This window comes from Malaclemys terrapin, chromosome 5 (assembly GCF_027887155.1).
Source record: "Malaclemys terrapin pileata isolate rMalTer1 chromosome 5, rMalTer1.hap1, whole genome shotgun sequence".
Classification (NCBI taxonomy): domain Eukaryota; kingdom Metazoa; phylum Chordata; order Testudines; family Emydidae; genus Malaclemys; species Malaclemys terrapin.
In genome coordinates, this window is record NC_071509.1 from 72,488,711 (window position 1) to 72,560,799 (window position 72,089).

At 41.5% G+C, this 72,089-nt stretch overlaps 1 protein-coding gene across 2 annotated transcripts; it reads left to right on the forward strand.

The window, feature by feature from the left end:
* The first annotated feature begins 750 nt into the window (after positions 1 to 750).
* Positions 751 to 34,377, forward strand: MFAP3L (microfibril associated protein 3 like). Of its 2 annotated transcripts, none has more exons than XM_054030974.1 (3): positions 751 to 1,276; positions 18,514 to 18,928; positions 26,827 to 34,377. In XM_054030974.1, the coding sequence occupies exons 2-3, from the start codon at positions 18,646 to 18,648 to the stop codon at positions 27,687 to 27,689; spliced, it is 1,146 nt and encodes a 381-aa protein (XP_053886949.1). In that variant the 5' UTR covers positions 751 to 1,276; positions 18,514 to 18,645; the 3' UTR covers positions 27,690 to 34,377. The 2 variants fall into 2 exon arrangements, with proteins under 2 accessions (XP_053886949.1, XP_053886950.1); XM_054030975.1 differs by having other exon boundaries at positions 751 to 1,071.
* The last annotated feature ends 37,712 nt before the right edge of the window (positions 34,378 to 72,089 follow it).

Genomic DNA, 72,089 nt, shown 5'->3' on the forward strand with positions numbered 1-72,089 from the left:
TGAGGTCCCTTCCAACCCTGATATTCTATGATTCTATGATCAATGCTAGGAAAAGGATTGCTACTGAGTAATATATACAGCTAGTAGAGAACTCGTATGCAACTAAAAACAACATTCTGAACTTTTCCATTTCTAACCCACACCATTTTGCCTACACTATTAAATGAAATTATCTTTACTGCAGTTCTTTTAGTCTGACAATATAATTGAAAAGAGATGTAGTGCCATAAATGCAATTTAACATCAATCTGTTTTGTTCTGTAGCAGAGTTAAAAAAGAGAAGAATTTATTCCCGATAAAAAATGATCTTGTATAAGAATAGCATTTATTTGCTCAAGGTTAATGTTAAAGGTAGACAAAAGAAGTCCTATAATTCTAAATCTTCTCTAGTGCTTCAAATTCCACTGACAGCACTTTTTGGCTCAGGGATAGTCAGAATAAAAATTATTTTAATCAATGTTTTAGACGTTAGCAAAATATCTAGGATGTACGGGGGCAGGGTATGAAGATGCAAAGGTTTCAATATAAAAAATCTTCGGTCATTCGCAAAATCAATAGTAGTAAGAAGAATAGTTTATTATTTTGATTCTCTTAATCCAACTAATAATTTGCAGAATCCGTTGTCATTGCCTGTTGCCAGAGGGAGAACCTGTATTTCCGCAGCTCCCATGAACGTGGGATCCCTTAATCTCTGGATGCTCCATTACACTCCGTTTTGTGACCTTCAGTGTGGGGAGGGTAAGGAAAGAAGCTGCATCAACCTTGGGCAGCTCAATGAATTTTCACAGCAGCCTGGCTCTAGCTCGAGCATGCTCAGTGCAGCGCTGACCTACTTTTGCGTGCCGAAGTCTGGAGAGCGCTGGCTGCCGTTCCGCTGAGAAGGAGCCGCCGGTGCTGCTGTCTTCTGGGGTCGCGCTTGGAATGTTGCGGCACCCCAACGTTCCACAGCCAAACGTCTGGACACCGCCGCGTCGCTCCATCGAGCGCAGCCCGGGTTGCTGAGGCAGGCGGTTGCTTGCAACACGCTACGTAGGGAGCACGGATTACAGCCGCAGCGACGGAGCCACCTCTGTGAGCATTTCTATCGGGCTTCGGTTCAGTTTCTTCTCTGTTTTCCATCGCGGTGAAGGCGAAAGGCTCTGTAGCAACCTGAGGCGCAGCATTAAAGTAGGAGAGCATCGTGGGGAGCAGAGATCTCGGGCCCGGGCGATCGCACTAAAGGCTAAGTGGCAAAGAGGAGGGTTGACTCACCTAGGAGATAGGCATCAGGCTGGAGGTTGGATTTATTCTTATAACTTGTAGCTTCCTACAGAGCATTGGTGGGCTGTATGGGCATCAGGGTCGGATTAGCCGCTGGGCACAATAGGATTGACCAGGACCCCAGCTGTAGGGAGCAGCGGTGGAACAGAGACTGCCAGTCAGGGAAGGTGACCATGACCTGCTGTTGATTTTCCTCATAGGTTGGGTAGGGGGCTCCCACCGGATGATGATGATACTCTGGGGGTGTAGGGGGACCCTCTATGCTGGAAGGGGGAGTCTGACCCACCTATTCAGGAGTCCTGCCAGCTTGAAGATGAGAACTAGTTGTGATCCCTGAACCACCACAGCTGTAAAGGGTTTGGGGTGGGGGTGAGGGGGAAATTTTACTGATACCACCCCCAAAAGACACCCCCCCCCGATAGGGGAAGAATCTTACAATTCAGTTGTCTTCAGGTTTTATTTGCATGACAAGCTATACAAGTGCTGCCAGAGTATAGGTAAAGGATTCCTCAGGTACAGCCTACCCAGGAGGGGGTTATACACTATGTTTGGGGGTTGATTGCCTTTGTCCATTTGCCATTGCTAACCATTGCTGATCCTATGGCAAATAGATACATAGTACAATGCTATCTCTGTCATCTCTCTCGGCCCGGATCAGGCACTTTTTCCTCATCACTTTTGGATGTCTGTTATGGTTTCTGATTATTGGAGGAAATATTTGTCTCCATGTATTTGGGCCGTTGGAACAGAAAATCTCTCTGTCTCAATCTCTTCTCTGCAACATTGACTGCACAGTTGCCTTTTGAGCCATGCCTTTTTCTGGGTTTAGACTGTGCTTTGTGCCTCCCAAGCTCCATCTCCAGTTTGTGGTCACTGATTCTGTATTTGGTGAGATTCAGCCTTAGTTTTGCACATTTCACCGTGGTGCTCTGACTGGGATCTGCAGCAGTCCTGCCTGTTGCTGTTTTTGATTTGCAGTATTGTCGATCCCAATTATTCAAAAATCATGAGTTCCAAAAGGATGGGGGCTGCCAGGGCACTGTATGGGAGTGCGCCTAAGAACTGGGTTGCTTTAACCCAAACCCCATTGTCACCCATAGTAACATACAAATTGTCATAGCAAACCAGCAGTCAATCAAATCCAGGATCCTGTCTCTGAGGGTAGTCAGTGCCAGATGCTTCAGAGGAAGGTGCAGTAATCCAGTTGGAAAGATTACTAAATAATCCTAACAATAATGAATGCCAGTTCTTAAAGCACTGCTTCATGCAGCAGGGAAACCCAAGAGATCAATCAAATATTAGGCATTCCTAATGTACCCATCACCATACTATCTACCTGTGGTGCTTCCAAGAACCTGTACTCCTGAGAGTGTAAAGCTAAGAGGCCAAAGCCTTTTCTCTCTGGAACCTTGAACTCCAGCGTTCCCTGTTTAACTTGGAATTTTTTTATTTTGGGGAGTATGAGGTTGGACAGTAGATTTGTGGCACATTATTATACCCCTGTGGAGAGGAGGAAGGGGGGGGTATTAATTCAGCAAGTAGCACCTTTAAACAAAATAGATCTTTTAAGGAAGTTTTTTTTATTGGACTATTTTAATCTAAAGTAAAGGCAGCATGATTGTATTTTGCATTAATTAAAAGTTTTGATCAGTACAATAGTCTCATGTGATACCTATCTGAATACCATGAGTGCCTTAAAGGGACAATATTCCAACAGTCTTCAGCTTTGGAACATTCTGACAATGCCATCGTACGATGTTACTTTAGCAGTACAATATAAGCAGTATAACAGGACAATCAATTGTAAATAACAAATAAGGACCACTGAGAAGTCATATTTTTAGTTCATTTGCACAGACCAGACTTTTGTACAAAGGAGTAAAAGTTTCTAACAATCTGACAACATTGATGCCTCTTTCAGTCAGTAATATGCAGCTTTTCAAATAGATCTCTCTGATAAGCAACTTGCTTGACATTGTTTTAATTTCCAAATGGTCCTTCTAGACCAAGGGACCCCTCTTTTATGATACGTTTTGTTGAAAAACTGAAATGTTAGTTCACAGTGGAAAAGTGTTTTTGAACTGAAATGTTTTTTTAAGATGAAAAAAAATCTAGCATACTTTTTTAGTTTTTTAAAACTATACATTTTAGAACAGTTATCCTACTCATTGCAACAGGGTAGACTAGAGGTCTGCTGTACTTTGATTTGTTTTAATGGAAATCATGTTTGCAGGATTTGCATCTTTTGTTTGGTTTGTTGTGTTCAGACTGCAAAAGCATATTTGTTTGTGTTTGTGCAAGGGATAATAAAATCCCTTTCTTTTCTCTCTCTATATAAGCCTTTTAGCTTAAAGTACTATATATCAACACTGATTTATTGGACAGAAAAGCTGCAGCTTTTCTTCCACCATTTTATAGCCACCACAATGCTGTAAAATATTCATGAGTTTAAACAGCTCACAATAAAACAAATATAAATAAAGCTCTTCCAAATAGCAAACTATCCACCTGGGGGAGAATGGGGATGGGTGATTAATCTTTCTTCTGCTTTTAATTGTATACTTATAGATGTGCATGGTATCACTGAAGAGCTTGCAGTTTGAGTTGAATAGAATTAAAACACAATTCAATGAAATAAAATAGCTATGGAAGAAGGCAGTAGGTATTCATTGCAAGACAGTGAAGCCCTGAAAAAACCTCATATTGCACAATTTCCCACTTTGACAATCTGAGAAAGGCCCATTCTATACTATAACAACTGCAGTGTTTGGGGCGAGGTTAAAATGTGTTAGTTGTCCCACAAAACTGAAATACGATTCAGTATTTGGCAGCAGACAGAACCAAACTGTTTTTACCATGTCCCCCAGTTGTGCTGCAGTCCTGCAAACAGCCAACACTGTAGCACAGTTCAGGAAAAGAAACTGAAAACATAGTTGGTGCTATTTAAATTTCAAGACGAAAGCACTCCTAATTTGGACACAGCTAATGCCAGCAAAACTTCACTTTTCCCAGTATAGCTTATTCCAGTTCTCCCGCACCTAAACAAAATAAGCTATACCAGTTTTGCTGATTTAACTCTGTGTACATTGGTGGTGTCTGTCAGAGATCACACCTCATCACACCCTTAACTGACATAGCTATACCAGCAAAAGTTTGTAAGGTAGACCTGGCCCTAAATATCCCCTGTTGGATCCTTTTTTGCCAGGGCAAAACAGGTTGCAGTTTAGGGCCAGTGTGTGACTGTGTATATGTCTTGTCATTGAGTGCAATTCTAATTGCATTATTTAGTGCTTTAAACTGAAAATTCCTGCATTTAGTTAGTACAGTGTAATTTCCTATCCCTGTACAGGCATGTCCTAGAAATGCCACTGCCAAACAATGGGGATACTATTACTTTCCACCAATTACCATAATTTAATTAAATCACTCATGGCCAAGTGCAGAGCATCACAATGCATATCGAATGGGAAGGCTGAACAGGGAGGATACAAATGAAATGTGTTCCCCTATTCCAAGCCTGCAAAAAGGAGTCAGTCATTTTGTCTCAGAGCTGGTCTACACACAGACTTGCATCGAAATAACAAAAGGTGTGAATTAAAACAATTTTAGTTATTTCGGTGAAATGTAGTATGTGTAAATTCAGAATAAAAGTAGCTAAAGTCATTAAGGGCTGATAGTCCAAGCACAGTTTTTGTACAGTTGAACTCTGTTGGTTAGGGATGTAATTTAAAAAGAAATTAATTTATTAAATCAGTTCAACAACGAGTGAGGACACAGCTATATTGGTATAAAGGGTGCTTTTCCCAGTATATCTTATTTCCTTAAATTTACTGGGATAAACTGTACCAGCAGGGGATTGGGGATTGTACTGCTTTAATTATGCCAAGTTTCAACCCAATATAGTTGAAGTGATATAAAAACTATGTGTTTAGACAAGATGTAACAAACTTTGTTTTTCTTTTCATGAAAAAACTTTATTTAAAAAAATAAAAATATTTTTACTTTGATTTAAACATTTGCAGCCCAAAGCTGACAGCCTTATGGCTGTTGCTTGGGAAGAAGAAAGTGAAACTGACTATATACAAAAGTGCCCAGACCATTCTGTTCTCATTATCCAAGCTGAGTTGAATGCAAAATATAAAGAATACAAAAGAGCATAACAAGTGAAAAGTAAACCAGATATTTAAGTCTTTCAAATTTAAATGATTTTAGGTCCTACACATAGAGCCATGCGACTGGAGCCTTGTACCCATATCACGCCCCAGTGACTTCAGTTTAGCTCCACACAAGCATGAAGTTCTGTCCTCATGGGTCCCACTCTGGGATCCGGGACTAAGATGCTGTTAACTGATAGGTAAAGAAATCCAATAATTTTTAATTTGATATTATCCTTTTAAATCACAATCATTAACACACCTAAACTACAGTTAATTATTCATTGCAAGCCACCCCGACAGTTCTGAAGTGGTCATAATCACAGTGTTAGTGCTTAACCTCTTTGTACTTTATCCTGGAGGTCAGTAAGTAAAAAGCAAGTCATTAAAATGTGGTATTACATGCATATCACAGATTACATATTTTTATATAATCACTGTGGCCCTCTGAAGGCTGGTGGGAGTTGTTATATACAAATTCATTATTCTCCCGTTACTGAAAGAGGAGCGTTAAGTTAAAATACTGTTTCTTAATGAAACCTACTTACACTGCACTGAAAATACAAAAGACTGAAACTATTCAGTTTAGAAGACATGATAAAACTTTAAAGATGTTTATATGAAATATCATTAGTCTTGAAAAGCCTTTACTATTTTATTTAAACAAAACCTATATTTTAATATTGATCCCATTAAATATCTGTCCGAGCATTCTACATTAAATGTAAAATGTGGGCTTTGGGTTTTTTTAGAATGTGTATTTATTTAAATAAAGGACTAATTCCTCCCCATCAGCTAGGAAAACCAATTATATTTTAGCAAAGTGGACTTTTACAAATAAAGTTTATGGAGTGGGGAAAGAGGAAGATAAATATATTGGGCCCAATTGTCCATTGCCTTGTCCCTTGCATAGTTACTTACTCCTGTGCCAAGTGGGTGTAAAACACTAACAAATCAGATTTCTCCAATTGTTTACACCCATGGTAGGATTTTACACCCACTTGATGTAAATAAGAGATGAAAGGTGTGTGAAGAAAATGAGAAATACACAGAAGCCAGTGGGATGAAGAAACTCACAGAGAGGTGAATCGTTGCAGGGAGATTCCATATCCCTCTTTTCTCTGCTATTCCCTTTCAACCAAAGGGATTTAAGTCCCTGATCTATCTACATTTAGTTTGAGTGATGAAGAAGTAGCAGTGCTAAAAGCCATAGCCTAGGGTATGCAAAGAGTTAAGCAAATATCTCATAAAGTGACACAGCTGTTTCTGGAGTAATAGCTTTGTGTACCAAACCATGAAGCACAGACTGCCTGACCTCCTAAACAAATACAACTGCTAAATACATCCTGATGATTTATGCATCAGAGCTCTTTATTATTGTAGTAGAAACCTTGAAAAAGAGTATATACCTAATCATCCAACAAATTTACTGGACATGAAATTCTAGGCTTAAGAGACCTCTTCACTACTGATTCTACAGCAGATCTTTCTGTGTCTGTATAACCCACAACTCACTAATGGAACATGTCCATCAAAATGCAGCAGAAGTAAGCTTCTCTTCTGAAAAAAAAATCATTCTGTTTTTGAGTCCTTAATTGGTAACTTGGGAATTTATTAAGCTGCTTTGTCCATGTGAAAAAATATATTCTTACAAATTGCAGAGAGGAAGCCTTCTAGTTAACTTGTTCTCTAAATGTATCTGGCTAGATGTCCACTTTACATGGAATAGACCAGGGATAGGCAACCTATGGCACGTGTGCCGAAGGCGGTACACGAGCTGATTTTCATTGGCACTCACACTGCCTGGGTCCTGGCCACTGGTCCGGGGGGCTCTGCATTTAATTTAATTTTAAATTAAGCTTCTTAAACATTTTAAAAAACCTTATTTACTTTCTATACAACAATAGTTTAGTTATATATTACAGACTTATAGAAAGAGACCTTCTAAAAACGTTAAAATGTATTACTGGCACACGAAACCTTAAATCAGAGTGAATAAATGAAGACTCAGCACACCACTTCTGAAAGGTTGCCGACCCCTGGAATAGATGCTTGTGATACAATTTCATTTACACTGAAGTGTATCAAGGGTTTTGCTCAGATGTTTGGCAGAGGTTCTCTACACTGCCGCACAAGAGATCCACACTCAATTCTTTAGGTCATCAAGGACTGGGGGAAGATTCTTGAGGAATTTAATAATCCTTCCAGATAATTACAGAGCAGCAAGCTTCATCTACTCATTTTAGGTTGAATGGATTATGGGCCTTGAGGATGGTTTGGAGAGGGGTGGAATTTAGGTCCCAATCCAGTAAAGCACTTAAGCACCTGCATTCCTTTAAGTATAAGAGGTCCCATTGGCTTGGGACTATTCATATGCTTAACTGCTTTTCAGGATTAGGATCTCAAGTAGGAAGAACAATTATTGAGTGGGATTCTGCTGATCTGCTTTGCAACTGTGTAGGTATATTATAAACCTAACTGTAAAGCAGAATTTTCTTTATTTGCTGTGAATTTCCTGCTAGTTCATTCAGTGTTAAAATATGATGTGCAGCTAGTGCTCCTTAAACAAAGGACTTCATCATAAAGTATGTCACTCATTTTAGAATGACATTTATGTCCATCACATTGTATATCTTATTGCTTGGCATTTTATAACTGTAACTTCTTAGTCTGAATCTCAATTTTGAAATAAAGATTACAGAAACCTTTACAAAGGGTAAAGAAAAGAAACCTGTCTCAAAACCTCCTGTAGTGTTAGTGCTGTCTGTAACAAGTAGCTTAGAAGGGTTTCTTTATTAATATGACTCTTCTCTGTAACATAGTTTTGTTATCTCCTCAGAGCCAGTGTATGTCTCTGAATTCTCCATTTTGCTTGCTTTCATTATTTATTGTTGTTTGTCACTTTACAAACAAAAGGACAGGTTCCTGCCTAAAGTAGCTTAGTAGGGTCTTTAAGCTATAGACTCGTTTATACATTTACTTGTAAACAGCATTCCTAGTTAACAAAAACAGATTAGTTTGCAAATACTGAATTGCCCTACTGAAGGCCATTCCACCTAGTAATCCATCTCTGTCAGTGGTCAATACCACATGCTTCAGAGGAAGGTGCAAAAAATCGCCATAGTAGAGATTTATGTACATTGAAGTATGACTTTTTGTATCCCTTCCATACTTTTTTGACTAGCTTTCTTTTTTTAATCCTTATTATGACTGGATTTAACTAGATACTGTCATTTTCTATATAAATGCCCAGTCTATTTTTATTCTTGTTTCGCTCTGGGCTTTAATGTTATCTTGTGGCAATGGGTTTCACATGCTAATTGTGTGTTGTGTAAAACATTATTTCCTTTTATCAGTTTAAAATTTTCTGCCTTCGGTTTCATTGAATGTACCCTTGTTCTGGTATTATGAGAAAAGGTAAATAGGAGTGCCTGATCTATTTTCTCTATACCGATCAATGTTTTGTATACTTTAATCACATCCCCTCTTATTCATCTCCTCTCTGAGCTATATAGTCTTCTAATCTTGTTCTTAGACTAATTCTGCTTTATCCTTTTTGAGATAAGTTAAATTGAAGAGTTTCTGAACATGAGAAACCAAAACAATATGAGATAAAAGCACAACTTTAGATTCCTACTAACTACATACAAAAGATAAATTCTTTTTATTATTCCAACACTTACACATAGCTTCTTGGGCATGTCTACACTTGCCATTTAAAGCGGAAAAATTCCCTTTTGCATGCAAAAACCATGGGAGCGTCTACATTTGCCAATGACTTTTTGCAGTGAAACTCAGAAGCTTCACCGCAAAAAGAAAACCACCTCCACGAGAGGCGTACAATTCTTACCGGTGATGCTTTTGCGGTGATGTGCAAGTGAAGACATGTTCTTCCTGTTTACACAGCTTTTAGCCTCCGGAGGATATACCACAATGCCTAGGTGACCACTCTGGCGAGCAGCTCTGCTGCTCTGATGCCAGGTAAACAGACATCCACCCCTCCCCCTGCAAAGCCCCTGGAACTTTGAAACTCCCCTTCCACTTATCTGGCCAGGTGACAATGCCTGTTCCACGGAGCAAACGATCCCCTGCTTGGAGCAATGCTGAGCTCCTGGAGCTGATCAGTGTTTGGGGAGAGGAAGCTGTGCAGGGACCCAGATGCCCCGATCACACACACCCCTTCCCACAAGACCCATCGTCAAACTGGAGAGAACTGCACTGTTGGATAGCTGCCCTAGAGTGCTGCTCTCATCTGCAATGGAAGTGCTGCTAATGTAAACACTCTCTGATGCCTCAGGAATTAAGCGCTTTACTTTCACCGGTTCCCTATCACCGATGAAACTTACAGCGCAAAAACTCTGCAAATGTAGACATACCCCTTGTGTACTTAGAGATCTGGCCCTTCCCACAGTTACCGAGTCTTCAAACAGGTCTTCTCGACGGTGCTTTCACTCCTTTCTCCTTCTTTAGACTTACATGGTAAGGCCATAGCCAATCTTTACTGGCTCTAGTCAACATCTAACTAAACTCTTACAGTTTATCCGTCTCGTTAATCTGTCTCCTCATTCTAGAATACCACTACCCAAAATTATAAAGGAATGCTAGAGGGGAGTTGCCATGGTGACTCCAAGTATCATTTCTAGAAGCTCTTAAGGCTTAGACACAAAATCCTCATTACTTCACATGTCCCTTGCTACTCTGTTTTTGGTGTCCCTAAGGTAATTCTCATATTTGTGCCTCTCGCAGGTTGAGTATGACAGGGCTAAAGACACTTGGCTAGCTAGGCAGCTCTGTCAGCGCACCTAAGGCCCTAACCTGCCTGTGAACATCTCTGGTGTAAGTGGCAGAATGGTAGGATGTTTGTTCTCACAGAGACCCAAGGAGAAGGTTCTGAAAGATTCTAAAGGCAACTGAAATCAGCTGTAGAGACAGAGAAACATGCATCAAGCTGGAAGCCATTAAACCAGTCAAGGAATCAGGTGCCCAAAGCTCTAAGGAAATGGTTAAGTCATGCAACAATTGCCATCCTGACACTTACTAGCTAGAGACGGTAAAGAAGGAAACAGGAGAAAAGTCATGAGGGTATAAGCAAAGAAATATCCCACAGAGACTGAGAAGATTCTGTCATGTCACTTTTTAGGACCACTGCTTTTAGGATGATAGCTTTATTAATAAGAGGATGACAAAAGCCAGACAACTTGCTACCAGTTGTGAATGAACTGTGTTACTATTCATCTGCCTGCCTAGGCCCTAACAGTTTAATCTTTTATTGGGTGGTTCACACTCATGAGCCTCTGAACTCCCAGTGATCTTCTGACCCTTCTGAATGGCATAAATAAGTCCCAGTGTCTGCATTTCTGCTCCAGTAAAACCTATTAGCTTTTGACAGTTGTCCACTGTATAAACATATTGCCTCTAAGACCAGAAAAAGGTATGGGTGTGAAGAGAAAAACCTGTAAGTAGTATTTAAATATCAGGGGTTAACTTTAACCATGATTTTGTAGTATTGTCCTCATGACTGCCAGTCAGGTGGTGGTTTTTGTGCTGTGGACAACTGAGAACAAGGATGAAACCAAAGTTCTCTTTCCTTTTTCTTCATATTTACAGACCAAGCAAACTAACTCTGGACTGTTAGTGTTCCTCAAACTATAGAGACACCATTTACCCATTATACAATGAGTTGATTTCTTTTGGTTTGCTGTTGAATTGAATAACCTCATAGCACTAGATAATAGGGATACATGTTATTAGAAGGAGAACAAATTAATATAGACATAGTAAGCCAGAACAAGGTATGCATCAATGTCTCTCATTTATGTACCCCTGTTCAGAATGACCAGTTGATGGAGCACAAATTCAGTACTTCTGAGTGCAGTCTCTTCATCCCCTATCAGTTTATTTGGTTTTTCAGGGGTAAAACACCAGATGTGCACTTTGGGTATGATATTAAAAATAAAAACCCAACTGGTCAATCAGAATATAGCTGCATGCAATTGATATCCCCAACAGTCTCTGAAATAACAAGAGAAAGACCTCCCAGCTTGGACCAGTGTTTATTCCTGGGAAGGAAAATTTACAAGCCTTATAGTTCCTCTCTGCTGTATTGTGCAGATAAGAGGAAATGCCTATAAATATTGGCCATATATGACTGGGGGAACATTGGCAGTGCCGCATGCTCTGGGAAACTCCCCCACATAAACAATATACAGTTAACACCCAAACAGAGTTTGTGGTCATGTCACCTGAAAGAGATGTATGCCATGCTCCCCTCAGATAACACAATTTCCAGTGGAATTCTCTAAGGAAGTTAATGCTGATTCTCGCAGTATTACTTTTAGCTGTTCAGTTTCTACCTGCTTTGTGGGGGGAGGGGAGGGCGAGAATACAAGTTCAGACGGGAGACCAATGGCAGATGTGTTGTGGTGAGAAAGGTTGCCCAAAACAGCACGTGGAGGGGCAGATGCTGCACATGTGTGTGCCAAGAGCCCTGGGGTGAATGCTGAGATTCCTCATGGATCCTCAGATTTCATGCTAGTAGGTGATATTATGTTCTCTCTGTCCCAAGGAGGTAACCCAGCACAGCTAAAGAAGTTCTTTCCCCTTTCCACAGGAAGGAGATAATTTGGCCATACAAGTAAGGTATTTTTTTTTTAAACTTCTTTAGACTTGAAGTCTGATTAATTCAATAATTGTCTTATACAGATGTGTCTGTTCATGTGCCAAAGACAGAAATAACTACATTATTTACAGTGACAAAGATAATCATTTATAATTTTTCCCCATTCTGTGACAAAAATGCCCACATCACAGTAATTGGGTCTCATGAAAATGATGGGATTAATTTGTGTACTTAACAAAGTGTACTGCTTCAGCTGTTGGGATTTGGGGAGAGGTCGGAAAACATTTCAGGATGCTGGGTTTGGGCCTAATGAACTCAATGGAAACTTGGACTGAGTGAGGACTGGAGGATCGGATTCAATCTGCAGATGTGGGGGTCTCAATCAGGACCTATTTTGTATTTCCATTCTTTGTTCCTCTCTAATAGCACTTTGGCACAGACAGAAGAGGATTTCCTATAATGTTTAGTTACTCTGGTGCCTTTTATAGTGTCTGAAAACATTTGTTGCCCAAGCCGCAAGTCCAAAACACTGTTTAGGATTTTTCAGAAATGCCTGACCTTTGCACCCTGGAAAATAATTAGCACTCCTCGGGAAACCTTCCGCATGCTGCAGATAGAAGCAGACCGAGATTGCTGTTGTCTCCATCCATTCTGGTTTGAGAGTATCACCGGATAAGCTTTTGATAAATAGTTGGATTAATTCTATTTACTTCAAACTGAAATGCATCTATAAGGGTACTTTCAACTGTTTTAACATTGTACAATCCAGAAATCCCATGAGTGACTGAGGGTCTAAATGACTTACGCAAGGTCACACAGCGAGTCAGTGGCAAAATGAGAAATAAAATTCAGAACTGCTGACTCCTAGATCTTGCTCTTAACACTAGAGGTAAAACTATTTAATTTTAAATGTTATGGATCATACCTTGATGATGTATTTTCAAAGTAGATATTCTTCATATTTGACTATGGACAAAACTTGGAAAAAGTTCATTGACTGAGTTTGAGTTCTGACAATACATTTACACCATACATGCAGCCTATCAGAAAAGTGTAGTTTGGAATCTTTAGTGATGATCCATCCTGGTAAATAGAGGAAAATGTTTTGATACTCTACCAACAATAATGCCAATTTGTGTGTAATCAAGTTAATTGTTCCGTGTTGTAGAGATGAGGAAAAAACTCAGTTGAGTATTGCCAGGGAAGGACAAATTCAGTTTAGAATAGAGAAAAAGAGGCCTTTTTAATTTTATTGCTCCCTTAACATATGGAACTGACCTAGTTTTGCCAGCTGTCATATTTTATCCTTGCTTAGATGCCACAGTGATTTCCATTGTTAACCAAAATCCTTAAATAAAATCAAACTGCTTTGCAAGCGAAAATGGAGACTTGGAAATTAATTAGATGTTTGCAGTTCTCTATATTTAGATCTCAGTTAGAATAGTTTATTTCTGCTAATGAACTAAGTTTTGCTGAATTTGAATGGCTAATCTTTTGAAACTTATCAATTGACCCCCTATAGTTAATGTTAAACCATATTGTGGTGTCTGTATTCCTTACACCAGCCTATGGGTGGGATTTTCAGAAGTGCCCAGCTTTGGACTAACTCTACACCTATCAAAGTCCATGGTAAAACTCCCACTCACTTCACTGCGAGCATAGTTAGACCAATACTGAGTGCTTTTGAAAACCCCACCTTATCTGCAGAAACTTCAGCCACTTTATAGGACAGTACTCAAGGGATGGTAGTGCCCAAAGAAGCCGTAGCAAGAATTACATCTCTAGTGGATATTTTTCCTTTTTAAATTTAACTTAATAAAAACTAAGTTAAATGTGTTTCTGAAATATTATATTTTAAGTATATTCCTCCAGCTTGGATAAACTCCACCATTCATACAGAACTTAAAGTCTGGCAGTAGCCTCAGCAAAGTGAATAATCCAAGATGCTTTACCATGTGTGCTGTGGTATATAGGCACAATTGCATGTGTTAAAGAAATAAAAACCAGATCCTACAACCCTTAGTAGTCCTTACTTAAGCTGTTGACTTAAAGAGGACTGTTTATGCAAGTGCGGTTGAAGGATGATGGCATGGTATCCTCTCTCACTGAAGATACCTCTCTCACAGGTACTAGGAAGAACCAGATGATAGTAAAGCAGGATTGGATAGTTGAGTTTGTGATCACTGGGAAAGCCACATGGTAAACTGCCTCGCAGGTGCAAAGGTTGCAGATCTCATGAGACATCTAGACAGACTTATCTGTTGTGCTGGAGAGGAGTCAGTGGTCCTGGTAAATGTAAGTACCAGTGACATAGGGAAAGGTTGGAGAAAGGCCCTGGAGGCCAAATTTAGCCTCCTAGATAGGAGATTAAAGTCCAATACCTCAATGGTAGCATTCTCTGAAATGCTTCCAATTCCAGAAAGACATGCAGAACTGCAGGTTCTATATGTGTGGATGAGATGATGGTGTGGGGAGGAGGGTTTTAGGTTTGTTAGGAACTGGGGAATCTTTTGGGAAAGGAGGCGCCAATACAGGAAAGATGGTTCTACCTAAACCAAAATGGAACCAGACTGCTGGTGTGTAACATTAAAAAGGTTGTAGAGGATTTTTAAACTAAGGGCTGGAGAAAAGCAGACAGGTACAGGGGAGCATATGGTTCAGACAGAAACATCCCTCAAGGATGCATTTATTAAGGAAGAAAGTCTATATCATGGTAAAGAAGATAGGAAAGAAGTTGGTAAAGTACAAGTATGAGCTAGTGAGGAACAATCAAACTTGAAAGTATAAACATGAAGGCAAGCAAATGAATATTGACAAAATGTACAAGTGCTTGTATACAAATGCTAGCATCTAAATACTAAGATGGGTGAACTGGAGTGCCTGGCATTATATGAGGCTGTTGATATAATAGACATCATGGAAATTTGGTGGAATGAGCATAATCAATGGGACATGGTAACTCGAGGGTACAAAATACAATGACAGAGTAGGTTGTGCTGGTGAGGGAGTGGCACTATATATGAAACGAAAGCACAGCATCAAATAAAGTAAACATCTGCAATGAATCAAACTTTACTATAGAATCTCTATGGATAGAAATTCCATGCTTGAACAATAAGAGTATAGCAGTAGGAATATACTACCAACCACCTGATCAGGATGATGATGGTGATTGGGAAATGCTCAGGGAGATTAGAAAGGCTGCAAAGGCAGAAAACATAATAATAATGGGGGATTTCAGCTATCCTCATATTGACTTGGTATATCATCACCTCAGGAAGGGATGCAGAGAGAAATTTTCTAGATACCATAAATGACTGCTTTTTGGAGCGCAGCTTGTCCTGAAACCCACAAAGGGAAACACAATTCTTGATTTAGTCCTAAGTGGAGCACAGGATCTGATCCAAGAGGTGAATATAGCAGAACTGCTTGATAATAGCGACCATCATGTAATTAAATTTAACATCCTTGTGGGGGGGAATGCCAAAGAAACCCACTACAGTAGCATTTAATTACAAGGGGAACTACACAAAAACAAGGAAGATAGTTAAACGGATATTAAAAGGAACAGTCACAAGTGTGACATGCCTGCAAACTGCATGGAAACATCATAATAAATATTAAAAACACCATAATAGAGGCTCAAACTAAATGTATAATCTGAATTAAAGAAAACAGAGGACCAAAAAAATGCCACCACAGCTAAACAGCAGAGTAAAACAGGCACTTAGCAGCAAAAAGGCATCCTTTAAAAATTGAAAGTTAGATCCTAGTGTTCAAAATAGAAAGGAGCATAAATTCTGGCAAGTCCGGTGTAAAAGTATAATAAGGCAGGCCAAGAAAGAATTTGAAGAGCTAAGGACACAAAAACTAGCAGGAAATATGTTTGTAAGTATATCAGAAGCAGGAAATCTGCCAAACAATCAGTGGGACTACTAGACAATCAAGGTGCTAAACAAGCACTCAAGGAAGACAAGACGGGTGCAGAGAATCGAAATGAGTTCTTTACATTGGTTTTCACTGCAGAGGATGGGGGAAGATCTCCATATCTGAACCATTTTTTTTAGGTGACATGTGAGGAACTGTCCCAGATTGAGGTGCAATAGAGGAGGTTTAGGAACAAATTGATAAAGTGAACAGTAATAAGTCACCAGGACCAGGTGGTATTCACCCAAGAATTCTGAAGGAACTCAGATATAAAATTGCAGAACTAGTAACTGTGGTATGTAACCTATTGGTTAAATGAGTCTCTGTACCAGATGACTGGAGGGTAGCTAATGTAACACCAGGTTTTTAAAAAGGCTGCAGAGGCAATGCTGGCAATTACAGGCCGGTAAGCCTAACTTCAGTACCAGGTAAATTGATTAAAACTATAGTAAAGAACAAAATTATCGCACACAGAGATAAATACAATATGTTGGGAAAGAGTGAACATGGCTCTTATACAGGGCCGCCCGGGGGATGGGGGGAGCAAGTGGGTCAATTTGCCCCGGGTCCCACAGGGGCCCCCGCGAGAGTTTTTCGGGGCCCCTGGAGCGGGGTCCTTCACTCACTCCGGGGGCCCCAGAAAACTCTCGCGGGGCCCGGGCCCCCGCGGCCGAAGACCCCAGGCCCCTGAATCCTCTGGGCGGCCCTGCTCTTATAAATGGAAGTCATGCCTCATCAATGTATTAGAATTCTTTAAGGTTGTCAACAAACGTGGACAAGTGTGATCCAGTCAATATAGGGTACTTGGACTTTCAAAAAGGTTTAGACAAGGTCCCTCACCAAAGGCTCTCAAGCAAACTAAGCAGTCATGATATAAGGGAAGGTCTTCTCACGGATCCGTAACTGGTTAAAAGATAGGAAACAAAGGATATGAATAAATGGTCAGTTCTCACAATGAAGAGAGATAAACAACGGGGTACCCCAAGGATCTGGACTGGGACCAGTGCTGTTCAGCATATTCATAAATGATCTGGAAAACTGGGTGAACAGTGAGGGGTCAAAATTTGCAGATGATACAAAATTACTCCAGATAGTTTAGCCCAAAGCTGTCTGTGAAGAGTTACTATGGGATCTCACAAGACTGGGTGACCGAGTAACAAAATGGTAGATGAAATTCAGTGTTGATAAATGCAAAGTAATGCACATTGGAAAACATAATCCCCTATTATACATACAAAATGATGGGGCCACTTTCTTGGAGTCATCGTGGATAGTTCTCTGAAAACATCTGCTCAGTGTGCAGTGGCAGTCAAAAAAAGCTAACATAATGTTAGGAGCCAGGATAGATAATAAGACAGAAAATATCTTCATACCACTATATAAATCTGTGGTACACCCACACCTTGAATATTATATGCACATCTGGTCACCCCATCTCGAAAAAGATATATTAGAATTGGAATAGGTATAGAGAAGGATAACAAAAATGATTAGGGATATGGAACAGCTTCCATGTGAGGAGAGATTAAAAAGACTGTCACTGTTCAGCTCAGAAAACAGACGACTAAGGAGGATTATAAGAGAGGTCTATAAAATCATGAATGTTGTGAATAAAACGAATAAGGAAGTGTTATTTACCCCTTCAAATAACACAAGAACCCAGGGTCACCCAATGAAAATAAGCAGCAGGTTTAAAACAAACATAAGGCAGTACTTTTTCACAAAACACACAATCAGCCTGTGGAACTCATTGCCAGAGGATGTTGTGGAGGCCAAAAGTATAACTGGGTTCAAAAAAGAATTAGATAAGTTAATGCAGGATACAGGAGTGCTGGAATAATTTTTATAGTGGGGGTTCTGAGAGCCATTTAACCAAACTGTAAACCCTATATAGAATAGAAACCACTTCAAGCCAGGGGATGCGGCAGTACCCCCTGCACCGCTAGTTCCAGCACCTCTGGAACTATTGGCTATTAGCCAAGATGGTCAGGTGTCTCCATGCTCCCGGTGTCCCTAAACCTCTGACTTCCAGAAGCTGGGACTGGACAACAGGGGATGGATCACTTGATAATTGTCCTGTTGTGTTCATTTCCTCTGAAGCATCTGGCATTAGGTTATGTCGGAAGATAGAATCCTGGACTAGATAGATCATTGGTCTGACCCAGTATGGCTTTTCTTATGTTTTTATGATAGAACCAATAATGGCAACATTAATGTGACAAGGCTTTTGCTTTTCCAGTTTATATGATTGCTTAGGATTAGTTTGTATGTAGAATCTTCTGACTAAAACTGCAACTGCTGCTACAGCTAAATTGCTGCTATGTGTCCAGGTGATAAATCCTCCTCCTCCACTTGTCACTTTTAGCAGTGCTATTCTTGGGAAAATGTATGCATCTTTTTCCAGTAAGAATGGGGATGGTGATAACATTAGTCTTTGGGTAAGACACTAAAATGATGTGTGTCACATGCATTCATGGGTATCTCATTATTTTAAAAAGAACTTTTGTAATGGAATATTTATGTCTCATTTTTTAAAAATTATTTATTTTATAGGATTTTTTTTTCTTAAATGTAAATCTTCATGGATCCAGGTAAAACTTTCCTGTGATTTGCTCAGCTTAGAAGGCTGCATTCAACAGACAATTTCCTATCCCAGCTCTCTTCTGAACAGCCTACTGAAGAAAGATGAACATGCTGAACAGCCACCACTTTTTGAACTTCTTGCCTACCATACGCCTTTTCATCTTATTAGCAGCTTTGACAGCTGCTGAGGATGTGACTAGTAGCACTTTAAATCACACTGACATGAACTTGGGAGCTGTACCTGTGATTATCTCCATAGTTGATCATATTACAGTCAAGGAAGGGAATAGTGCCTTGATTGACTGCAATGTCCAAGGAAATCCTGCTCCACACTACAAATGGTACAATTCCAATGGTTGTTTGCTGAAGGAAGAAGAGAACAGTGGTAAGGCTTTTATGCTCTGATTAATTTCTTACAATCTAACAAGGATCTTGGCATCCACACTTTGTTTATAATGGACTTTATTATTATATATAGACACGTGTGTAAACGTAACAACCTTATTGTGTTATGCTTTCCTGTGAGGAGGTATGAAAAAATGGCAGTCTCCTGGGGTCATGGCAGCTGTAAATTCATTTGTATACATTCTGCGAGAAAACAATTACAGATTTTAATGTTTTTTGGTTTGGGGTTTTTTTTTGTTTTTTTGTTTTTTGTTTTTGTGGCCACACACAGCAGGAAACAAAAAAGCTGAAGAGATAATATAGAAACAAAAAGGAAAGGATTCTTTTCATCAGCAAATTTGGGTTTGGATCCTAGTCACCACTCCGTTCCCTTTGCTCTGCTCTGGTGGCAAAGAGAGGATACAAAATTGGCTTAAGAGCTAGGTAGGGATTCCCTTTCCATATAGGAATCCCTGGGTGGCATGAAAGTACAGAAACATAGCCACTTCTCTGCCACCTTTGCCTGACCCCACTCCTGCCACAGTGAGAGTATCAGGGGACAGGAGAAGGTATGGCCAGAGCACACTGCATTCCAGTGATTCTGGGACAAAAGAAAAGCCCTAGGGGACATTGGGAGTGGAGTCTTTCCAATCACTGCAAGTTGCACTAGGACTACTCATATGCTTAATGATAATAAGTAAGGTTCTGTGTTTGTTACGGAGGTCACGGATTCCGTGATCTCTGTGATTTCTGCAGCAGCCCCTACGGATGGCCCGGGAGCCTCCTGAGCAGCTTGGGCAGCCCCTGGGCCAGTTGCACCAACCACTGCTGGGGTAGTCTTGGGCCCCCCCATTCCCCAGCAGCAGGGGTTTAGGTGTGGGGGAGCTCAGGGCTGAGGGTTGGTGTGCGGGACGGAGCTCAGCTGGGGGGGGCGGCTCTCCAGAAGGGCAACAGGAACTCCCCTCCCTCAGCTCCTAGCTCCATGCTCTGCCTCAGCCTGCAGGCTCCGCCCCCACAGCTCCCATTGGCCATGGGTCCCAGCCAATGGGAGCTGCAAAAATGGGGCTTGGGGCAGAGTGGAGGCCGCACGTGGAGCTAGGAGCTGGAGAACGCCGCTTCCCAGGAATCAGGTAGGAAGTCTGCCCCAGCCCTGCCACACGCACCCCCCCAGCACCTGCGGTGCCCCCTTGAGCCGCACCCCCCTCCCACACAACCGGGGCCCCCCTGGCCACATCTCCTGCCCCGAGCACCCATGGTGCACCCCCCCAATGCCTCCCTGAGCCACCCCCCACCCACCCCCAAGTTTTAGTCAGGGGTTTATAGTAAAAGTCATGGACAGGTCGTGGGCCTTGAATTTTTGTTTACTGCCCATGACCTGTCCATGACTTTTACTAAAAATACCCGTGACTAAAACATAGCCTTAATGATAAGTACATGCTTAAGTCCTTTGCCAGGTCCTTTGGGACCTTCGTATTACATAAACTTATCTTTATGACATTTAAATTTGGGGATAAATGTAAGTGCACATTATTCCTTTAAGATACAAGTAAGGTGGTTGTAGTTTTATGAAGAGCCATATTGTCCATGTAATAGTTTCATGCTGACCACATTAAACAAATCATAATGAAATAAGATTTTGAGTTATTCACATTAAATGCAGAATGACTTGTCTTATCAATAGCTGACCTGAGAGATAACCCTGATATGATGCAATGATTGACCCAGCTATGTGCACCACAGCATAATGTTTCTGTAACAGCTTTCTGTATTGTGTCTTGTACTAACATATTTATCCATATGGGTACAGAAAGGAACTGACTGAGCTTCAAGCATAGTGTGTAGAAGATAAGGCAGCATATTGTAATTAGTGCTTTGGAGAGCTTTTACTGGAGCTCTCTCAGAAATAGTACTGAACAAAGCACTGTAAATTGCAGGGGTAATACTAAGGCATTATATCACTTCAGCTTAAATTTCCAGTATTACAAGTTGTTTGTCCAGGAGGAAACATACCATCTCCTCCTATAATGGGTGTTTCCTAAAACAAGCTTTTTCCCTAGTGTGTGTATTATAATATTTAAAATGTAGTGCTGAATTGTTCTCATGCAACAGGAAAAGCTCTACACAACAGTGTGGGCAATGAAAGGGGCGAAAATAATAAACAACCGAAAAATACTGTGTTATGGACAATTTGTGCTTGGAATCCACATGGTTTGGCTTAACTGCTATTAGTACTTCCCAAGGTTAAAACAAGTGGTTGCCTAAGGGAGCAAAATGAATGTTCACTGTGGGTATAACTCAGCCAATGCAGAGAATTCATGCAGGACCCTGTGCACCACTTAAGACCCATTTAAGCCTTTAAATATGAGACTTAAGTGGTACATAGGGCCAAATGTAGGCTCTCTGCACTGTCGCTCTGTATGCCCAACTGAGAACTTTAAAGGTTGCATAATTTTCCAGTTTGTTGACGGCAGCAAAAACCTGTGTGCCAACACCAGTACCTTCTCTACACCCAGAATAGTCTTTGTTTCTCAGCAGGCTTGTGCTTTCTGCCAGAATCTTTTGGCACAAAACCAAACACTGTCTAAATGCAATTATGTCATTTGTAACAGCTGCAGCAGGAATACATCAGCAAGCCATTTTGTGATTTTACAATGAATAAAGATCCTACTGATTAAGAAGAGGATTAGCAATACCAATGCTTTATATATTACACTATATTATAAGTGGGGCCACCTATTATGAAGGTTGCCTGACACTTCCTTTTATAAGACCCTATTTTTAGTTGCTTATAACTTTGCCAAACTATTACCATTTGGGCTGAAATGTTCCATGCTGGGTGTCTGCCTCAGACTGAAATTTTCTTTAAAAAAAAAAAAATCAGCAAAACCAGTTTGGCTGTTTCCAAGGATGAGGTTAAAGAAAGATGTGTTGTCTTGTCCATGTTAAATTTGGCCTCATTGTAAGCTATTGAAAAAAAAAAAACATTGCAGTTCACACATGCTTGGTAGAGATTTGCTAGCACTTCGGAGCTAAATTCTTCCAAAGATTGTGTTCTCATTGGACATGCTCTAGCTCACAGTTGACTTTCCCTGCAGTTGCAGCTCTGTGTTGCTATGGGTTGGACCAGGACCAGGCATTGGAACTGCAAGCGAAACTGTATCTCCTAGGCTCTCAGTGATCTTCATGATGTTCAAGAGAAGGAAGTTGCCTGATTCAAATGTACAGGGGACAAGAGCTGGATAAGGGGGTGAGGTGCTGGTGGAAATAGATCCTGACAAGGCGCTTGGAGAGTGTTGGGGGGATGAGCTTAGATGCTGGTAAGGGGGGGGCTGTAGAGGAAAAAAGAAAATGGGAGTTGGGATAGGCAAGGAGACTGGGAGCCAAGAAGCTTAGGAGCCAGGGAGGGGGAAACTGAGATCACATCAGGAATGGGGGTAGATGGGGACCAGCTGGGCAAGTAGACTGGGAATGAGGGGGGGAGCTGGGCTGGGGAGGGAAGGGAAACAGATGTGTTGAGGAGCCAGGATGCGGGGGGAGAACTGGAAGTGGCTGGGTAAGGAGACAGACTTGGGATTAGAAGCCTGAAGAGCAGAGACTGGGCCTGGCAAGGTGAAAGGGTGGGACTGGGATAAGGATCCCAGGGTGGGAAAGAGACAGGACTGAGACATGGACAGATTAGAGGAGACAGGATAGAAGGAGTCAAGTTTATGGGGAATGGGTCGATGGGTCTGTGACCACTAGTACACACTGCCCTCCAGAACAAGTCACCATTCCTCACCATCTCGCAATTCCTGCATCTGGCCTTTCCTTTGTTGTCAGCAAAAATCCACTGGCAGAGTTTGTGTCCCATCTCCCTTTAGTGCTAGCGCATATAGAGACTGAAAACCTACAGCTGTTATCAGTTGCTTCATTAGTTCAAGTGGCAAGGTCTGTGCGGCGGATCTACAGGTTTCAACCCTGCTGATGACCAAGCAGTATAATGGGTCAGTCTATATGGTGGTCAGTATAATGCCACACGATGGAATTTCTGTTTTAGAAATTTGCTTTTTAAAAACTTAGGAAATGAGACACATGCAAAAAAAAAAAAAAAACCCTGTGTTCAAAGAATGTTAAGGTTGCAAAGCCAGACACTCAAAAGTTAGGAAATGCCAGAATTAAAATTGCATGTGCAAACTTTTGTGTATTCATTATGATACAGTCTTTAATTACATGGCCACATGCCGCTTTTTTTCAACAGGACCTCAGTTCCCAAGCATCAAAATGGGATAATAATACCATCTATTCTTGCTTTACTTCACAGTCTTAGCATTCTTTTAATGTAGTGGTTTTTGGATATAATAATATAGAGAATTCCACACCCCATCCTAAAATATTTTATATGGTTAGACAAAAAAACTTTAGGGCTCAGTTCTGACACCCTTACTCTGTAAGTTGTCTCCTTGTAATCAGCTGGGCTACTTACATAGTAAGGTACTCAACGTAAATGAAGGTGGCAGAATCAGATCATAGTTAAGATTATTTAACTGATTATACATTATAATATTGTTAGAATACTAAATTAATCTAAAAAGTACATTAACTACAAAAACAACAAGGAGTCTGGTGGCACCTTAAAGACTAACAGATTTATCTGGGCATAAGCTTTTGTGGGTAAAAACCTCACTTCTTCAGATGCATAGAGTGAAAGTTACAGATGCAGGTATTATATACTGACACATGGAGAGCAGGGAGTTACTTCACAAGTGGAGAACCAGTGTTGACAGGGCCAATTCAATCCGGGTGGATGTAGTCCACTCCCAATAATAGATGAGGAGGTGTCAATTCCATTTACACAAATCGGTCATCAGGAATGGTAACATACAAAAGTCAGTAAGTGAACACTTCAATCTCCCTGGTCATTCTATTACAGATTTAAAAGTCACTATCATTGAACAAAAAAACTTCAGAAACAGACTTCAAAGAGAAACAGCAGAACTAAAATTCATTTGCAAATTTAACACCATTAATCTGGGCTTGAATAGGGACTGGGAGTGGCTGGCTCATTACAGAAGCAGCTTTTCCTCTCCTGGAATTGACACCTCCTCATCTATTATTGGGAGTGGACTACATCCACCCTGATTGAATTGGCCCTGTCAACACTGGTTTATCCACTTGCGAAGTAACTCCCTGCTCTCCATGTGTCAGTATATAATGCCTGCATCTGTAACTTTCACTCTATGCATCTGAAGAAGTGAGGTTTTTACCCACAAAAGCTTATGCCCAAATAAATCTTTTAGTCTTTAAGGTGCCACCAGACTCCTTGTTGTTTTTGTAGATACAGACTAACATGGCTACCCCCGCTACATATTAACTACAAAGTTCCACACTTCTTATTACTAATAACTAACTTTCTAATGTACTAGGGAATTTATATATATGGTCGCTATGAACATAACTGTACTTTAACATTTTTGTTTTGTTTCCCTATTATTTTAATCTGCCATAGTGTATTTTATTATTTATACTGTGGCTTAGTACACAGCATGTCTAGAACTTCTTCATTCCATAATGTTATGTACAAAGGAAAACCTGTAGACATGGAAAATTCTGACGAGCTTACAATGTTTGGATGGTGAGGTCCTGGTACTGCAAAGACTTACCCACCTGCTCATCATTACACACTTGATTAGTATTGGGAGTTTTCAGACATTGCAAATCCATAAGAATAAGAGTGCAGAACTAATAATGTGGTTGAAAAATAATTAGGAACTCCAAAAATGTTAAGTAGGCTTATGCATAGATTTTCACTGAGGATAAATGTGCAAACTAACTATGAAACCTTTAGGATGAGCCATATTTTGAGTTAGAATAATTTTCAAAAAGAGGAAAGCCACTAATATTCCAAATTGAAGCTGGCTTGTCTGATTAATTTCAAATTACACATAATATGCTTCCATAGCATAAGACTAAGAATCCAAGAACTAAAAGACGCTTTTAAACAAACAAACAAATCTCCATGGAGAGAGAAGATGAAATCGGAGGGGGAGAGAATTAAATACACACGCACGCACACACATACCCCACATCAAGAGGTGAGGTTGTCAGTGCAGGCATTGCCACTGCTGTTGTGTCTGTGCCACTTTCTCTCTGTAATTGCAGATCCTGTGCCACTGCCTTTAGCCACCCTTGTGCTGTTGTTCAGAGGATCAGCATGGAGAGCCACTGTGTGGTATTCAGGGAGACACAGAAACATCCAGAATTAGTAAAGCTACACTGTCCATTTGTTCTCTACTCCCTGTCCATACTCTGGAATTTACTGCAGAGTTTAAGTGATGCAGGACCTTAAACCAGCCCTCCACACCCATGGTGAACATCATCTTTTAAGCCAGTCTTTCAATTTATCAAACCCACACTACAAACCAACTGAATAGGGCATACATATCTCCCTAGGGTCTAAAAAATAGTGGTGTTTGTCACTATAATAGGGTTACCATATTTCAGCAAGCAAAAAAGAGGACGGGAGGAGCCCCGCCCTAGCCCCGCCCCTGCCCCTCCCACTTCCCACTTCCCGCCCCCCCAGAACCCCCAACCCTCCCCCCGTTCCTTGTCCCCTGACTGCCCCCCAGGACTCCACTCCCTATCTAAGCCTCCCTGCCTCTTGTCCCCTGACTGCCCCAACCCTTATCCACACCCCCACCCCCAGACAGACCCCTGGGACTCCCACGCCCCATCCAACCACTCCCCACCCCCTGACAGCCCCCCCCAGAACTCCCAACCCATCTAAACCCCTCTGCTCCCTGTCCCCTGACTGCTCCGATCCCTCTCCCCACTCCTGCCCCCTGACAGCTCCCCCCCAGAACTCCCAGCCCCCTACCCCCCGCTCCTTGTCCCCTGACTGCCCCCTCCTGGGACCCCTGCTCCTAACTGCCCTCCAGAACCCCACCCCCTACCTAAGACTCCCTGTTCCTTGTCCCCTAACTGCCCCCTCCTAAGACCCCCCCCAACTGCCCCCCAGGACCCTACCCCCTACCTGTACCCTGACTGCCCAAAACTTTCTCCACTCCCCCCAAAAAGCCCCCCCCCTGTTTCTTGACTGCCCCCTCCAGAACCTCCCTGGCCCCCTTACCCTGCTGCTCAGAACAGGGTGTTGGGCTCTGTGCGAGCCGAGCCGGACACATGGCTGCGCTCCCCAGCACAACAAAACCCGGTCCCTGGCCCTGCACAGTGCTGCCGGACTGGGCTGCAAGGGAGCTGCCGGCTCAGAATGCAGGGCGGATCCGGCTCCTCTATAGCTGCTCCAGAATCCAGCCCGGGACTTTCCTGCAGCCCTCCCAGCTGCTCGCTCTGCTCTGCGGGGGGGAAATCCCGGACATTGTGAGTGCTTTACAAATTCCCCCCGGACGCTATTTTTAGAACAAAAAGGAGGACATGTCCGGGTAAATCCGGACGAATGGTAACCCTATACTATAACAAAACACCAGAAAATTTACAATCTTCATTGGATTCAACAATGATCTAGGTGACTTATCAGGTCTTCTATCTCAAACTTCTATTATTCATTAAAATTCAGCATTTTATGAAGTACCGCATGAGTTTGGGATGCTGTCCGCAGTAGGTAATTAGGTTTTTAACTTGTTTGACTATGATAGATATACAATATAGTTTATTGTGGATAGCGAAACATTTTTAAAATGCGACCTGAGTATAATCAGTGATCTTCACAATAGCGGAAATTGTATTGTGGTGGGATCCTAAAAGCAGACATGTTTTTGTGACGACAAGTGATTCACTCTAGTATAGTCTACGTTGTTGCCATTTTTCTAAATTCTGGAGCCAGTATGACAAAACTGATGATTAAAATGTGATACTCCCCATATAAACAAATGTTTTGGACTGACTTCTTCTATATCTTTCCTGCAGGAAAATGGTGGTTTCTTGACAATGGGCTACTGAACATTACCAGCGTGTCTTTTGACGATAGAGGTAAATACACATGTGTTGCTTCTAACATCTATGGCACTGTGAATAATACTGTGACTCTGAGGGTCGTCTTTACTTCCGGAGATATGGGGATCTATTACATGATTGTCTGCCTCGTAGCTTTTACCATTGTTATGATCTTGAACATTACCAGGCTGTGTATGATGAGCAGCCATCTGAAGAAAACTGAGAAAGCCATCAACGAGTTTTTCAGAACAGAAGGAGCAGAGAAACTACAAAAAGCCTTTGAGATTGCTAAGCGTATCCCAATCATTACCTCAGCCAAAACTCTTGAGCTTGCCAAAGTAACCCAGTTCAAAACCATGGAATTTGCTCGCTACATTGAGGAACTTGCCCGAAGTGTTCCTCTGCCACCTCTCATCATGAACTGCAGGACTATAATGGAAGAAATCATGGAGGTGGTTGGCTTGGAAGAACAGGGACAGAACTTTGTACGACAAGCAGCAGAAGGCCAGGAGACTACTGATGGAGATGATATGTTTATGATTCCTAATGCACTAAAGCGCAGCGACTCTCCCACAGCTGACTCTGAGGCATCATCACTGCATGAACCACCACAGCAGATTGCGATAAAAGTGTCAGTTCATCAGCTGTCCAAAAAGGACTGTATAGATGACCAGTCACAAGACAGTGTGCAATTAGAAATTAAGGAAGAAGAGATTCCTCAAACACCAGCATCTCCTACTGACCCAATTCCTGAGCCTTCTACTGAACTAAACTCTAATGATATAGCATTGGCAACTGACAAAAATACATGTTTTATTTATGAAAGCCATGTATGATGATTATTCTGTGAATCTATGCATAGAAAATCAGGTGGAGCTCCTTTAAAAATAGATATTATACTTGCCGCTAAGCCTTACCTGGAGCATAGCAAAAGCATGCATGTGGATTATTTGATATTTTCTTCTTTGAGTTAATTTTACTATGATGTATGACAGAGTAATTACTATTATATTAATACTAATTGCTCTTTTTGGTTTAGGAGTTTTTTTCAGAAACATTTACCTCAGTAATTTCTAGGTTGTTGTCAACTTCAGTGACCTCCTGGAAGTCATTTGTAGTGTTAAAGACACTTAGATTTACTAAACATAAAACTGTTCTTCATTTTTCTCCTTCCGCTTCCTCTCTTCCCTCTGCTGCATTTTTGTGAAACTGTTCCCATGAATTTGAAACATTGCCCAGGAGGCAGGATTTCAGTAGCCAAATAAAATCCTAGTTAGATCCCATTTACCAAGCATCTTTGCCAAGCTGCATTGTGAATTAGAGGGCTATTAAAGAAGGTTAAATGTGTCTTTTTCATTTGAGACCATTTTATTTATGTTTAGACAGTGGGGAAATAGGTTTCCCTACCCCTTAGACTGAAGAAGCCAATAAGTGTTCATTCATACAGATGATATACAATGTATTTGTTTCTACAGAAAAGAAAGCACTTTATTTCTGCCAGAAGGCTACAGTACAAACACGGATTAGATTTTTTTCATATATTTAACCATCTGTTGACTTTACCAGAAGTTTATATCAAGAAGGACTATGGGTGTCCAAAATTTATTGTCTTGTTTTGCTTACATGGTAGAAGTAAATGGAACCAGGTGACTTTATATAACCTGTCAGGAGTGTAGATTCAGTAAAAGTATTGTACACTCCAGTAATTTGTTGCAGGTGAGGCTGAAGTGGTAAAAGATCCTTGTTTATCAGGATTTCCTTTTTCTGCAGTGTAATTTCCTGATGAACAAAAACAAGTGCATTCATAATCATAATCTTTTTAATCTAGCAGTGAGTTAAAAAATTAGTCAAATACACCTCTACCCTGATATAACGTGACCTGTTATAACACGAATTCGGATATAACGCGGTAAAGCAGCGCTCCGGGGGGGCGGGGCGGCGCACTCCAGCGGATCAAAGCAAGTTCGATATAACTTAATTTCACCTATAATGCGGTAAGATTTTTTGGCTCCCGAGGACAGCGTTATATCGGGGTAGAGGTGTACTTGCTATTAAGTCATAATGGTCACCTCAGTGCATAAAAATGGACAATGATCACAAACTGTGTTATGATTTGCTATTTTAAAAAAATCCTCATCAAATTGAGATCTCCTGGGGTGAGGGGTTCACTGACATCTGAGCAAATGTGACTCCATCTGTATATAGCTTTCATAATCATGGCAAGTGGGGCATATGTCTGTCATTGGAGATTTTTAAGAGCAGGTTAGCCAAACACCTGTCCAGGATGGTCTAGAGAAGACTTAGTCCTTCCTTAGCTGGAGACTGGACTAATAGACCTCTTGAGGTCTCTTCCAGTCCTACGATTCTATAATATTAGGATCATGGAGTTATGCTAGGATATTAATGAACTGCAGGGGTGGGGGAGGGAAGAGGGATAGTGTCTATTTCAGAAGTACTGTAATATTATGCACTACTGGATGAGCATGGAACGAGATCACTTACAAGCTAGAATTTGTGCATGATGAACAGTATGTTATTTAATCATCTGATACACATTTCACTTGGAATTGCTGAGCAGACCATGGTCTGTTCACTTTGGAGAAGGGCTACCATGCATTAGATCAAGTGTTAGAGATAACCTGGAGTCAATTACTCCGGAGTGTTGTGGAGAGAGAATTCGTTTAGACTGCTGAGAAATTGGTGAGCTTGGGCCACCCAGACATTTCCCAACAGCTGTCACAGCTAGTACAACTTTGAGCAGTGCTGGTGTTTGGCTTGGAGGAGATCAGATATGTTCACCGCATAAATAGTTGGGGACAAACAAGGTCACTGAAACTGCAGCCATCAGAAGGTGGATAACAATGGTGGTGGTGGCCCTGAATGGAGTGCTGAGTATCCTCAGGACCCAGTTCAGTTACAATCCACTGAGATACACTGAAGTAGCTAAGATATGCACCTGCCCCCACCCGTAAAATATGGAAAATGTCCCTTTCCTTACATTTCTATGGCCAATGGGTATGAAACAAAAAATAAGAGGCCCAACTTGACTAATTTTTTTTAGGGTGCTATCAGCTGTATGTGCAAGTTATAGCCATTTAAATGCCAGCTATTTGACTGCACCCAGTAGTCAGGTAATTTGACATCTAAATGTGCACTTTCACAAACAGAAATATGCTGGGGCAAGGCCTCTTTAAAATTTGGCCCAAAATGTATAATTAGTTGCAGTTACGTGAAACAAAACTAGACCATACTGTGCAGAAGAAGAGACAGGAGTGTGTTAGAATGATGTTTATCATGACCTGTGAGAGTGAAAGTGCTCATCAAGTGAAACACACTGTAAGCTCTTCAGTCTGAAGTACATTTTTGTTTTATGTTCTTATCCTTTTTGTTTTAATCACTTATTTGCTCTTGCAACAAAAAGGAGATTTTACATAAAGCAAGGGTGGAAGTGTGCACTGAGTTCTTTTAATTTGTCTTAATTATTTATACTAAAGAGACATATTGATATTCCTAATTGTTTAATGTTTAGCAAAAAATGGTTTCATACTATAAAGTGACTTGCCTGTTGCTCAGTGAAAGTAATTTTCTCATGAAGAGCCACCCGGTTTTTCATAGCAGAATGCTATACATTTAGGAAGAGATTACTCCTCTAGTTTGTGAGCAACTCTGGACTGCGGTTGTGTCATCTCTTGAGGTCTTTTGGGCCCCACAAAGGGGCTTAGGTTCCTAAACCCCCAGTTTTAAGCATCACTACCATCTTCAAAATCCCCTCTCAGCTGCCACCTAACCCTGGAGGCAAAGGGATAAAAAAAAAAATCAATATTTTGAAACCAAAAAAATCAAACTTATTTAAATTAGATATTTTGTATTTAAATTAAATTCAGATTTATTTTTTAAAACCAAACCTATTTAAAAATACATTTGAAAGTGACAACGTATGTTGAAGGCTAAAATTATTATAAGCTATTAAAACCATTTAAATATAAAAATATTAAGCAATACATGTTTGCTGCCAAGTTTTCAAGAAAACCATACCCACGAACTGGTGGAAGTTACTGGAAACAGAGTTTGTTGAAATACTAAACTAGTTCTGACAGCAGTAGCCTCTTCTGCAATTGCAGAGAGAATATTTTCCTCATTTCAGTTTATTCAGCTAGTTAAATTCAATGAGTAGTTCATTCAAAGTTAAGAAGCCAATTGGGAGTTGAAAAAGCAGGAAAGCTTGTTTACCCTCTCCTACTTGAAGAATTAAAAACTAGGTGTGAGAGAATGAGATCTACTAGTTCTAAAATCTCAAAGGGCACGATGACTAGAAACAATCAGTTCAATTCATTAACTACAGATAATATTTCTTTTGTTTAATAAATCAGTTTTAAATGCAAAACATGTTTTGATAAACTTTCCTGTGTATTCAGCACTCTTAAGGTAGTTTTATTTAATAAAAAAGTTAAAATGCTGTTTTAGTGCACTTTTAATTAAATTTGAGTTTCCATCCAAAGAGAGCTTGATACACATCACAAGTAAAAAATAAATAATCTGGTAAATAAGGGATGCATCATTCACCATTTTCTAACATGATAAAATATTTAAAAATTAAGAATCTGAATAAATGTAAATTAAGCTATATACTTGTTTAAATAAATATATATAGATATATTACATCCTACTGGTTAGTAAAAAGAAGCACCAAAGATTATATTTAGTTGCAAATAACATGTTTTAATAGTACTAACTAATGAGAATCAACCTTTCTTTAGGAAAATAATTAAAAAGTACAAATGCAAAACACGATTTACACTAATTATTTAAATCAAGGTTTTCTGCTTGGTGATTTAAACCATGATTAAAATTGGTGATTTAAATCAATCCACCTTGCCTGTAGGTGCCTAAAGTCCTAATGTAAAAGTTCCTTAAGAGCTTGAGGGCTTGTGTATACTGCATGCTAAATCAATCAGCGGCATCAATTTAGCGGATCTGGTGAATACGTGATGAGTCAATGGCAGAGCACTCTCCTGTCGACTTCAGTACTCTACCTCCCCAAGAAGCGAGATGTAACTGACATTGACTTAAGCAGCAGTGTAGACCAGGCCTAAGTTACTGCCTCTGGGCATGTACACTGCTGCTCTAGCAGGCATCCGGACGCCCATCTCACTCCTAAGCCCCAGTGCAATCCTCAAACCAGGTGGCGATGGGCAGAGCAATGCCTATTCCATTTTAGTTCCCCCCTGTGTCTGATGAGGAGAAGGGGTTTGAACAGGGGTTTCCCATCTCAGTGGGCTATGGGATATTCCAATGTGAGTCTCAGTCTCTTGTTGAAGCTGTTCCACTTTGTATTAAATATTAATTAAGCCACTGGGGGAAGGAATGACTCTATAGCCTAGTTATCAGTGCATTCATGACAGAAGTAGGAGACCCCATTCAAGTCCCTTCTCCTCAGGGAGCAGTGGGAATTGACCCTGGTCTCCCACATCTTATCCTAACCACTGCTGGCCTAAGGGTTATGATGAAGGCCACCTCCTCCAGTTGTTTTGTTTGGAGCTAAGCAGCAGACATTCTTGAAAGAAACAGTTTAGGCACCTAAGCCACCTGCCTCCAAGAGAGAGGTTCCCAGTTGTGGATTACGAGCTGAGATAGGTGCCTCCCTCCAGTACAGGCTTAAGCCATGCCCCCCATGAAGTTCAACATCTAAGACACACCCCTCTAATGGGTATCTCCCATTGGCTAGTTTAGGCAGCTCACACCTAGCATGCTGGCTTTTGTGGATCCCATTCTCAAGCACCTATATCCCCCATGCATTGTATAGGGAGTCAAGGCTCTGATTCATGCTTTGTGGATTCCAGTGATTTTTTAGGCACCTACATGTTAGGCATTGTGATGCCTACGTCCCTTGAGGATCCAGGCCACAATGTCTAGCACAGTGGAGTTCTGATCCTGATTAAGGCCCCTATGCTCTCCTGCAATCTGTTCAATAATAATTATTAATAAATTACAGTAATAGTATGAGGCCAAATAACCCCATGGTTTCCAGCAAAATAAAATCTATACTTCAAGGAAATTTATTTATTTTTCAAAGGGCTGGACCATGCAAAGTGAATAATGAAGCGCAGGCTTTAAAGTGCACAGTGAACCAATTCTTAGCTAAATTGCTTGTATCTGATGCTCAGAGAGGCATAATAAGTGAATTTCTGGCCCCATTTACGTCAATGGGAGTTTTGACACTGGAGCTAGGATTTCACCCAATTAAACCTTAAAGTTCATAGATGATGCTGGTTCAATCAATGTAATCTGAAGGCTTTCTTTCTCTATGCACCCAGAAAAATGTTTGAAAGGTAAATATAACTTTTGGGGGCATATAATAGTTTGGTCATAATTAATGTGTTACTTGGTTGAATGAAAAATAGTTTTATGTGGGGTAAATGTAGGTTTGTAATAGTTCTGTTTTAAATATGTTCTCTCTGTTTTCATAGAGGTTGAGTAATCTTCAGTATCTTTTTGGATCTATTGTGTTACACCTATAAGCATAATGTTTAGTAAATGCTTTTAAGCACTCATTTTGCTGTAGTGATGTGGCAAACAAGGTCTGAAGATCTCATTCCACCTCTTCCTCCTAGCCTATTTAATCATAATCTATCTAAAATGAACTGTGTTTCATAATATGATGAAAGAATAACATTTGGAAATAGCTAGTATAAATGTTTTGATGGAACTATAATTATATTTCTAGTATTTACATTATTACATAACTTTAATTTATATCCAGGATAGTTTCATCACACACCTTAAGCACTTAAAAGGAATAGGAGTGATAAATTACCTATAATTTGGCCTAGGCACACCTTTTTACACTATTATTATTTGTTAAGCATCAGTGTGTTTGGTACCATACAACACTCAAAATGCGGAAAGTCCCTGTTCAGACAAATTATGTTCTAAACGTATCATGCAGACTAATCCAATTTTAGAACGAAATAAGGGGATCTTGTGTTCTTAATGCAGCTACACCCTTCATGGTCATCCCTATATGTCAAGAACTGAAAGTACTGTAACATATAATCAGGGTTTCCTGACCAGCTTTGCTAAAGTAAGTTACCTACATACTGATTCAGAATAACTCATTTTTAAAAAAGCGGTAATACCCAGTGGTAAATTCAGAGACTTGAAAGTTATTACCAAGAATATACTGGCAAATCACTATTTAAAGTGTTGGTCTCCTTGGTATCGATCATACTTTGTGGGACTGCTTAAACTTTCTTAGATGCTAAGAAAATGCTTGCTCCAAATTACAAGTTATATTTCAGTAATTCTGGAAGTTTTCTTTTTTTTTTATGTTACAACAAATGTAAAAGACCTATGAATGTGTTCTGCTGATCAGAAGCATAGTTACTGTATTTTGCTTTTAAGAACTGTCAATTCTAAGATTTTCACAGCCATAAATCACAAAGAGAAACCAGTTCATGCTAAAGTGGCAAAAATGTGATCTAGCTTGTAAATTGATCATTGTTTCAATAAAGAATTTGCACAGAGTATATTGTGTGTTTGCTGATATGAAAACAGCAGTGATTACTCAGAAAAATTATGGTGCTGTTGCAAAACAGCAGTATCTGAAGTTTGAACCGACACTGTGATGGGGTGAATCCCCATCACAGGCAAGAAAGAGTTAAAGGCCAGTTAGACATTCACTCCACCTGGCGTGAGCCACAATTTGATAGTTTCTTCTCAGCCAAAGAGGCGAGACTATGTGTCTGATAATTCTGTTCTTTACTATAGTTTCTACCAATTTTCCCAGCACTGAAGTTAGGCTCACTGGCCTGTAATTGCCAGGATTACCTCTAGAACTCTCTTAAAAATCGGCATTACATTAGCCACCTTCCAGTCATCTGGTATAGAGGCTTGTTTCAGCAGTAGGTTACATACTACAGTTAGTAGTTCTTCAATTTCATATTTCTGTTCCTTCAGAACTCTTGTGTGAAACCATCTGGTCTGGGTGACGTATTACTGTTTAATTTATCCATTTATTCTAGATCCTCTTCTATGGACACATCAGCGTGGGACAGTAGTTCAGTTTTGCCACCCTGAAAGGATAGCTCTGATGTGGGTATCTCCTTCACATCCTCTGCAGAGAAGACTGATTCAAAGAATTTAGTTAGCTTCTCTGCGATGGTCTTATCTTCCTTGAGTGCTCCTTTAACACTTTGGTCATCTAGTGGCTCTACTGCCTGTTTGGCAGGCTTCCTGCTTCTAATGTCCTTAACAAAATTCTTACTGTTAGTTTTTGTGTCTTTAGCTGTTCATTTTGCATCATTATCAATGAAGGAGAATGGGGAAGCTCAAGAGCAGCACCACCTTATATGTTTGGTCCTGCCACTTCCCCCTGGGAACACTGCCTCTTCAATAGCAGCATTAGGGTTAGGTCTATCTTCTAAACTCCTTTCTGAGTCCTGCAGAGAAATGTTATGGAGTGAAGCATTTCTTTCTTATTTCCTAGCCCATGAATACATCCGAGGAATGAAGAAAAGGGGTATTATTGTCTGTCCCCCAGCTTGTTTTTCCCTGGCTCTCTACAGGGGTCTTAGGGAAAGGAGACCTTCCACTGAAACAGCATCAGCTCTCTTACAGGACCTGGGGGATAGCATGCCCAGGAGAGCTCCATGGTAAACAAAAGCTGAGACAGGGAATACATCTGACTGTACACAAAGTGCTGTCAAATGCTCAAAGTGAAGAAACAAAATAAAACCTCCTAGAATGCTTAACTTTAGAGCTGGACTATTGTTAGTCAAAGTTTTGAATATCTACAACACATTCCATTGCCCAGGAATTAACGTATCACAAAATTCTTGTACATTTTGCCTGTTTCAACCAGTTCTACTTACTTGCTTTTCATCGAAGTATACCCCAAACTTTATAAATTCAGTGGAAAGGGCAATTATGTTGAAAGGTATGGATACTGGGAATAGTGTCTCAGCCTATTTACTAGTTAGTATTTACTACAATGCAACTGGGAATTTAAAACAGGAATTTCACATTTTGATTTGTTGTAATGTAGTTATTTATGGGCATATCCATGTTCATGGAGCTCCAATTCCAAGAGCACTACTCATGAAGAAAGGTCAGCTTGGAAGAATCAAGCCCATAAGCAACAGTGCAAAAATCAAGTAAAGATAAATGTTCAGAAAGCTAGCTACACTGATGTGTGCTTCTATTTCACATGCAGACAATAGAAGGCCTTATCTGAGAATGTACTTCCCTTCCATTTGGAGAATCAGCCTGTGATGCTGGCAAAGTAGGTGCCAGCTCTGGCCAAGAATGCAGGCATTAGCTAAGAACTAACAAACTCATAGTTGGAGACCAGACCAGTTCAACTGTATGTTAGTTTTGCTCAAAATAGGTATTAGGCATATAAGAATGTATTTAGTGTTTATAGTCTATGAAATGCTTGTAAGTGGCTACATGCATTAATCTCACCTGTAATATCTATATTACATGCTATAAGAAAATATGTACGTTTGGCTTTATAACTTTGAAAATGTTTGCTCTGAACTTGTGAACTCAGGCACGGGAATTCCCTCCTCCCCCCACTCATCCAAGACTATCAAAATCAGATGGGCTGGGAAGGAACTTCGCAATACAAAGGATTGTTGAATTGCCCTATTGCACCTTAGAAATGCTACATGCAAAGAAGCTAGTCCTGTGGACCTGGAAGCTAAATGGAGGAAATAAAACAAGAAAAAGAATCAGTACAGCTTTTATAAAGAGAAGTCATCCCTCACCAATCTATTAGAATTCTTTTAGGGTGTCCACAAGCATATGGATCAGTAACTGGTTAAAACTAAGGGTAGGAATAAATGGTCACCTTTCACAATGGAGAGAGGTAAACAGCAGAGTCCCCCAAGGATAATACTGGGACCTGTGCTGTTCTACATATTCATAAATGATCTGGAAAAGGGAATGAAAAATGAAGTGGCAAAGTTTGCAGATGATACAAAATTGTTCAAGATAGTAAAGTCCAAAAACTGACTGTGAAGAGTTACAAAGGAATCTCACAAAGCTCGGTGACTGGGCAACAAAATAGTAGATGAAATTCAAATTGATAAGTGCAAAGTAAAATGCATTAGAAAAAATAATCCCAACTACACATATAAAATGTGCTTTAAATTAGCTGTTACTACTCAAAAGAGAGATCTTGGAATCCCCATGGATGGTTCTCTGAAAACTTGCGCTCAACGTACAGCAGTGGTCAAAAAGGCTAACTGAATGTTAGCAACTATCAAGAACAAGATAGAAAATAAGACAGAAAAGATCATAATGCTACTATATAAATCCTTGGGGAACCCGAACCTTGAATACTGCGTCCAGGTCTCATCACCCCATTTTAAAAAGGATATGGTGGAATGAGAAAAGGTTCAGAAATGAACAACAAAGTTGATCAAGGGCATAGAACAGCTTCCCTATGATGAGAACCTAAAAAGATTAGGGCTGTTCAGCTTAGAAAGGAGATGACTAATGGGAGATTGGTAGATGTTTATAAAACCATGACTGGTGTGGAGAAAGTGAATAGGAAAACGTTATTACCCCTTCACATAACACAAGAACTAGGGAGTCACCCAATGAAATTAATAAGTAGCAGGCTTAAGACAAACAAGAGGAAATACTTTTCACACAATGCATAATTAACCTATGGAACTCTTTGCCATGGAATGTTGTGAAGGCCAAAAGTACAACGGGGTTGAAAAAAGAACTGGATAAGTTCATGAAGGATAGATCCATCAATGGCTATTAGCCAAAATGGTCAGGGATGTAATCCTGTGCGCAGAATGACTATAAATCTCTGACTATCAGAACCCAGGAGGGGAAGACAAGAGATGAGTCACTCCAACTACCCCATTCTGTACACTCCCCCTGAAGCTCTGGTACTGGCCACTATCAGAGACAGGATACTGGGCTAAATATACCATTGGTCTGACCACAGGTATGGCAGTTCTTATGTCCTTATACATCAGCAGGGAAGCAGAAAAACATTGAAGTATTTTGAAATAGAATGTTCTAAAAATTAAACTTTAGAAACACTATTTAAAGGGTTCTCAATCAGAACATTTTTCATTTTTTTTTTTAAGTTAACTTTCAGTCTCATGTACAGTCTTTCAGCCGGCAGATAAAAACCCACATTTGATCTGTATAGTGAGAAAAATGCACATGGAAGTCCCAGACAGACGATGAATGTGGAATATGGAAAACCCTAATGCCATTTTTACACTCTCTCTGCAGACTAGAACCACATTGTGTTTTCCTATCACACTAGAGGACATCGGATATTCCTATCACTCCACCTCCACTAATGCCTATAATAATCTGATCTATATTTAAGTCAGCTAAAAATACTGATTCCTCTTTGGTTTCATTTCCTCTGCACTCTTGTCTTTTTTTTCTCCTCTATCTTCACCCAGATCTCTGCACTTTCTTTAGGCATTTGGGGGTCATTCAGCTGTTACCTCTTGGATGATGACCCCTAGGAAGAAATGAGCTTTAATGACTGTAATGAACCTTATGTTCAAAATACTCCAGTCCTAAGTCTGCCTTTCACAAGCTCACAAAGTGAACTGTCTTTCATAAATACAAGGCTTGAGTGCCAGTATGCTATATTTAACTGTGCAGTTCCAGGATTCAGACTGAGCCAGACTGTTATGTAAAATCTGACCCATGAATCCATTGGATAATGTAAGAGTCAGTAGATTGTCATTAGACTTTAATCAATCTTTAAAACAAAAAAATGAAGTTAATTTACCAAATTACCAGTTAATTTACCATTTACCAAAATAAAATGCATGATAATACAATGTAATAACATCAAACTTAGCATATGCAAATTGAATAAATAGAAAAAAATTACTATTTCTGACCACAGAAAAGGAAAATACTCAAACTCTTTAATCATCCCTTATAAATTGGACTGTATCTCTTTAAACACTTGTTTATCATTCTAATAGAAATTTAGCCTTTCAAGATTAAGCACATTTGGCAAATCAGCGTGCCATTCTGTAACATTTCTCCACCTTGGGAACAAAAGTCTTTGAGCTATTAAGTTTGGTCTGCACAGAACTTTTTCCTGAAAGGACTATGAACACTACAGGCGAAGAAATATTACTAAAAATAATCAACCACAACCTCGTCTATTTCACTCATAATTTAAGAAACTGGTAATGACTTTTTTTGTTCTTTTTGTCATGCCAGCCCTTATTTTTGGTAAAGCCTTGTGAGAGAGGAGGAGGTCAACATGAAGCCCTCAACTGTGCCAACACTTAGGCTATGTCTACATGTACAGCGGCGCAGCTGTACGGATACAGCTGTGCCACTGCAGTGCGCCTGGTGAAGACAGTGGAGTTTACATGTTCTATGACAGTCTGGACTGTTGTTCAAGGTGTTAACACAATTTGAGGATTAGCTTCCTTGAGACAGACCTATCACTTAACTGGCAGGTCTGCCATATGTCACGATAGAGCACAGAAACTCTCACATTTGGTAGAAAATATTTGCCTTGTATGATGTTGGAATATGATGATCTAACACTGTTGAGTGGTATGTAACCTATTGCTGGATGAACCTTCTGCATTGCACAGGTTACTGTCATTCCTTCATCCATGACTGATGTTGTACAGTATTTGGATGAGAGACGCGGGCATGTTTATATCTGTCCCATATGTAAAATAGTAATTGGCAGATACCAGAACAGAAATCCAGCAGCGAATTTGATATAGTCAAATGATTTTTAGTACTTTACTACTATTTTAGGCTTATGAATCTCTGATTGATATTCCCAGCTATGGAGCCACACACATCTCTATACATTTAGAAGCACTCATGTGCATAAATAAGCTAGTATTAATCCATGTATGTGTCTGAAATACAGCTGAGATTATTTTCTTTAAGGGAGTAATGTGTCAATTTTCTCACTTAGTTATGCCCCTTTTTAAAAATGTGCATCTTCACATGTAATGTGAATAACCCGTAGGTCTCTGGAATGACCAGAAGGCTGGTGGATTTTACGGCCCAATTACTACACAGCACTGACACCCCTTTGGGAAATACTGCACACCATTAATATCCTTAGACTTTAATGGGGAGATGCAATGCACCCTCTAGTTGAGGAGGTGTTCAGTATCTTCTAGAACAGTGGTCTTCAACCTGTGGTCTGCAGACCCCTGGAGGTCCACAGATTATGTCTAAGATTTAAAAAGGGGTCCGCACCATCATTTGAAAATTTGTAGGGGCCAGGAAATGAAAAAAGGTTAAAAACCACTGTTCTAGAATCAGACCCTTGGAATGCATACATGGAGATATGCCATGTCAAGATATATGTCAAGTATTGTTTGCTCAGGGATGCATTTAGAAGATCTGTTGGCAAAACATAGCTTTCCATGCATATACCAATAAGACTACAGCAATGAAATGTTGCAAGAGCCTAGACAGCTACTGAGCAAGTCTTTAGCTAACTAATACCTTGTAAGGCAAGCAACAGAGTTAATTCTGCATTGTTTACTCAGGCCATTGATTTCAGTGGGGAATTTTGCCTAAGCAAGGCATACCAGAGCAAGGACAAAAGGTTGATCCTCCTAAAAAAGCTTATTAAATGTTGATGTCCTGGTAAAATTAGTTATGAGATGCTGAAAGCCTAACAAAGTAAGAAATCTCAAATAATCAATCACATTTTTTAAAACTCTGAATATGAACAAAATTTAACTAATCTTAAATCAGACCAGGCTGCAGTGCTGACATCCTACTAAATGTTTCTAGGCAACAGCAAGAAAACACTTAAACTAAACAATTACAGAATGCTAATAATGAGCAAAGCTGACACCAAATTAAAGCCTGATCCATTATGGGGCTCAGTGCCTCCTGAGAGATGCTGAACATCTTCAACTTTCATTCTCTTCATTGGAAGTGGAAAACAGTCAGCACTTCACAGTCTAGCAGCCAGGACATCTTATGGAGTGTTGATTTGTGTTGTTTTAACGAAGGATTCTCTTCGAAATTCTTTTAAATGCTTTGGTAGATAATAGCTTCCCATTTCAATCAACCAAGACCACCATCATAGAATCTCCAGAGAGCTCATCTTTGAATGGACTAAAAAGTCCATTTTTGGTTGAAATTTATTATTTTTTTAAAAATTGTTAACATTTTGATATTTCAAACAGTAAAAAAAATTGATTTTCACAATTTTTTTATTTTTTTTTTTTAAGAAGAAACCAGCTCTACCTAGAGGTGCTTTTCTCACCTGGGTGCCAAGTAAAATAGCGTCCCTAAACCTATGCTGCCAGAAGCTGGAACTGGATGACAGGGGATGGAACATTCAAAATTGCCTTTCATTCCCTCTGAAGCAGCTGACATTGGCCACTCTCAGGTGACAGGATACTGGGCTAGATGGACCATAGGTCTGACCGAGTATGAGCTAACATGATATTCGTAAGAGTCCAAGACTGCAAGCTGACTGATAGAAGGGTACTGTGATGGGGACAGCATGTCACACCCCGACCTCTTACATGACCACAGATCGCTCTGAGACCTTCTTGCTTGTAAACACCACTCTGACTTTTATTTACAGTTCCTCCACCAACACAAATCAGTGTCTCCACACCTTTACACTGTATCTCAACTTTCTAACCCCTTCTTCAAAGAAAAAAAGGGGGGGAGGGAGATAAAGTCTACTCAGCGGCCTCCCTTTGTCACACTTGCTAGCCAGTCCCCCCTTCCTGTGCCTTTTATACAGCTTCCCTGTTAATGAGCTAATTTGACTCATTGACTCACTAGCCCCAACCTGGCCTGGTAATCAGGTACCACCGTGTCCAATGAGGCCCTCTTTGGGAAACCTAATTAGTACTAAAAGTGACCAGAGTGTTGGCTCAAGTGCTATTGCTCAGCACTCTGTTACAGGCGCCCAATGTTTATATTTTGATATGTTATTTGGTTGGGAGTCAAAGCAGTCCAGAGAACTTAGATGCATGTAATTCTTTACAGGGTAACGTATTATGTACCAGCCCTCTAATAATCTTAATTCTCTGATGGCAAGGGATCATGTTATAAATAGCCTGTCCCACATTTTGAATTCACATACCACAGTTTTTGGAACACAGTGAAGGCAGAAGCAGTTATATTTTTTAAACTAAAGGACAGAGAAAGGTAATGGGGGAACAAAGAAACAGAGGAAATAAGAACAATAGTAAACACTGGGAAAGCATGTGCAGTATAGAAAAATGGGACTACTCACATATTTAAACTTAAATTCTGTGTTTAACTGCTTTATCATCAGGGCCTATCCATCCAGCCTGATCTCTTTCAAGTGGAAAGTAAATGTAAGAAAAAGGAAAAAAGACAAAACTTTTTCTCAGAGTTCTTTGGGGGCAGGAGATATTTCAGGCCCCAGTATCACAGAATCATTAGCACTAGAGTTGAGAAGGAACCCAGAGCATTCAGGCTGGAAGAGACACTTTGTTCAAGTAGCCTTTAGGTAATAGTTCCATGTCATGTGTTGTAAGTTAGAGTCTGTGCCCCCTGGCATTGCTTATGGCTAGTAATAACAATGTAAGGATTAAAAGTTGTTTGTTTGGTGATTTCCACCTTATTTTCTGTTTTCTGCTAATAACCTTTGCTTTTACTTTAAATAAATGGAATTGGATGTGATGACTAAATCTGGGTTAGCCTCTTTTTGGCTGCTGCTGAGATAGAAAAATAAACTAAACTCTGATCTCAGAGGAAATGAGTCCTAACTCCGGAGTGAAATAATATTGTGAATGCTTGGGTCAGGAGGAAGAGGGACTGGGATCCCCTCCCAAAATGGTGCTTCTAGGAAGCTGGCTGGTCACTTTGTACACAGGGACTGTCAAAAGACATCAAGGCCACCAGGCCTGGTTACAGATATCCAAACAACCTGAGTACCCAGCAGTAGAGAGCTGAAGCTTATTGGCTATTATAGTGTTTCTGAATTATGATAATATGCAGGAAGTAGAACACAGCAAAGTTCATCCATCGGATGGGAGACCCCGCTACCTTGTTTAGTTTGCTCTATTGTCAGGCTGCCAGCTGGTAGATAGAACACTGCACTATGTATTTGCTTATTTTTAATGTTCTCTCTATAACAACCAGGGACCGGAAAGAGGAAGACAATCTCTTTAATATGATCCATTTCAAGTAGAAAATCCATGGCTTTTTTATGTATGAATTTTCCTCTTTCAAACACAGAACAAGCCGAAATGGCATATATCAGTCACTGCTATATGAGAGTTATCTAAAGATATGATGAAACAGAGAGACTATTGGATTAATGTGTTTAAAAAAAATCTATACCAACTAGTTTAACAAATGTGATACTGTCTAATATACCAGGATATTTCTTTAAATGAGTGTAAATAAAACCTCACAAGAGGCATTAGAGCATGCAGTGCTTTGTACTGTAGAACCTACATTCCTATTCTAACCACACATCCATAATCGTAAGTCATTTGTGATAAAAATCAATGATCTTAGTTTTCTGATAGCTTTTGTTCACTGTTCCCAGGAACTGCTATCTCCTCTCAAGAGAGTATTTAGATTTTTAAGCTCCCTCGCTTTGCTTATTTATTACATACAGTACCATTCATTTGAAGAGCAACCACAGTGCCAAGTTCCAGCTTGGCATTTGTGGAGCATTTTCCTTTCAGTCTCTTGAGAATATTTAACTGTCTCATGACTCTCGGAATTCTCAACAATGCAGTGCAGCGGTATGAGCCAGGCTGAAGTGGGCAAAGATGTTGTTGGCATCTGTCTCTGTTGCTATGGCTACAGTATTCCACTGAAGCAATAATACTTTTTCAAGAAACTAAATAAAAAAAAGTTCTTGTTTTCTTTTCTTCCATTTGAACAGAAACTACTTAATATTGTAGCTAGAATGAATCATATGTTTTATTTATTTAACAGCTTACAGGACATGGTTTTTAAGCTTCCTTCCTACAAAATAATTTCTTCTTTTTGGACTCACAAAAAACAAAAACCCATCCAAGCAAAAAAGAAGTTCACCCCAACCCTGAAATGAGAACTACCTGGATAGAGGAAGATCCCTGTGCCCATAAGGAGCCCATTGACTTCCTGCATTTAGCCAATTTTCAATGCAAGATCAAGGCTGAGGAGATGATAGAGAAGATGGACGGCCAGTGCTCTGTTTAATATTTGCTATGTGTATAGAAGTTCTGATAGATTGTATTCTGGTCACATGCATGGATAAGGTCCTGACAATGTATCAGAAACCACTATAATGATATATGATCTATCTGTAATGAAATAGAGATACAACCATTCCAAACTCATGCTGATAAAAGCTTTATATTTACCCCATCTTGTGTTTCTCCTTCTCTGTTATCTCTATCATTACAATTATAAATATATGAAAGGTTCAAAATATTTCAAAGGTGATCATATGTATTTTTGTACCCTTTTCTTCATAGAGTCATAGTCTCTACAGTCAGAAAGGATCAGCTTGTCTGACTTCCTGTACAACACAGGGAATGGAATTTCAGTATGTGTATATGAGCATCCACATGCATAGAAGAGCAGGTCCAACCCACAGTGGGTTAGAAATTTTATTTACCGTACTTATATCACTAACTCAGAATGAATAGTCACTGCACATCAGTCTACTATTCTTGTGGGGCTCTGAAGCTAAAAGTAAATCACCAAATCTAGAAAAATACTTTACTATGTATTACATTGTACAGCAAACTTTTAATTCTGCACATTTTTCTTCTGTGATACTCTTTCATGAAATTGGCATTAAGTAAGGTTATTCTGCACCCCAAAAAAAATAAAACTATTTGCAATTTACTACAATAGGGTACCTCAATATCAAGACAACAGGTATCTTCCACAAAGAGGAAATATTTGTTGTTCAAACAAAGCTATTTAGCTGATCAGTGGCACTTATCAACAGTGCTAATTGACAGGGATCAAAACAATTTACACTATTCTCTGGGGACAAGCTTTACTGTAATGGAGAAAACATTGATTTTCAAAGATGTTATTTGCTGTTTGCAAAAAAACTAAGAGACAAATACATGTTTTCTTTTTAATTGCTGCTTGGAGACAATGTTGTTATCAAGTTTGGGAGTTTTGTTTTCTTAGTCCCTCACTCCTGAAATTTCACAATTAAAAAACAACCAAATAACATTTAAGATAAAAAATGGTTTTACACTAACCCAGTGTGTCAAAGCCCAGTGGCCTGGTCACAAAATTCACTGTGCAAAGGCCCAACCTCAGGATCAATTTGGTCTGCAGCATACCACTATGCTCTAGCATGTGGACCCACTACAGGAAATGAGAACCAGAGCACATGCCATCACTGATTAAATAATACAAACCCTTTAGCAATCAGAGATGAGAGCTGTACGTACCTTTACTGGTCACAGTATGGTCCACAGGCCCCTGCAGAGTTTATATTCTACATTCAGCACCATGGTATTTAGGAAAACTGGCCCCTATTCTCAGCTATGGCCAAGGAGAACAAATTTAAAATTTTTATTAAAGTTAATGTTTAAAATCAAATTTACACAAGTTAAGTTTGGGGGTTACTTGCTGTGTACTGAACTTGTGTTTGTCAGTCTGGTTGGTTGGTTGGTTGAAGGACCGTGTGCTGTGGCTGGCAGTTGGAAGCTGTGAGCTTCAAAGGAAGGTTTGAAAGCTAGAAGCCTCTGGTAAGTGGCTGAGCCTTAATCAGTGGGCGGGGCATTCATACAGGCCAGGGCTTTATAAAGCAGTGCACAAGTGACCAGGGAGCTTTTGCAACCAGGGGCTGCTAACAGGGAGTTTCGCAAGGGAGTTGGGAAGGGGGCGAGGGTCCCTTGCCAGTTCTATCTGTTTTCCCTTTATTCCCCTTAAAACCTATAAACCAACTACATTCAAAACTTCTTGCTTAAACAACCCTTTCAGCAGACAGGGGGCTGCAGATGGGAGTTTGACAGAGGGAGGCTTATGATAGGAAGACCCGCAACACCTGTGCCAGCAATGCTTCTGTCTCCTCCACCTGTGCCTGTAGCCAGACAGAGCGCCTGAGCATGGATGCTTCTACCCAGATCCTGGTGTGGTTTTGCAGAGACTGTAACTTGCAATTTCCACTTACTGATATCCAGGCTGGGGGGACCATCCAATGTGAAAGGTGCCTGCTGTTGGAATCTCTCAGGCAGCAGGTGGGAGAGCTACAGGAGGAGGTGGCTAGGTTGAGGAGCATCTGAGTCAACGAGCAATTCCTGGACAGTGTCCATGTGGAGACAGCTGAGGTAGCTGTCCCAGTACACAGGACTGCTGATACATCACTGGTGGAGGAGGAGATGGCTCAGGGTGGACCCTGGCAGCTGGTTACTTCTGGCAGCAGGCAGTGCTCCACCCCTGCTCTGAACCCTCCCGCCGTGGTAATAGGTAACCGTTATGCTCTTCTTGATACAGGAAAGAAGGAATCACCCCCTACAGTAAAGGAGGAGAAGCCTCGTACCCCTAAGGCTGGGAGGTCTGCTGCCACTACTGCGAATAGGAAACGTAGGGTAGTGGTGGTTGGAGACTCTCTGCTGAGGGGGACGGAGGCGCCCATCTGTCGCCCTGACATTTCATCTCGGGAGGTATGCTGCCTGCCGGGAGCCCGTATCCGAGACGTTACGGAGGCATTGTCGAGGATTATCCAGCCCTCTGACTACTACCCTATGCTACTCATCCACGTGGGCACAAATGATACTGCGTGGTGTGACACCGAGCGGATCAAGAGTGACTACAGGGCTCTGGGAGTACGGGTGAAGGAGTTTGGAGCGCAGGTGGTATTCTCTTCGATTCTTCCTGTCAAAGGTAGGGGCCCGGGCAGAGACAGATGCATCATGGAGGTGAATGCCTGGCTGCGAAGATGGTGTCGCCAGGAGGGCTTTGGCTTCCTAGACCACGGGATGCTATTCGAGGAAGGACTGCTAGGCAGAGATGGCAGAGAGACCACAAGCTAAATATGAGTCAAAAGTGTGATGCTGTTGCAAAAAAAGCAAACATGATTCTGGGATGTATTAACAGGTGTGTTGTGAGCAAGACACGAGAAGTCATTCTTCTGCTCTACTCTGCTCTGGTTAGGCCTCAGCTGGAGTATTGTGTCCAGTTCTGGGCACCGCATTTCAAAAAAGATGTGGAGAAATTGGAAAGGATCCAGAGAAGAGCAACAAGAATGATCAAAGGTCTTGAGAACATGACCTATGAAGGAAGGCTGAAAAAACTGGGTTTGTTTAGTTTGGAAAAGAGAAGACTGAGAGGGGACATGATAGCAGTTTTCAGGTATTTAAAAGGGTGTCATAAGGAGGAGGGAGAAAACTTGTTCACCTTAGCCTCTAAGGATAGAACAAGAAGCAATGGGTTTAAACTGCAGCAAGGGAGGTCTCGGTTTGACATTAGGAAAAAGTTCCTAACTGTCAGGATGGTTAAACACTGGAATAAATTGCCTAGGGAGGTTGTGGAATCTCCATCTCTTGAGATATTTAAGAGTAGGTTAGATAAATGTCTATCAGGGATGGTCTAGACAATATTTGGTCCTGCCATGCGGGCAGGGGACTGGACTCGATGACCTCTCGAGGTCCCTTCCAGTCCTAGAATCTATGAATCTATAAGAAGGAAGATACTGTACATCTGGGGTCAGGCTTGGGTTATGAGGGATTACAAGTGTCGGTTACAAGGTTCATAAGATATATACCTAGTACATAACCAGCGTAGACCCAGATTGGGGTGCAGGAGTTTTTAAAATGACAGTGTATAAATGATCTCGGGTATGCCACCCATAGAATGAATTTGGAGTCCAAGTCAGTGATGGTGTAGTTAATAAATACATGGGTGGGGTGCATCCCTGGGTTCATCAGGAAAGAAAGGAAGTGCGTTATTTCCCTGACCGACAATCTTGATTACTCGACCCGGTACTGACGCTGTCCCATGATGTGCTCCGTGTATATGTCTCTGGACCACCTGATGGTGTCAGACACCATGAGCTGTCTCATGAGCCGGGCGTAGCGTCGACCGATTCCGCATGCTCTCAGCACCGGCTCGTTGTGGGGGTCCCATGCGCCCAGGGCTCCCATGATCAGGGCGTGGATCTGGACCTCGTAGCCCTGGGCTCTCAGGGTGACAGCCAGTGGGGTGTATTTCAACACCTTCCGAGCTCAGGCCTCGTGGAAGGCCAGTGACCTGTTTTCGAATGGCACCATAACGTCCACCATGAGAACCTTCTTCTTTTCTGTGTTGGTCACGAAGATGTCGGGTCGCAGTCGGCTGTCCGTTCCAGGGATGGCGGAGTTGATGGTGATCTGCCCCAGGGACGGCGGGATGGCTTTCACCAGCCAGTTCTGGATGGCGTTGTAGCAGTGCTGCCAGGCTCCGGAGTGGTGCTGGCATCCACACAGGACGTGGGGCAGGGTCTCATTGGAGTAGCCGCACTTCCTGCAGCGCTTGTCCCTGTTGCCATGGCGGACTACTACAGCTCTGGAGTGCTTGTTCAGACATGGGCTTTGCACACTTGCAATTCTGGCCAGCTGCATGCTGGGCTAGTTCCTGGCATAACAGAGCAACCTGACCCTGCCTTAATTCACACGAGCTGCCCATGAGAACAAAATGGCAGCTGGGGAGCACTAGGTCATAAGAAAGCCCTAGCTACACTTCCTACCTTGGCAGCAGAGAGATAGGCATTGGATGGCCACCGGTGTGTCTCTCCTGCACTAAAGGATCCCTGTATGCTGAGGAGATCCTCCTGTGACTGGATATGGCATTTTTAGAACCGTTTTGTGTGGTGCTGCCAACATAGAATCGGGATAGCACATTGCAACTTAGTGCAGCACTTACATAATGTTTCTGCACATATTTCAGTTTTTGCAAGGGACAAGGTCCATGAGTTGTAGGTTACACTTTTATTAGGGGTTAACATCTGCTAAGTAAGGCCTACTGACAGGTTACACCAGCTGATATCAGAACCCAGATCTCTACTATGGTAGACCCAAGGCTCATCCATTTAGCCACACTGCCTCTCAGAAAGAACCTCCCAAATCTGTATAATTGGTTATGCTGTCTGTAAAACAGGGCAAGTCCTGTTGTATATCCTCTATCCTCTATTGGAAGGTCCACACAGAATAATAGCCTACTCTTGCTGCCAGATATTGTAATTAATCCTTTAGCTCACGTAGCAAAGGTCTGCTGGTGTGCTTTAACACAGTGCTGTCTGAAACATAGGAGCCTTGTCTTATAACAGGCTTATTCAAAGTGATACAAGCTACAAAAGTGAGATCTTGGAAGAGTGTTGCCATTTTCATAATGTAATAAAAATACTGTAATGATAAATAATAATTAATAATAAATAGTGTGTAATAAGCATGTCATAAAAACAAATTTTATATTTCCAAGATCACTGCTTTTATAATTTATACTCAGGTAAAAGAGAAAATCCCTGGAAATATTCATTTTTAGGAAGGGGTTCGTGAGACTTGACATTTTAGTGAAAGGGGTTCACAGGTTGTTAAAGTTTGGGAACCACTGTATTAAAGGAAGAAGGCTTTGCAGCAGAAGCACAGAGATGCAGCCATTCTAGGGGGCCACCTTCCTGCTTCTGCACATCACAGGATTCTGATAACCATAAATCCAGGATCAACAGCATTTACTGCTCTCCCTGCCTGCTCCATCTCCCCCAAAACCCTGAAGGGACAACAGATAGATGACCCTTCTGAAGTTCCTTGTTTTCTCTACCTCCCCTTCTGTGTGTATGTTTTGGGGGAAGGGAAGAAGATAAGACGGGTTCAGAGGAGAGATGGTTTAAATCTCTGTGTACATGTTTAATTGGGTCTAGATTCATTTTGCCGGCAACACGTTAGGGCTGTCAGAATCTATGGGTGGGAAGACCTCTATACACTATGTTAAACTTTTATGAGAGAACTCACAGGGACATGATTTGCCTTTATTGAGTGTAGTCTCAAAGCAGCTAATTGAGTAGGGTCAGCTGAATTGGTCCTGCAAACTAAAGCTTACTCTAATAAAGTCAAAATATTCATACAAGACAAGAATCCCATATTTATCTTGAAGCAAAAAAACTAACACTAATTACCAACTCCCAGGAGTAATAAAAAAATAGTGTAGTCTCATAAAAAAATCTCTCCCAGTTTCAAGAGCAGCTACAGCTGAAATTTTACCAAGTGACCTTTGAGGTGTGAAACAGTAGCTGGAGTTCTGTACACGTACATGTGTGTAACTTCACAAACATAATATTCCACATAATGATTTCTTCAGGCTTTGGGTGTGTGTCTCTTCGAAGGCGTAAAAATCCTTTATATTTATTGTGGTAGTGCCCAAAGGCCCCAATGAGGCTCAGGGCCCCATTATAGTAGGCACTTATACAAACACATAGGAAAATGTAATTCCTGCACCAATGATCTTAAAAAGACAAAATAGATGAAGGGTAATGGGAACAGATACACCTTTCAGGAAAACTGATGTGTGTGATGGCAGGCACGTGGCATACTGGCTCTATTGTTTGGTTTGCTTTGGGGTGGTTGATATATTTCTTTTATTCATATTACAAAAAAATTGGGTTTAGAAGGCACTTGGGTGAAACTGCCAAGGGATTGGTGGAGTAAGAAAAGACACTGGGCAAAGAGAAACTATGGATAGGCGAAGGAGGCAAGTAGCATAATGATCAGGAAGAAAGGAATTGAGGGTTTGCAGTGGTTGAAAAGGGGTGGGGTGAACGGAGACTAATAACCGATGGCAATACAGAAACTAAGGGTAAACTGTGGGGAATCCAGATTAACTCTTAAATCGAGTGAGGGATGATGTCAGCGAACTATGAAAGCCCCTTCCAGCTGTTGCTGTTCCCCATATGGGAGAGGAAGTAATTGGGATTGGTGCCCTAGGCAAGTCCCTCTGGGTCTGATGGGTTGGGCATTAGGGATCAAAGGCCCTGAATTACTGCCTGAACTCTTTACAGTGCAGTACTGATACTATTTCTAAGTTAAATTTCTCCCAATATATCAAAGGCACATGCCCTCCTGTGACGCAGAGGCCCATTGGTGGTTCACTACTCTGCACCAGCAACTCGTCAGGACTGACAAACTCACTACACCGAACACATTGCTGTCATAGTATTTATCTGTGAAGATATCAAATCAAATGAAAGCTAGTGACAGACTGGTCATTTATATTACTGTGAAATATAAGTATTAATACTAGATGAGGAATTATGTATACCTATTGATATTATGCTTTAAAATCTGTAACAAGGCAGAGTGGACAAACAGGTCTTATGGCAGACAAAAGCACCTCTATTCAGCTATCCCTGTCTCTTATGTAAATTAAGTATTGTGAGCCAAATACAATAGGGAGTTATATCTGCAAGTGAAGTAAACAGGAAGAACAAATTAACCAGGGGAGAGGAAAATGTGAAGGCAGCATGGGGGGAAGGGTCTTATCCAGGAGTACACTTCAAAAGGATACATTTTAAAGGTTTAATGGCATATAAGAAGGGGAAAATAAACTTTTCTTTGTTATCCATGTCTAAGAAATCCCCTTGCAGAGTGTCGGGGAATCATGAAAAATCTGGATCACGGTATGAGTGAAAACCTGCAAGCACAACAGAAAAGGTTTTAAATGAGAAACTACTTTAGATAAGATTAACTTACTAGAGTGAAGACTTGGTTTTGTAGAAACATGCTCTCTTTTGCTTCTCATTATCCTTGCTCACTACATCTTTGAATCTCTGTTCTTTGTTAATAAATTTACTCTTTTTATTATGAATTTATCTCAGTGCCTTCACATTAAGTAGGTGTGCATCCTCAATTGAATCAAGCGTGTCTAGTGGCTCTTTAGAACAGCTGACTTGATAATCACTGTGAGTGTCCAGTGACAAGGGCTGGACACTACAGGGAGATGCTTCTGAGGTGCTTGGGAACTGAGGTACACCAAGTGTTACCCGCAAAGCAGAGTAAAGGCTGACAGTGTTTCTGAGGAGATTGTTCGGGTGGCTAATAGACTTGGGTGATAGGGAGCTGACACCCAGTTTAGCACCAGAAAGTTTCTCTTTCGCTGAAGGCAGGAGGGTAACTAGGTCACTCAGGGTCCTGGGTGCCATGAAAAAGTGTGACGCCTCCAATCATGAAAAGTCTGAAATCTAAAGGTTTAGTTAAGCTATTGTTGTGTTAATGGGCTTTAAGGATTTACTTTTAGTCCATGCTCACATAGCTCAAGATGTCAAACAGCAACATGGCCAGCTCCCCCAAACGTCAGCTTTCAGTTCAGAATGAAAAAATTCTGCCCAAGGGGCAAATTTCTGAAATATTGAATATCAAAAAAGAAGGGTGTAGAACATCAATAGGGCTGCCTCAACTTTACTACAGTGCTGTTAGTAAAACTCAGACCAAAATAGAATAGCTAAATAACTTTATGGCCTGAAGCAATTTTGTATATATTTAGGACTAGCTTCCTGCTAGATGGTCTTGTTCAACTATGGTAAATAGAATCAGCAGAGACAAATGTGTGCCATGCCATCATGTGTAAGACATGCCACGTGTTAATATATATATTATGGCTGGATAATGGAAGTGAACGTTAATCCCACACTCATGCACTGTCCTAAATATATAGTTAGGAAAGGCTTGATTCAGCCAAGAGTCCAGTCCAACACATACAATATTAATTACAGTCAACAGCATTAACAAACTAAGCTTCTGTTAGAACATTACAGTTTTCTGGCAGTAGCTATCAGTTCTATAGTTAGAGTTCTAAGCCAAAAAAATCCATCTTTAGATATGTAATGTAGTTAGAAATATAATCAGTACTATTGAAGGAATATATGTGGCAATTTCAGCATTTGTTTGATTGTGGATGGTTCTAACCTAACCCTGTGGAAGCTATCGTTGCCAGGAAGTAAGGGCAACTAGGCTAGGATGGGTCTGTCACGGGTTATGCTCACTGCCAGCAGCGCCTCCTGCTGGCTACCCTGGGAATTAGCTCCACCAGGCTTGTGCTCTGCCTCCAATGGTATTTTCCCCCATCCTGTCTTACTCTGCAGCCCCACTCACTCTCAGATCTTCCATCTCCTCTTCATGACTCAGCCCTCTGGCCAGGTCAATAAGATCCTCCCCTTTCAGGGGAACTCAAAGTCCTTCTAGACCTGCTATCTGGCTGGTATTTTGAACACCCTTGCCACTTCCCATTGGCTAGTAGGGAAACTCAGGCCTATACTCTACACTGGGTTCCAGCCTAGGGACTCTATAACAAGCAGCCAAGGTCTCTGCATGATCTTACTCCTTTACTGCTGTTTCCCTTGGCTTCTTCTTACTCATCTGATTTCCCCTCACCCCTTGCTAGCCTCTCCACTCAGGGAATTACTGAAGCCTGCTTTCCAGTTACCTACCACTCCTGGGCTTTATATTGGTCCCGCCTGTTCTGCCCAGCTTAGCCTACTCCTAATTAGTGGCATGCTCCCTGGCTGCTCTTCTAGGTGCACCCAGCGGAGTTAATTGGCCCGCCTGGCCACATCAACCCCTTTCAATCCTGTGGGGGGCAGATGCCGCATCACAGGGTCAAAACTCACTTTCTATAGATGTCAATGGGAAAAGCAGACAACCTTATCCCGAGGTAAATTTCAACATTGTGTTTGTTAAAAATGACACACCCCACCTCTCAGAACCTCAGGGACTTATGGCTGAGGGGAAGAAGATGTGAATTGGCTTAGACTGGGGCTCTCCTGCGTCAGCTAGGTGTCGTTGGAGCCTCACAACAGCCAGAGACAAGAAAATGAGTGGGTGTTCAGATGAAGGACTGCTCACCTCAGTTTGTGCTCTTGAACTTCTATCTCCCCTCTAGCTGGGGACTCCTCCCAAATGTGTAGAATTACATCTGGGACAGCATTATTTTTTCCATAGAGCCCCTTCAGGTGTGAGAAGCCCTTCAAGGGGGTTACCCAAGGCTAAGGGAAATCCTTGTTAGCAGGGCTTCATTAGTCACACAGCTGGGGTGGGGATGGCTGGGTCCAGAACTGCTGTGATAATACAAGGCTTCTGAACTAATGGCTCTGATCTTTCATTGATCCCTTGGGAAACCATGACTTGCTCTTTCTGCAGAGGGGCAGCCATCCCCCCCTCTCCAAGAAATGATGTGGGGGAATCTCTGCAAAGGCAATCTCTCAGATTTCTACCCTTTCTGTTTTACCATGGGAAGGGGCTATCTGGCCTATTTATAGTATAAAGACAGTGTTTGGCCTCTGTGATTTGAAGAAGTAGTGGGGGAAGAACACCTCAATGGTAGATCTGCACTATCCTCACTTTATACATTTTTGGCAACACTTGCCGGTTGATGCTATTTTTCATTCCAAAAACAAAAAACTTGCGTTTCTGAGATTTTACTGCATAGATAAATCAGTCCTTGGCAGGATTATTTGACAATAGTCAGAGATTGATTTAACTCCCATAGAGGTAAAGCAATCAACCTTCAATTCAATTTGATGGCACAATTTTAGCAAGGGGTTCCCACAGGACCCAGAAACCACCTCCTGCATGGAATCCAAATTGATTGCAGTGTTATCCCTGCCACCATGCCACGGGGGCTGTTTCAAACTGATGCGCAGCTTGAAGCCCAGGGAGTTTATTACATTATCAGTATTAGCCATGCTTTCTGAATTTCCATTGGTTTTTAGGCATCCTAACTAAGTTTAAAAAAAAGCGGAGGCGGGGGGGAAAGAATACCAAGAATCTCTGTAAGAAGCTGACTCTCCTGAGTGAAGTTAATGGTGGAGATTCACTGAATCGCAATAATTCTCTCAAAGAGGTGGTTAAACCAGACTGTGCCTCAGGACAGCAAAGCCCAGAAATGAAGAATATTCTTCAACAGTTGACGAATTCACTCAGCATCTCTGCTCTCGTTTAGAGTTTAGTCATTTACTCAGGATGCTTTTAAATCACATTTAAAAGTGAGTAATAGGTTGCAGCAAACATTTGAGTAGAGGCTATGAATTAATCACAAAACCTAGAAAAAATTACTAATTTATCTGGAACGTACATTGATTTTCACAAACTGAGCATTTTTTTTTTCACTTCAACTCAAAGTACAGACAAATATAAGAGGTGTAGTGGAATGAAGTTTGGATTTTGCTCCCCACTAAATTACTCAAGTGGACTCAACCCAAAGCTCCTAATGGATGTTTTACAAACAACAAAACCACAGTGCAATTTGGCAGAAGCAATGTTTTTCTAGAAATGGATTTGAATGCTTCTGCAATCAGGGGAGTTGCTAGTGAAGCCTTAAGTGATAGTCTCAGACGTTTGAGGGACTCTGCTATTATTATTTATATTGTGGAAGTGCCTGGGAGCCTCAATCATGGACCAGGACCCAATTGTGATAGGTGCTGTACAAAGACAGAACAAAAAGACAGTTCCTGCCTGCAAAAAGCTTACAATTTACACCCTGGGCCAAATTCAAGAGAGATAAACAAGCCAACTCCCATGGACATTTGTGGGTGTTACACTCAGATGCATCCCAGAACAATAATCCCAAAAAACAAAACGTGCACACACACTACCAGGAACTGAAACACTGAGTTCAGGGAGCCGGAAACAAACAGGAACAGGAAGCAATAAGCAGGAAAGCAACAAGCTCATACACCAGTCATCACATGGGCCAAATTCAGCAGTGTATACGGTGGCCATAACACAGATAGAAGTAGTGTAACTTACAATGATTTGGCATTGGGTGGGTATGCAGAGTAGGCCCTCTTTTTAAAATGTACCTTTTTGCTCATTGCTTTTCCAGTTTTGTACATCCCTTGACTTCAGTATGTAAGTTAACCATCTTGCACCTCTAATAAACAGCAAATCAGTGCAAGTTTTCTGCTTTAACACTGGTGCTCTCATGCATTTTTTGAGTAACATACAGTGTATGCTTAACTTGCACCTCATTGCTGCTGAACGTAGCCCCCTGCAAGCGCAAGCACTGAAGATGAATGAGGTGCATCAGCTGAACTGTGTGTTAATCTCTATTACTCTTTCACTTTTATAACCACTCAGTTTCACTAATTTTTTTTAAACTATCTGGGCTTATATATATGCAACAGTTTATTTTACAGTCACAAATAGGAAAAATAGAGTGTAGATTTATATACAAACAACCTTTGAACATTACAACAAAATTTTGCAATCCTATAACAATGGAAAAAAGAGTTCATAGTCAGTTTTCTCTGTATCAAGATGTCCTTATTACAAAGAAGTGATGAATCTGGAAACATTGGGCATAGATAATTTCAGTATACTAGAACTGCTCCCTAAATGGTAGCACAGCATATAAATTGTCTTTTTTAATCTAGTAGCTGCACAAATTATTTCAATGTTTCAAATGTTTATGCTGTCATTTACACTGATTAACTATTTACTTCAGTGACATTACTCACTTTACACCAGCATAAGAGAGTAGAAGCACTCTTTACCTGGGTGCGTTGGGGAAAAGTTATTTTGTTTTGTCTCTAGCAAGACGTTGTGTATTCTTGATTCCTTGTAATCAAAAATCATCAGATTATAGAGGATAAATAATGGAATTAAAAAGCTCACTGTAAAAGATATCCAAGTATACACTTATGGATATAGTTTCAGGGGTAACATTTTTTTTTTCATTCAGTAGTAGAAGAGTGTGCATTAGAGGTAAAAATGCGTTGCCAGTAATCATTTGTCACTGATATTAGACGCCTTGGGGGAAAAAAAACAGTCACAAGCTCTTTACCAGCCTCTTTTCTTTCCCACCCTCCAAAGAAGAACAATTTGGCCAATTTTCTCTGCAAATGTTATATCTAGCTGACAATGTAAAATTAGTTCTGACAGACACTGCATTTGTCATGCACTGAACAGCTATAAACTGGAAATTGTCACAGAAGGCCTAAATGCTTAATCCAGGGGTCGGCAACCTACAGCACACGTGCCAAAGTTGGCACGCGAGCCGATTTTTCCTGGCACGCGGCGTGGGCTGAGCCGCTGAGACCCCGGCTGGCAGGAGCTACCAGTGAAAACCCCAGAGCCGTGGCGGGCTGAGCCACTCAGCCCGCCCCGCTCTGGAGTTCCCGCTGCCGGCTCCTGCCAGCCGGGTCCCCACGGGTCCCACTAAGCACCCGCTGCCGGCCTGGGTGAAGGAACCCCAGGCTGGCAGCAGGCTGAGACCTCAGCTGGCAGGAGCTGGGGGCAGAAACCCCAGAGTGGCAGCAGGCCGAGCCAGTCACTGCTCTGGGGTTCTGGCTGCTGGCCCCTCGTCATCAGGGATCTCTACCGCGCAGCTCCACTCACCTTGCTTCCGGTTGGAGGCTGTCTTGCAGAGAGGGTCCAGGCCTCCAGCCCTGCTCAGGCCTACCAGCCACCTACTCCACTCACCTCAGCTGCCAATCTTGGTTTCCAGCCCTTGCTCATCCTGCTTTCGGGCCTGGAGTCCCAGCAGGCCACCCTTTACATATAACAGTAGTTTGGTTATATATTATAGACTTATAGAGAGACCTTCTAAAAAGTGTTAAAATGTATTACCGGCTCGTGAAGCTTTAAATTAGAGTGTATAAATGAAGATTCGGCACACCACTGCTGAAAGGTTGCCGACCTCTGGTTTAATCGAATCAGAAAGAATCCTGCTGAAGAGCTTCCCAGGTCAAATTTTGACTTTGATTAAAGTGAGATCCAGGTTACTTCAGACTAACAACACAAGTCCAAGTCAAACACATTTCCAAGACGTGGGGATACTGGAGTAAGAACATCTTCCTACAGGTAACATTTAACTTAATTTGAGTTGATTTAACAAAATAACGTAGTTATTGGTCATTTGCAGGGTCTCTTCTTGGTAAATCAAAACCTGGGATATGATGCAGTGTATGGATGTTACCGTAGTGACCATGAGTCCCTGAGAACCTGGAATGTCGCTGTTGATTTTATAGAGTTTATTCCAGTCTCTGTAAAACTGGCAGACAGGCCAACTGAAGGAGCTGCCAGTCAATGAAGCTGGTGAAAATGACTGCAGGCTGCCTGAGTGCATACACACTAGGCCTGTCGCACACTGAGACGATGCCATCGGTTCCAAATGAACCCCTGTGTGCACAAGTCCTGGAACAAGCCCTTCTCTACATGTATAGTCAAATCCATACTGTGGCAGGGAAGGTGAAAACGTGGAGCTGGCACTTCCCCCTACTCCTCAGTTGCCAGAACACTCCCATGCACACTTATCGGACCCCTGCCAAACAAGTCTGTGTGTGCCTACTGCCCCTCAACAGGTGAGGCTTCCTTTCACTATGATAATCTGGTCACAGTAGGCATGCTGAAATATCAGTATACATTAAAGTGTCACTGCACTGAGCAAATGGATTTTCCTCCAAAGGGTCCTCTCACATCCCTCAGGAGGATCTGAGAAATAAAGCTACTTTTAAAAATGGCATACCCTACTCCTCATACTTTTACTTCCATCCAGAAGATCCAAGATCATTTTCTGTCTGGACACTTCCGGGACAACAGACTAGGGGAAAGAGTTTCTCATGGTTCAACTTCATTGACAATTTCTTCAGAGGATACCACTGCTGGCCTCTCATTCAGTCCTTCTCAGCTAGGAGAATAGCAACACTATTGAACTGAGTGCGGTCCAGAAGTGAGACAACACTGGGGGAGAGGTGAGGAATTTGTGGTCTCAATAATGGCTTTTTTTTAAAGTTGTAAGTCTATAAAGCTCCTCCCAGAAAAGTTATTTGGAACAGAAAATTGCACTTTGTTTCTTTAAGCATGAATTATAAAAGCAATTTTCTTTACACTGTAATAGCTTTTAATGTTCAGCTGAGCACTCTGTCAGATAAAACCTGTAGTAGCTTTCAAGAGGGCAACTGCTTCAAGCAAAGGTGGCAGTAAACTGACCATTTTAAGCAGCCCCTGAAATGGAATAAGGGTAGTCCCTGGAGCTGTGGGTCCAGACCACATGCAATGTTTCCACCAGCTGTAGTAATGCAATTATGTTTGGATCAGCATAAGCCTATAATGATCAAGACTATCACTATGTACTTGAAACTAGTGGGAAACATGGCTTGTAGATCAATAAAAGGTTTTAGGGCCAAATTCAGGACACTTCTTCCATGTATACAGGATAAAAGGCAGCTCATACAAAGGAAAACATTTATGCTCCATTTGGGGCTCCCCCCAAATAACTCGGAGGCATTTTCATCAGTAGTGTAGCTCCAGTGAAGTTAATGGAATTACAGTAGGGATTCATTTGGCCATGGAGTTAACATGCCACAGGCTGTCTGTGGCATGGAGTCATAAAGGGAGGTCTTGGGGCTGAAAGACTTATCCAGTGTGTCTTAGTCCAGGAATTTCCTGACCAGATGGCTGCACATCATGCTTGAATTGCTTCCACTTATGGCAAAAGTCTTTGATAAAGATGTAATGACACCCTTAAATAAAAGTAAAAACCTGTTTCTAATCAAAATTAAAGTAAACAAAACAGTATTGCTAGCCCCTAGTGTTCAAAACTTATGAGTCAGCCTCCAAAAACCATGGTATTTAAAAAATTTGGGTTCTTTTCATTTGCTTTCTAGTGCTGGATTATTTAGGGTTCATGTTTTCAAGCTACTCTCCACAATCATGAGAGCTAGAAATTAAAAAAAAAAAAAAAAAAAAAAAGCTGAGATCTGAGGTAATAACCTGATTCCAGTAGCTAAGACTTTAACACCAAATATTATGAGACTCGTGATAAAAAATTATGAATAGGCAACATTGAATGTATTTTGTTGTTTTTTTGTTTGTTTGATTTAGGTAGTTTGCAGTCATGAAGCAGTGATTGTGCTGGATGTCTGCAGTAAGGAGCAAGGTGTAAATTATAATTCCCATCACGCTGCAGAGTCACTCCAGCTATACAGTGATATAACGGAGCAGAAGTTGGCCAATTGACTCCACTTTATTAATAAAGCTGTAATGCAAGAAACACTGGCTGTTACTAGATCTTTAGAATGGATCAGTTAGGGCCCAGTCCTCCATGCCATTCTCAAGCAAAACTCCCATTCGTTTCAGTGGGAATTTCCTTGAGAAAGGAGGACAGGAATTGGCCCATGATGTAGATGTAATTTTCATTCTACAGCCTCCTGCAGAGATTTTCAATGTCAGAAGTCAATATGAAATGACCTTTCCATTGCTCTTGCCATGTTAGTTGATTTATAATATTGACCTGGAAAAAAAAAGTCACTCTCATTTTGCTGCCTATGAGTAGCTTTTTATTTCCCATTTGTTAACATAAATTTCTGATCCCTAAGCACCTTCTGTATAGTGGCAGGGTGCGGCATTAAAGCTGGTACCATGTAGCAATTTATTTTGGTAGTGAATTAAGCTGATCTAGCAGGGTACTGTAAGAAGAGGAAATTCTGTCCTTTCAAAAATTCAGTCTATTGACTCCATGGGCATTGCCTAGAGATAAACAAGAGTCTAGTTTGATCCAGATTCGGCAATACTCCTGTAGCAGTGCCAATTAAAATGACCCTCCCTCTGCTCCATACTAATCTTTGAGACACTATTTCAATACTTGACAATTACATTTGCAATAGCAACCCAACTTGCTGTATCACCACCACCATAGTTGCTAGTTTCCTAATTTATAGTGTTAATGTTCTGTGATTGTCTTCCTTTCTTTTTAGTTTGTGAAGATAAATTGCATTATATTGCAAACAGATTATCCTAACAAAAAATATGCTCATTTCTTACTGCATGTCCTGTGCCTATTTAGAATATCCTATGCTTCTGCTTCAACTCCTTGTTCTGATGGTATCAAGAAATTAACCAGTTTTAGTTGGTTAGAAAAACTTCCAAGTTATTGGCACAAATTCACTTAGGCTATTCAGAACCTGAATGAACTCCAAATGGCAGCTGGACTTTCACCAAGTACTACCTTATTAGTATTCAGTGCCACTACTGCTTGAGGAAAAAAGAAACATGAGAAGAGGAGATTAAAGGAAGGAGAGAAATATTTCTTTGTTTGTGACCATTCTTTCTAATATTATTAATTACCTTCCCCAGCTTCCCTTATGTGAAGCTGCTGCCATGTAGCATGTACTGCAGCTGGCTCCTAGTCTGGATCAATGACAGCACCCCACATGTATCTGGCATGCAGGTATCTCATTTTGTGCTTGCCAAGAGAGGAAAAGGAGTTAAAGGATCACACAAAGATGTTACACAGCAAATGTAGTCCAATAATCTTACTCCACCTGTGTATCTATGTATGTATAGTATGTAGGTCTGATTATGTTCTCACTAGTTTTACACCTGTGTAAATCCATTAATTTAAATGATGTTACTCCTGATTTACACCAGTGTAAATGAGATCAGAATCAGACTCTATGCTAGATGTACACCCATGCAAAATATGCAGCAAACAGTAGCATGGGATCTTTAATTACGACAGTCATTCAGGACCTCAGTTGATATTAAAGCCCCAAAAATGACCAGCACAAAAGCTGTAACACTTTAAATCTGCTTGGTAGAGAAACAGCAGCTGATATACATTAGAGAAGGAACAGTATGTTTACTTTCTGTAGCATTTACTAGTAACACATCAGCTGTGCTATTGAACAAATTACACTAAGCCTGAACATAGGACAGCCTAGCATGAAACAATCAGAGATACTTGGAGTGACAACATAAATGAAGTATTCCATATGCTAAACATTAAAGACCCAGCCCAACTTTCACTGAAGGAATGGAAATTTTCCATGGAAGCTGGATCAGGCCCTTAAACAAGCCTTATTCTTGCCAAGTTGGTGAGTGCCAAAAGCAAATAATGGCAGAGATGGAGTTCTCAAGACATTTCCTTCTTACTCTGGCTTTGATTCTTTCTGAAGGAGAATGGAACACTAGATGAAAGTGAAAGGCCCTAAATATTAGTGGTGGGGAGAGCTTTATCAGCCACACATGTACTTAAGGAATAGCACTTAATATTACTTGTATTATTTTTAATCACACAGTAATAACATGATGGACAGGCTAGTATGAACACATTTACTTGGCACAATGACCAACTGCTGTGTGACCAAGCCAAAGTCTACTCTAGCTTTGTTGTCATTACTGGTGTTTTATCTGGTATGTTCCTTTATCTCCAAAAACTGGCCCTTCCTCAGGGCTTCATACTGCTGCCTCTCACACTCTCATTATTTATTGACAATCTGCCTGAAGCCTCCATTCACATACCTGACAGTTGTACTCTTACTTACTGCTTCTCTTCTCTGTTTTAGAAAGCCCAGCACTGGTGCAAACTGATACAGTACTATTTTTGTAAAACAGGTTGAAAGTCACAATTAATCCAACTGTTACCCACACGAATATTTACCTGACTAAAGACTACTTGTCCACGTGGCCCATGACACACAAAATGAATTGACCAGTGTGTATGCATGTACCACTACCCTCTACTGACTGAAGTCAGAACTGTTCAACTAGGCGTCTGTTGGCCAGGAAACAGCTAAGACACATCAACTATAGAAGACAGTCAGGGCTGTTGGACTGCACATTTTTCAGACTCTTCCTGCTGTGCTTAGTATCAGAACCTTAACAACAACCCCCCAAAATACCACAAAGCATGAGACCACACTACTCCGTGACAATATACAGAAGGTGCTCACACCTAGTAACAAAAGATGGACTCAAGTGAGCATGCTCAGAGTTCATTAACATAGGAGAATAGCTTTTGGAGAGTGGCTGCAGTGGACTGCTGGACAGTAGAGTGGATATAGCCATTTGGGCATAGGAGGTGCTGCTATGTGGTGACTAGGAGTGTAGGGTATTCTATACCTTCATCTTTCTGCTTTACAATACAGCAGAAGGTCTCAAACTGTGGGTCGGGACCCCAAAGTGGGTTGTGACTCAATTTTAATGGGGTAGCCAGGGCCAGCATTAAACTTGCTGGGACCCGCGGCTGAAGCCTGAGCTCCAGGGCAGCAGGGCTCAGGCTCCGGTCCCCTCTCCTCCTACCCAGGGTGATGGGGTTTGGGCTCTGGCCCCTTCTCCCCCCATCTGGGGCAGCTGGGGCTCTGTCCTCCTCCTCCCCTCCAGGGTCATGTAGTAACTTTGCTGTCAGAAGGCAGTCGCAGTACAGTGAAATTTGAGAACCCCTGCAATACAGCATACCACAGAGGTACATAAGACTGCACCCCCACATGAAGAATCCTTTCCTGTATTGCCTGGTCTGTTACAGTTACAACTGTTTCTGGATTACATCTGTTTTTCCACAGTTTTCCCCCTGAAGTCCCTCTCCATCAATGTGATTAGGAATCTAAAGCTTTCAGAACATTCAGGATTCCCCCTTGCCTTTGTATATCCTTTTCCCTTCACCTTCACACACGGTCATTTTAATCAGCTGTGGCAATAATCAGTTCTTGTCAACACATCTCAGCCAGGGCTTTCTCCTGTGGCCCAAGCAACCTCCAACTCCCTCAGCTAAATAAAGCTTGTAATCTTTCTCTTAAATGAGAGTCTGCATGGACCATTCTTCCTAGGTAGGCTTTTGTAAGTGCTGTACATTGTTACTTGTTTATACTGTGCCCTTCTTTTCTCCTTTACTGCTCAGCATTGCTGAGGACAGATTACAATTTATTAAGTATCTGGATATTTTTGGTAGCCAGTCAGCACCTTTGCAATTTCATTAAACACTCACTTACCTATGCCTGTCACTGAAATCACAGAAAAATATGGGGTGGGGGAACAATAACAATGAATAATGTACATAATCCCAAATGGGAATGGAAATTTCTGCATTCACATTTTTTAAAAGCCATTTAAAATATAGCAATGATTGTTTACCTGTGTTTCTATTGTGTGTACAAGTTAAGTTTAACTCTGCTCTCTATAAAAAACAGAATCCTTCACACAGCTTTGGATTTCTCCTAAGGGGCATAATTTCAGCACAAGAAGGCACAAGGGACGTAACAAGGGAGAGTGGGCAAACTGCTATTTTTACAAAGCTTCAGTATTCTAGTTTCTTCTGGAAAGTGCCTTTCAGGTGCTCACTCACTTTGAGGCAGAAATAGAGATGGCTCTCAGCAAAGTTCAGGTCTGGGTTTGGATCAAGATCTGAACTTCCCTCAGAATTCAACAGGATTGCAGATCGGGGGGGTTTCATTCAGGCCCATCCCTAGCAGAAGAATGTGTACATACTGCACTGCTTTTGTGAGCAACTGCAAGCAACACATATTTTAAAATGGCAAAGCATTTTAAAAACCAACCTTTTACTAGATATAAAACCTGAGAGAGGTTTGCAAAGGGATAACAGAAAACAGCTGTAAAATTACTGAAGTTTCAACAAGCCATACAGATTAAGTGTTTGTGATGCACTGCTCTGGTGGTCAGCAGGCCACACCTCCTCCAACATTTTCAGTACTCCCAGATAATCATTAATTCTACTGGCTTTGTACTTTTGATAGCAGGCCCAGTCTCTGGTATTTCATATGCAAATTAATACAGGTACAACAGCAACACAATGTAAAAAGAAAATAAAGTTTAGTCCTTCCAAGAGCTTTTGTAGAATAGTGAATAGTCCTCCAAATGCATATTTTCTCTTACAGTAGCTAAGTTTTCTTGTCAGGAGCTTTCTGGGATTTGAGGCCCTCCAAAAGAAGCAGGACTTTAATGCATAAAAATAGGTCATAATAAAACAGACTATATTTATATGTAGGATATATACAGTATACATATACAATTCCATATATCTCCCACTACACATGGTTAGTGGGACTCAAGTCAGCTAACCCGGGGTTAGAGAACTCAGGACTTGAGCGTCTACACTGACTGTTAAACTTTCTAACCCAGGCTCAAACCTGGGGCTCCAGCATCCACACCGTAGTACACAGACCCTGAGTCAAGCCAACCACATCAAAGGACTGGTCTATACTGGGGAGGGGGGGGGGGAATCGATCTAAGATACGCAACTTCAGCTATGCTATTCACGTAGCTGAAATCGAAGCATCTTAGTTCAACTTACTTGGCAATCCTCACTGCGGCAAGTCGACCGCCACGGCTCCCCCGTCGATTTCGCTTACTCCTTCTGCCGAGGTGGAGTACGGGTGTTGATTAGGGGATCGATTTATCGCGTCTAGACGAGACGCAATAAATAAATCCCCGAAAGATCGATTACTACCCACCGATCCGGTAGTGTAGTCGTGGCCTCAGGCTCCCTAGCACCTTCCTGAATGCGGTTGCTCTAGTCCTTTGACCTTGGTGCAGTGGGAAAATCTGACTGTTCACCCTGCACGTTACAGGAAGTTTGAACAGCTCACCAACATAGCCAGCTGAGCCGTCATTTTGGTCTGTATGCTCCCAGCTACTGGAGCCAGCAACATGGAGGAGGCACCTTTTGAAGAACTTCTCTTGTTTGCACTTTCATTCTTGTGTCAGGAAATGGGCAGAGCTTCTGTGTGATGCTGGTGGACATTTCAGTGGCATTTTCTGACCCATTAAAAGCACCTAACAGAGCTTATGCTAGAGGAGGAGGAGGAGGAGGCAGTGGAGGAAGAGGAGCAGGAGGACACAGACATGGCTGATTCTGTTCATGCCACTCGCTACAGCTGTAGATTCCTCCTACATAAACTGCAGGTTGCCACGCCAGCTGACTAGGTCACCATGCACCACTGTTGGATCCGTGCTCAGCACAATACCCAGCACCAAATTAAACTCCTTCTAAAATGGGTATGATGTCAGCGAGTTGCCCAAGGTGCAGTTCTGATCCCTGAAGCCATTTAAACTACTCCCTGCACTGGTCACCAGCTTGGTAAATTCACAGTGCTGCCAACTTCTTCACTATTTACTGGTATGTGTGATCATTCCTAGTACTTTTACTAAAATCCACTGTTTTGCTGGCTTCGCACCAGAAATGTACCAAAATCTGGCTGTGCCCCTGCAACCAGGAACCGACATGCTTTGCAAAAGACTTCTTCTGGTCAGTCTGCATTGTAAACACAAAAGGCTCTCTGGTGGTATGTTTGCAGCTTGGCAGTCAGAAGACAATGGAAGGGGTCATGGTGACTCACTGAGCTGCTGCACTACACCAAGGGGTGTTGCTTCCATTTCCCTGGAGTTGGTTGCAATTCTTGGGAAAGAGAGAACACAGGACGTTGGCCCATGGGATATTTTTGGCAGACTCCCTGGACCTGAGCCAGGGAGGCTGCAACTACACTGCAAAGCAATAGGGCTCAAACCCTGGGTCCCAGCTTGAATCAGGTTTGAACCCTCCACACCTGCAGGGTCCTAGGACCCTAAGTCTGAGCCTGAGAGATTTATGTGTAGACAGAAGGGGAAGTTGGGGCTCAAGCTTGAGTCTGGGCCCAGCTTTACATTGCAGTGTAGACATACTCATAGAGTCTAGAAGAGAAAATGAACGATGTTATTCAAAGGGGGAAGAAAAGATGCACAGCTTTTAAAATAGCAACAATTCTGTTTTTTAATTATTTTCTACGTTTTTTCTTATATTGTCTCAAGTGCAGCAACTTCCCTCATGAAAAGGAATCTCTCTCATCACCCGATCTGCATGCTGTGAGCAGAGATCCTATCAGAGCCATTGGATGCAGTAAACCAGCCATTGTTTGGTTCATTGTTTAGCTACACCTTTCAGAGCACATTTCAAAAGTGGTACATGAGGAGTTGCATTCAGAACACCACATTAATAACATGATTTATTGGTATTACCATCCATGCACCTCTTTGAGAATTATCCCTAACTTGTTTATGAGTGAACAAATACTTGCCATTCCCATCTTTCCATCTCATAAAATCCAGCTGTGTCTTTATTCCTTAGCATCACATTTGCCAATAACCACAAGGGTTTTGTGAAGGCATAAGGGGTACCATTCCTCTGGGATCAGAAGCCTGCAGCTGGCTGGCTGGCTATTTAGCCCCACCTGCTGCTCCTGGGAAAAGACCTGCAAACTTAATTGGCTGATCCTCATAAAAGGAGAAGCAGGAAATAGAAGGGGATGACAATACCTGCCAGTGGCTGGAGCAACTGATGCAAGGAGTGGCTTCAAAAAACAGATAGCCAGAAGGGAGACCGGGGAAAATGTCCTGTTATTGCAAAAAGTCCTGTTATGAGGTAAAGCAGGAACTTTTGGGTTGATGAACTTGTGGGGTGAGGGACAGACTAAGGGAAAGGGATGTAACTTGGACAAACTTTGAGGGGAGAAACTGTGAAGCTTTGGTCCTGTTTTCATTAAGAAGGTTTGAAATAAAACTTACAGCAATTAGTGTGGCTGGAAACTACCCTGGATTCTGTGAGAGGGCTCCAGGCAGAATTTCCCCAGGGAAGGAGCAGGCTCAACGGTCAGAAGCCCAGGCCCAGATGGAAGAGGGTGTAGGGTTTCCAGGTGTCTGTTTTTTTACCAGAATGCCTGGTCGAAAAGGGACCCTGGCAGCTTCAGTCAGCACTGCTGACTGGGCCATTTAAAGTCTGGTTGGCGGTGCAGCGGGGCTAAGGCAGGCTCCTGCCTGCTGTGGCTCCACGCAGCTCCTGGAAGCAGCGGCATGTCCCCAATCCGTCTCATAAGCATAGGGGCAGCCAGGGAGCTCCACGCGCTGCGCCCCGTCCCATTGCCTGGGAATCACGGCCAGTGGGAGCTGCAGGGGCAGCACCTGCAGACGGGGCAGCACGTAGAGCTGCCTGGCTACGCCTCCATGTAGGAACTGGAGTAGGGACAGGGCCGGCTCTAGCTTTTTTGCTGCCCCAAGCAGCAAAAAAAAGCACCCCCCCCCCGCCAAGCGCCAAGCCGCCCCCCCCCACGCCGAGCGCTGCCGGAACCCCCCCACGCCGAGCGCCGGCGGGAACCCCCCCCCCCAAGTGCCGAGCGCCGGCGGGAACCCCGCGACGCCCCGCCCCGAGCGCCGCGACGCCGGAACCCTCCCCCGCCAAGTGCCGCCGGAACCCCCCTCCAGCACCGCGCCCGCGCCGCACCCTCACCGAGCGCCGAGCCCCGCGCTGCCCCCTCGCCGAGCCCCGCACCCCCCTCCCCCAGCGCCACGCCGCCGGAGCGCCCCCCCCCCCGCGGAATGCCACCCGCGCTCCCCCCGCCGCCCCTTACCAGGTGCCGCCCCAAGCATGTGCTTGGGTGCCTGGTGCCTGGAGCCGGCCCTGAGTGGGGACATGCCACTGTTTCTGGGAGCTGCCTGAAGTAAGTGCCGCCTGGAGCCTGCACCCCTGACTCCCTCCCGTGTCCCAACCTCCTGCCCCAGCCCTGATCCCACTTCCGCCCTCTGAACCCCTCAGTCCCAGCCCATAGCACCCTCCTGCACCCCAAACCCCTCATCCCCAGCCCCACCCCAGATCCTGCACCCCTAGCCAGAGTCCTCACACACCCCCACACTCCAACCCAACCCAGAGCCCACTCCTGCACCCTGAACCCTTCGGCTCCACCCCTCAGCCCGGAGCCTCCTCCTGCATCCCAATCCCCTCATCCCCAGTCCCACACTGGAGCCTGAACTCCCATCTGGAGCCCTCACTCCCTCCCGCACCCCAACCCCCTAAGCCAGCCCAGTGAAAATGAGTGAGTGAGGGTAGGGAAAGTGTGCGACAGAGGGAGGGGGATGGAGTGAGCAGGGGGTGGGGCCTCAGAGGGCGGGGCGGGGCAAGGGTGTTCTGTTTTGTGTGAGTAGAAAATTGGCAACCCTAAGAGGGTGCTATAAAGGTAGGCCCCAATCCTTTACAGGTTTAAGGAGAATCATAGGGATATAGTGTCCTACAGTATATTATACTGTAATATTTGTGAGTATAGTGCACTCTTCATGATGAGAAGCTGAGCAAAGCCAGTGTAAGTGTATGCTATTTTGATAGTGTTCTCTGAAAGACTTCCATTTCTATGAGTAGGACCAGTTAGACTGGCAGAACTGCTGGGGTTCAATGCATTATGACACAATGGTGTTTGTAGGAGGGGTTGAGGTTTTTTAGGAACTGGGGAATGGGAACCTTTTGGGAAAGGAGCAGCCCATGCAGGAAGGATGCCTCCACCTAAACCAAAATGAAACCAGGTTGCTGGCATGTAAAAGGTGATAGAGGAGCCTTTAAACTAAGGGTTGGAGGAAAGCTGACCAGTGCAGAGGTGCACACCATTCACACAAAACATTCATTATGGGAAGATTTATTAAAGGGGATTCTCAATATCCTAGTGAAGTGAAGAGGACAGAAGTTGATAAAGTACAGGTAGGAACTGAAGAGAAACAATCTAATGAAAGAGTCCTATTTAATTACATCACATGAAGGCACACAACCACATATTGACAAAATGCAAAAGTATTTATAAACAAATGTTAGCTTAAACACTAAGATGGGTGAACTTGGATGCCCGGTTCTAAATGAGGCTATTGATATAATAAACATGAAAGAAACTTGGTGGAACAATGATAATCAATGGGACATGAGAATACCATGGTACAAAATATATAGGAGTAACACTGGGTTGTGCTGATGTGGCAGTGGTGCTACAAGTGAAAGAAAGCATAGTCAAATATGGTAAAAATCTTAAATGAATCAAACTGTATCATACAATCTCTATAGATAGAAATACTTGAACAGTAAGAGTATAGCAATAGGAACATGCTATGGACCATGTGACCAGAATGTTGATGGTGACTGTGAAATGCTCAGTGAGAGTAGAGAGGCTACAGAAACAGAACTTAATAATGGGGATTTCAAATATCCCCATATTGCCTGGGAACATGTTACCTCAAGATGGGATGCAGAGAAAATTTCTGGACACCATTAATGACTGCTTCTTGGAGTAGCTAGTCCTAGAACCCACAAGGGATGAGGCAATTCTTGATTTAGTTCTAAGTGAAGCACAGGAACTGGTCCAAGAGTTGAATATAGCTAAGCACTTCATAATAGTGACCATAATGTAATTAAATTTAGCATCTGGGTTGGGGGGGAGGGGTGAAATACCAAAGAGACCCACCACAGTATTGTTTAACTTTAAAAAGGGAAACTACTCAAAAATGAGGAAGCTAGTTAAATGGAAATTAAAAGGAACAGTCACAATGTGAAAAGCTTGTAAGCTGCATGGAAACCTTTTTTAAAAACACCATAAGAGAGGCTCAAACTAAACACATACCTCAAACTTAAAAAAAAAAATCCATTTCAACACAATTTCCAGTCTTAAGGGCTTTTAGAATCACATTCAAGATTTTTCTCCATTTGACAGCGAGAAGTACTGTGGTGACCAAATGAGTGTCTCAGGAGTGGGTGATCTTTAAGGCCTTGTCTACACCTGTGACTTTCAGGAAATCTCTCCTTGTTGCATGACTTCTGGAGCTAGAAATGGTGGGTACACTAATATAGACTATCCATTGTGTTTGGGGTTTTTTTAACCCCCATTTTATCTAGTCCTGTTCATCCCTTTTTGTGGAATCATTTCTTTCCCGTTGACAATTTTGCTAAATTGAGTTTCGGAGGCTCCCTCAAATCAAAAATTGTCTTGAAAAACCTGTTTGACTACTTCTATTTAAAAATGCTTCATTTTATGCGTTCAAAAGCAAAGGGAAACACTTATATAAACAGAGACACCGATATTATCAGAAAATCCAGCAGCCGTCCCTGATGCAAATGGTATTCCTTCATGTTGTATGTCAGCCTGCTGAGCTAACACTGCCCCAATATACTACATGGGTTTAAGTGTGAGTCCTGGGTCCACTGATTTACTCCAATGCATCTTAATTATAAAAGAATCACCCAGGTGCCAAATATCTTTGTAGTGATTCAGTGATTTTTCTGAGACTGAGGTGTCAGAAGAGGTGCTGAAACAAATTAATCATTTAAAAAAACGTAAGTCAACAGGCCCAGATGGTACATTCAAAAGTTCTGAAGGAGCTTAAGTAAGAAGAAGCTGGCTGCTAACAAAAATATACAATCTCTCATTAAAAACAGCTACTGTTCCAGATGATGGGAGGGTTGCAAGTGCTGTATCTATATTTAAAAGGACCCTAGCCTTACATACATACCTGGCAAACTGGTTGAAAGAATAATTAATAGACTAAACAAAACACCAAGAAGATCATAATATGAAAGTTTTGCAGTTTGTGCAAAAGAAATCTGTGTCACTGATCTCTTAGAATTCTTTAAACATGGCTGACCATGTATTTAATTCAATAAAATAATGGCTAAAGGAAAACTGGCTGGCCTAACTTATTAGGTCTTCAAAAAGGCCTTTGACAAGTTCCCACACAAGAGGCTACTGAAGAAGCTAAGCAGTCAGGGGGTGAAGAGAGAAAGTAGTGTCACCAATCAAAAACGGACTAGACAGAAAACAAAGAATTAAGTGGTCCATTTTCATAATGGCAAAATATTAACAGCAGGGTGCCTCAAGATTCTGTACTACATCTCATGTTTAATATGTTAATTACACTCTACCTCAATATAACGCTGTCCTCGAGAGCCAAAAAAATCTTACCACATTATAGGTGAAATTGCGTTATATTGAACTTGCTTTGATCCACCGGAGTACTGCTTTACCACGTTATATCCGAATTCGTGTTATATCATGTAGCGTTATATAAAGGTAGAGGTGTATCTGGAAAGGCATGTGAGTGAAATGCCAAAATTTGCAGATGACAATTATTTTGGTTAGTCAGGATCAGGGTGCACTGTGAGGAACTTCAGAAAAGACTTAAACTAGCTAAGTAAATAGGCAAAAAAATGCCAAATGAAGTTCAATATTGATAAATGCAAAGTAATGCACACTGGAGGGAAAACTGTAAACCAATCATACACTTCATAGGGTTCTAAATTAACCATGTTATTGTAGACAGTTCAAAACATTGCAATCAAAATCAGAAAATGATGTTAAATTGCATAAGAAATGGTCTGGAGAATAATGCAGAGAATGTTATGCCTTTATAAATCAATAGTGCAGCCTCATCTGGAATATCATGTGCAGTACAGGTGACCCCATCTTAAAAAGTATATTGCAGAATTAAAGGTGGTTCAGAGAAGGGCAATGATGATCAAGGGCCTACAAAAACGCATTTGAAGAGAAGTTGAAAAGATTGGAATTGTTTACCTCAAAATAATAATACCTAATTCCTACATAGTGGTTTTCATCAGTAGATGAAGAAGAGGAGACATCATAATTTTTTTATATATAAAAAAATAAAATAAATGGATGGTCTAGAGAAGCTATATAAGGAACACAGAAGTTCCCTATCTCATAATACAAAAGGGTATATTCAATGAAG

Excerpts from the sequence above, each read along its gene's own strand:
- MFAP3L (XM_054030974.1), top strand. The coding sequence starts at position 18,646 with ATGAACATGCTGAACAGCCACCACTTTTTGAACTTCTTGCCTACCATA. Across the intron at positions 18,929-26,826 it reads GAAGGAAGAAGAGAACAGTG|GAAAATGGTGGTTTCTTGAC; the intron begins GTAAGGCTTTTA and ends TCTTTCCTGCAG.